The 67,026-nt window shown below is 57.5% G+C and overlaps 3 protein-coding genes and 1 non-coding gene across 7 annotated transcripts in view; 2 read left to right on the plus strand and 2 right to left on the minus strand.

The window, feature by feature from the left end:
• Window positions 1–9,902: 9,902 nt before the first annotated feature.
• ABCD1 (ATP binding cassette subfamily D member 1) lies at window positions 9,903–27,497 on the minus strand. Of its 2 annotated transcripts, XM_022565838.3 has the most exons (11): window positions 26,276–27,497; window positions 23,752–23,868; window positions 23,298–23,478; window positions 18,277–18,419; window positions 18,018–18,186; window positions 17,406–17,500; window positions 14,453–14,598; window positions 13,874–14,019; window positions 11,580–11,664; window positions 11,133–11,258; window positions 9,903–11,033 (listed from the first exon to the last, which is right to left on the minus strand). In XM_022565838.3, the coding sequence occupies exons 1-11, from the start codon at window positions 27,182–27,184 to the stop codon at window positions 10,826–10,828; spliced, it is 2,325 nt and encodes a 774-aa protein (XP_022421546.2). In that variant the 5' UTR covers window positions 27,185–27,497; the 3' UTR covers window positions 9,903–10,825. The 2 variants fall into 2 exon arrangements, with proteins under 2 accessions (XP_022421546.2, XP_022421547.2); XM_022565839.3 differs by lacking the exon at window positions 23,752–23,868 and having other exon boundaries at window positions 26,276–27,494.
• A 422-nt stretch (window positions 27,498–27,919) lies between these two features.
• On the plus strand, window positions 27,920–53,241 carry BCAP31 (B cell receptor associated protein 31). 3 transcript variants are annotated; one of them, XM_022565841.3, is made up of 8 exons: window positions 27,920–28,017; window positions 29,001–29,129; window positions 30,568–30,668; window positions 35,010–35,157; window positions 49,705–49,840; window positions 50,715–50,835; window positions 51,622–51,722; window positions 52,884–53,241. In XM_022565841.3, exons 2-8 carry the CDS (start codon window positions 29,038–29,040, stop codon window positions 52,920–52,922), a joined length of 738 nt encoding a protein of 245 aa, XP_022421549.1. In that variant the 5' UTR covers window positions 27,920–28,017; window positions 29,001–29,037; the 3' UTR covers window positions 52,923–53,241. The 3 variants fall into 3 exon arrangements, with proteins under 3 accessions (XP_022421549.1, XP_089760106.1, XP_022421550.1); XM_089903980.1 differs by lacking the exon at window positions 27,920–28,017 and adding an exon at window positions 28,273–28,393; XM_022565842.3 differs by lacking the exon at window positions 27,920–28,017 and adding an exon at window positions 28,356–28,469.
• On the plus strand, window positions 33,508–33,610 carry LOC115802453 (U6 spliceosomal RNA). The gene has a single exon (XR_004022926.1). It is a non-coding gene; the product is annotated as a U6 spliceosomal RNA (small nuclear RNA).
• A 4,276-nt stretch (window positions 53,242–57,517) lies between the features above and the next one.
• Window positions 57,518–67,026, minus strand: part of SLC6A8 (solute carrier family 6 member 8) — a 9,547-nt gene continuing 38 nt past the window's right edge. Inside the window, exons 1-13 of the mRNA XM_022565935.2 lie at window positions 66,183–67,026; window positions 64,573–64,704; window positions 63,213–63,462; window positions 62,654–62,786; window positions 61,513–61,647; window positions 61,318–61,421; window positions 61,105–61,229; window positions 60,366–60,478; window positions 60,096–60,233; window positions 59,914–60,016; window positions 59,722–59,822; window positions 59,462–59,632; window positions 57,518–59,059 (exon numbers count right to left, since the gene is read on the minus strand). The exon at window positions 66,183–67,026 is cut by the window's right edge and continues 38 nt beyond it. Coding sequence (XP_022421643.1) covers window positions 58,919–59,059; window positions 59,462–59,632; window positions 59,722–59,822; window positions 59,914–60,016; window positions 60,096–60,233; window positions 60,366–60,478; window positions 61,105–61,229; window positions 61,318–61,421; window positions 61,513–61,647; window positions 62,654–62,786; window positions 63,213–63,462; window positions 64,573–64,704; window positions 66,183–66,444 — 1,908 coding nt within the window. The 5' untranslated portion in view covers window positions 66,445–67,026 and the 3' untranslated portion in view covers window positions 57,518–58,918. The remainder of the gene's footprint in view (window positions 59,060–59,461; window positions 59,633–59,721; window positions 59,823–59,913; window positions 60,017–60,095; window positions 60,234–60,365; window positions 60,479–61,104; window positions 61,230–61,317; window positions 61,422–61,512; window positions 61,648–62,653; window positions 62,787–63,212; window positions 63,463–64,572; window positions 64,705–66,182) is intronic.

The raw sequence follows: 67,026 nt of genomic DNA on the forward strand, positions 1-67,026 counted from the left end.
CCCCACTGCCAGGACAGCCCATTTGTGGAGGGCACTGTGGGTCACCAAGGAGGGGGAGTCAAGTCTAGGGGCGCTCAGGGCATCATGGAGAGCATCACAGAGGAAGTGAAGTTTAAGCTGACCTTGAAGCACACGGTGCTACTCCTACTGTCATCCTCCAATGTACCAGGGCTTGTCTAAGTGTTCTGTGTACGTGAACTCATTCAGTCCTTCCAGTGACCCCAGAGCGGGTGCAGTTATTTTCCCTGGTTCACGGGTGGGGAGACTGAGGCTCGCAAGGTTAGGAAACTTGCACAAAGTCACAGGGCTAGTAAGTGGTAAGGCTAAGAGCCAACCGCGGGTCCCTGCCCTTAACCATCAGGCCACGAGGCCCTGAACCATGAAGGGCAGCAGGCATTGGGCAGGAAGGGAGATGGGGACTGCCCGAGGCCAAGCCTGCAGGTGACACGCCCACAGGGCATTTTCTCCTACCTGGAGCACAAGTTGGTCGAGGTGGGCTTCGAGGCTGCAGAGGGCTGGCAAACGGCTTTGCATTTGAACAAGCGCAAGCTGGTGGCCCAGGGGTGGAGAGCATGGGGGAAACCTGGGTCGGGGGGGCTGTAGGCGTGGAGAGGGGGAGCAGGACCCAGGAGGCGTGGCGGTGGACAGGGTGTAAGCGGCGAACGCAGAAGGATCCAGGAGATCCCTGGGCTCTTTCTGCTGGGGCATCACTCCCTATGGAGCAGGGGTGCCAGTGGAGGGGAGGACTGAGGGGCCCACAAGGCAGGAGGAGGTGGCCAATGGAGCTGGTGGGGTCTTAGCGTAAGAAGCTTGGCTCGGGGTGAAGAGCACTGGGGGTGGGTGGGAGTCACAAGAGGGAACTGGGAGACCAGGGGCGTCAGGGGATGCGAGCGACCCGGAACCTGAAGGCCCAGCAGATCCGGAGGGCTACACCCCCCTCCCCCAAGGGGGAAAGCCAAATGCCCAAGAAGGGGCCAGGGAGGGACCTAGAAGCTCCGGGAGAGGCAGGCTGTCAGGAGAGTGATGGGGGAGGGTCTCTGAACACTAAGACTGGAAGGACTGTCCCCCCCCATGGCCAGCTGGGCCCCTCCCCTCCACCGTGTCCCTCCTCAGCCTCCACCCCAGCACACACGTGTCCTTGGTGGCTTCGGGAAAGACAGACGCCTTCAGTCCCAGCGCTGGGAACATTTGTCCTACCTTTCCACAGAAGAAAATAAATCTGTCTCCAGGCAACACAATTTTTAATAAGTATGTATGTGTATGGCCTGCAAAGGGCCGTGTCCACCGGTCCCAGGCAGAAGACAGGCAGCCCCTAGTCTGAAGTCAGTGGCAACGGTGAAGGACCTTTGCAAGCTTTGTGAGTTTTAACATCTTACACAAAGGGAATCGTGTTGTTGTTTTCCTTCTGCCAACGGCTCCTTCCCCTCGCAGCTGGCCTTTGGAGATGTATCTGTGCCGATCCATGTGGATGGCCCATTCGTCCAGCTGCATGGGATCCTTCCATCAGTATCCCTGCGAGGGGTGGGGAGGCGGCCTTGCTGAGGGCGGGGTTCTCTAGATGCTGGAAGGGGACTTGCCGGGTCATAGGGCACGTGCGCTCCGAGTTTGCCAGGGGTGGAGGAATCGCTTTCCAAGCTGGTGGCCCACACGACACTCCCACTGCCACTGTATAGACATTTATTTCTGTTTCTCCTCATCTTCACCAGTACTTGGACTTAGTACTTTTACTTTGTGTTTCGTACTTACGGTCAATACAATGGGTGTGAAATGGTGATGCCTTGCTGGACTTTGTTTTGGCTGCGTTGGGTCTTCATTGCTGTGCGTGGGCTTTTCTCTGGTTGCGGCGAGTGGGGGCTGCTCTTCGTTGCGGTGCGCGGGCTTCTCATTGTGGTGGCTTCTCTTGTTGCGGAGCACGGGCCATAGGCGCGTGGGCTTCAGTAGTTGTAGCACGCGGGCTCAGTAGCTGTGGCTCGCGGGCTCTAGAGCGCAGGCTCAGTAGTTGCGGCGCGCGGGCTTAGTTGCTCCGCAGCCTGTGGGATCTTCCTGGACTGGGGCTCAAACCCGTGTCCCCTGCGTTGGCAGGCGGATTCTTAACCACTGTGCCATCGGGGAAGTCCCCCCGTCTTATTTTTTATTTTAATGTTTTAATTGAAGTATAGTTGATTTACAATGTTGTGTTAATTTCTGCTGTTCAGAAAAGTGACTCAGTTATACACATATATAGATTCTTTTTTATATTCTTTTCCATTATGGTTTATGGCAGGATGTTGAATGTAGTTCTCTGTCTATCCCTGTTTTACTTACTACAGCTTTAAAAGCAAGCCTTGATACCGGGAGGGGGTCATCATCTTTCAAAATTCTGTCACCTATTCTAGGCCCTTTAGTTTTCCTTAGAAGTTTCAAAAACAGCTTGTCAAGTTCCAGGAAACACCGTTGGGATTTTTTTGAAGAGGTAAATGGAGATTTTGTTGAATTTTGAATCCCTTTGAAGACTAGTCATCTCTAAAATATCATTTCCCCATCTCTGAGCATGGCATCTCTCTCTAGTTATTAAGATCCTTTCAGTACATTTTCCCCTAAGGACTTGAACATCACGTGTTTGGTAGAGCTGTTACTAGGGACTTGCTTTTTAAAAAATATTTACCTATTTATTATTTGTTTGGCTGCGTCGGGTCTTAGTTGCCGCGTGAGGGATCTTTGTTGTGGCATGGGGGATCTTTTAGAAGCGGCATGCGGGATCTAGTTCCCTGACCAGGGATCGAACCCAGGCCCCCTGCATTGGGAGTGCAGAGTCTTAGCCACTGGACCACCAGGGAAGTCCCAGGACTTGCTTTTTTATGGCATTATAAATGCTATCTTCTTCTTAATTCACTTTCTGATCGTGCTGCTGGTACATAGAAACACAACTGACTTTTTAAAAATTGAAGTACAGTTGATTTACAATGTTGTGTTAGTTTCCGGTGTACAACAAAGGAAACAGAATTGACTTTGGCGTATGCATTTTGTCTCAAGCAACCTCATAAATGCTTGTATTAGGGCTAATAATTCTTTGTGGATTCTTTTTGTGGATTCTTTTTATGTTTTTCCAAGGAAGATGACTTTTTAAAAAAATTTATTTGGTTGCGCTGGGTGTCAGTTGTGGCAGGCGGGCTCCTTAGTTGCGGCTTGCCAGCTCCTTAGTTGCGGCACGTGAGCTCTTAGTTGCGGCATGCGTGTGGGATATGGTTCCCTGACCAGGGATCAAACCCAGGCCCCCTGCACTGGGAGTTCATAGTCTTATCCACTGTGCCACCAGGGAAGTCCCCTGTGGATTCTTTTTGGTTTTCTACTTACACAGTCATGCCATCTGGGAGGAATGACTGTTTTGTTTCTTCTTTTCCAGTCCTTTTAACTACAGTTTCTTTTTCTCACTTTACTTCCCTGGACAGTACAAGGTTGAATGGAAGCAAAGAGAATATTCTTAAGGTTTCATCATTAATTAAGATGTTTGCAGAGGGTGTTTACAGACACCTTTATGAGATTAAGGCAGGTCCCTTCCAGTCCTAGTTTGCTATATGTTGAATTTTATCGAATGCATTCAGAAAAAGCACTGAGTTGATGACAGAATGTTCCTCCTCTCATCAGTTAATGTGTTCAGTTGTGTTAATTGATTATCTAATGTTAAACCACCCTTGCATTTTCTGGGCTAAACTCAACTTTGTCATGGTGTATTGGCTGGATTGGTTTTGTTGTTGTTTTTGGAGCATGTCCTCTTTTTCTGTTCCCTGGAACAATTTATCTCAGACGAGGGTTATCAGTTCCTTAAAGGCTTGGTGGAATACATCTGTAAAACTATCTAGGCCTTCCTTGTTTTTGCAGCCACCAGCCCCTCTATCCATACATTTTAAATCACATTGCCGATTTCTTTAGTAATTATGGGACTGTTCAGGTTTTCTGTTTCTTCTTGAGTCAATTTTTTTTATTGTGGTCAAAAATACATAACATAAAGTTTACCATCTTAACCATTCTTAAGTGTATAGTTAAGCAGTGCTAGGTACACTCACATTGTTGTGAAACGGATCTCCAGAACTTTTTCATCTTGCAAAACTGAAACGCTATATCCATTAAGCAACTCTGCTTTTCCCCAGCCCCTGGCACCCACCCTTCTGCTTTCTGTGTCTGTAAATTTGGCTATTCTAGGGACCTCACATAGGTGGGATCATGCAATATTCGTCTTTTGTGACTGACTTATTTCACATAACATAATGTCATCAAGGGTCACCCATGTTGTAGCATATGGCAGGATTTCCTTCCTTTTAAGGAGGAATAATACTCCATTTTGTGTATAGACCACATTTTGTTCATCCTTTCATCAGTCAATGGACACTGAGGTTGCTCCTACCTCTTGACTATCGTGAATGGTGCTGCCATGAACGTGGATATGTAAATAGCTCTGCTCTCGATTCTTTTAGATATATACTCAGAAGTGGGATTGCTGGGCCACATGGTAGTTCTATGTTTAATTTTCTGAGGAACTTCCTTGCCATTTTCTATGGCAGTTACACCATTTTACAATCCCACCAACAGTGCACAAGACTTCTAATTTCTCCACATTCTTGACACTATTTGACGTTTTCTGGGTTTTTTTGGGTTTTTTAAAAAAATAGTAACCATTCTAATGGGTGTCAGGTAATTTATTGTGGTTTTGATTTACATTTCTTGATGATTAGTGATGTTGAGCATGTTTTCATATGCTTGTTGGCCACTTGTATATCATCTTCGGGGTAATGTCTATTCAAGGCCTTTGCACTTTTTTTAAATCTTTTTTAAAAAATTAATTTATTTTACTTTTGGCTGCGTTGGGTCTTCGTTGCCATGCACAGGCTTTCTCTAGTTGCGGCGAGCGGGGGCTACTCTTCGTTGCGGTGCGTGGGCTTCTCATTGCGGTGGCTTCTCTTGTTGCGGAGCACGGGCTCCAGGCTTGCGGGCTTCAGTAATTGTAGCACGCGGGTTCAGTAGTTGTGACTCTCAGGCTCTAGAGCGCAGGCTCAGTAGTTGTGGCGCATGGGCTTCATTGCTCCACGGCACGTGGGATCTTCCCAGACCAGGGAAGATCGAACCTGTGTCCCCTGCATTGGCAGGTGGATTCTTAACCACTGTGCCACCAGAGAAGTCCCTTTGCACATTTTGAAATCAGGTAATTGGATTTGTTGTTGTTGAGTTGTAGGAGTTCTTTGTATATTCTGGGTCTTAACCCTTTATCAGATATGTGACTTATATTTTCTCCCGTTCTGTAGGAGGCCTTTTTACTCTGTTTGTTGTATCCTTTGTTGCTACACGTGTCCCTACTGTCAACCAGAAGACAATATTCCCAATGACTCTGAAGCCCCCATATACCCTGTTCCTCCCTTGACATAAGCAACCACTAGCCTTTCCTTACTTTTCTTACTTGTCCCACATATGCATCATCTCTAAACAATATATCTTATATTTTTAGAACTTATATAAATGGAATCATACTGGATGTATTTTTCTGTAACCTGTTGCTTTAGTTCCATATTACATTTGTGACATGCATCCGAGTGTGGTACATCTAGCTGGAGTTTATTCATTTTTATTGCTGAATGGTTTTCCATCATATGACTGCAACATAGTTTGTTTATTCACCTGTTAATGGACACCTGGGTTTTTTCTGGCTTTTGCTTATTATAAACAATGCTGCCTGTGAACGACCTGTACGTGTAATCTGGGGTATTTGTGAAGGACCTTCTCTAGGGTGTGCCCAAGAGTGACCTTGTTAGGCCATAAATATGTACATCTTTAATTCTACTAGATAACACCAAATTGTTTTCCAGAGTGGCTGTACAAGTTTGTGTAGCACCACAGTGTACGAGTTCCTGCTACTCCATATCAATGCCGACACCTGCTATTGTCTGACTTCTTAATTTCTATCAGTCAGTGGATGGGAATAAAAAGATATATCACTGTGGCTTTAATCTGCATTTCCAAAGACCCTCTGTTCTAACTTGCCAGGGAATAAAGTCTGGTCTTCTTTATGAGGTGGGGTAAAGATGTGAGCATCTAGCAGCTTCATATATATAAAGCTGATATATATATAATTGAAATATATGTGATCTAGCAGCCTCTTGCACAGGTGTCCAAGCTCCCATGCTTAAGCCAGAGTCTCTCATTATGTTGGAAAGGGCTATGGTATCCGTGGTTTTACCCCTCTTTTCCTCTCCTTTCATTCTTGCCAGAGCCTTGTGTCTATTTTACTAATTTCAAAGAACCAACTTTTGGTTTTACTGATCTTTGTTTTTTCTATTTCATTAATTTCTGCTGTCTTTGTGATTTCCTTCCTTCTACTTTCTTTGGGTTTATTCTACTGTGGTTTTTCTAACTTCCTGGGTTGGGGCTCAGCTTACTTTTTTAAGGCTATACATTAACTCTTAAGTACTGCTTGAGCTACACTCCACACGTTTTCAAATGTCGCGTTTTCATTGTTGTTCAGTTCTAACATTTTTTTAGATTTTCATTATATTTCTTTTTGGACCAATCAGTTATTGGGAAGTGTATTTTTAAATTTAAATTTGTAAATTTAAATTTTCAAACATATGGGAGGACTTAATTTTAGCTTTATTATCCATTTATGATCTTATTCTATTGCAGTTTGAGAACATGCTCTGTATGATACCCATTCTTCTAGCATTTGCTGAGATTTGTTTTGTGGCTGCGAACATGGTGGGTTTTATTAAGTGTTCAAGGTGAACTTGAAGTGTGTAGTCTCTACTTTGGGGATGTCTGTTAATCAAGTGTGTTCAATTTGTGCTATATTCTTCCTATTTTTGTCTGCTTGAGCTACCAATTGGAGTGAGAGGTAGTGTGATTTACTGTGGTGAATTTACTAATTTATTAATTTTTCCTTTTACTGCTACTTTTTTTTTTTTTTTTTTTTGCGGTACACGGGCCTCTCACTGCTGCGGCCTCTCCCGTTGCGGAGCACAGGCTCCGGACGCGCAGGCTCAGCGGCCATGGCTCACGGGCCCAGCCGCTCCGCGGCATGTGGGATCTTCCCGGACCGGGGCACGAACCTGCGTCCCCTTCATCGGCAGGCGGACTCTCAACCACTGAGCCACCAGGGAAGCCCACTGCTACTTTTTTGTTTGATGTACGTTTGAGGCTCTGTCATTAGGCAGCTACACACACATTCAGAATGGTTAATGCTTCTGAATGGATTATTTCTTTAATCATTGGGCAGCAACCCCTTTTATTCCTAATAATGATTTGTGCCCTGAGTACTTTGTCTGATGTTAGTTCCTCTCCACTAACTTCCTTTTGAATGGTATTCGCTGGGTATGTCTGTTTCCATTTGTATCAATTAGGGTTTGGTGGCAGACCACAGAACCATTCTAGCTTTGTAAGTTGAAAAAAAAAACAAAAGGATTTATTATCAGGTAGGGACGGCTTGCACAATCTTGGGAAGAGATGGAGGAACACCTCCTAACCCTCCAAATTGCCACTTGTCCTGGATCAGGAACAAATCCTAACCTCAAAACTCAGCTAAGGGACTTCCCTGGTGGTGCAGTGCTTAAGAATCGCCTGCCAATGCACGGGACACGGGTTCGAGCCCTGGTCCGGGAAGATCCCACGTGCCGCGGAGCAACTAAGCCCGTGCGCCACAACTACTGAGCCTGTGCTCTAGAGCCTGTGAGCCACGACTACTGAGCCCATGGGCCACAACTACTGAGCCCACATGCCTAGAGCCCGTGCTCCACAACAAGAGAAGCCACCGCAATGAGAAGCCTGCACATCGTAACGAAGAGTAGCCCCCACTCGCCGCAACTAGAGAAAGCCTGTGCGCAGCAACGAAGACCCAACACAGCCAAAAATAAATTAAAAAAAAAACAACTCAGAGAAAACGCCGTCTATCTCCCGTCCCCCAGATGAGAGACCAAGCACCTCGTGTCCATGCATCTCTTCAACCACCAGCTGCCTCTCTGCTGGCCAATGCACCCTTGGACCACCTCCAGTCTGGAGCTCTCAGCCAGCCACACCCTCCTAGCGCTTACTCATCATTTCCGCTGGGGCCAAGGGCCTGGGCCCAGCAAGCACTAATCAGGCAGCACCTTCTCCCCGACCTGTCCCTTCTTCCGCAACGGATGCCATCGCCCAACTGGCCACCCAAGCCAGAACCCAGGGGTCACCTTGACTCTCACTCCACCCGTCCCCTCCCCCAGAGTCTGAGGTACCCCCCGCATGACTTTCTTCTATTCTCTCTAGTGCATCTGGGATTTCAGGCCTCAGCACGTCTGGCCTGGGTTGCGTCAAGCGGTGTGCTCCTTCGTCTATGTCTCTCTATCTCTTTACCTGTGATCCATCCATCCATCTATCTATCATCATCACCAGTCTATCATCTCTCTTTATTATCTATCAGTCATCGATCACTTCTACCTCTTTATGATCAATGTATCCATCACCTATTATCTATTTTTTGAGGCGAAATTCACATAACACAAAATTAACCCTTTTAAAGTGCACAATTTGTTGGTAGTTAGCATACTGACAGTATTGTGCAACCATCACCTCTGTAGTTCCAGAACATTCTCATTACCCCAAAAGGAAACCTTGACCCCATTCAGCAGTCACTATCCAGCCCCTGGCACCCACTGGTCTGCTTTCTTTGTCAAGCTGAATAATACTCCATTGTACGGACAGACCACATTTTGCTTGTCCATTCATCTGTTGATGGACATTCGAGTTGTTTCCACTTTTGGTTACCATCAATAGTACTGTTAATAATGTTCATGTATGAGGTTTTTTAAAAAAAATTTATTATTTTTGGCTGCATTGGGTCTTCGTTGCTGCGCGCGGGCTTTCTCTAGTTACGGCGAGTGGGGGCTACTCTTTGTCGTGGTGCACAGGCTTCTCATTGCGGTGGCTTCTCTTGTTGCAGAGCACGGGCTCTAGGCGCGTGGGCTTCATCGGTTGTGGCACGCGGGCTCAGTAGTTGTGGCTCGTGGGCCCTAGAGCGCAGGCTCAGTAGTTGTGGCGCATGGGCTTAGTTGCTTCGTGGCATGTGGGATCTTCCCGGATCAGGGCTCGAACCCGTGTCCCCTGCATTGGCAGGCAGATTCTTAACCACTGCGCCACCAGGGAAGCCCCATGTATAAGGTTTTGATTGAACATCTATTTTCCATTCTCTTGGGTCTACGTCTCCGAGTGGAATTGCTGGGTCACACGGGAACTCTGCCTAGCTTTCCAGGACCTGCCACACTGCTCCCCACGATGGCTGCCCCACCTCTGTCCCAGCAGCAGTGCGTGAGCCAAGCACAGTGCTCTTGCCTCCCTCCAAGCAACCCTCCACGCAGCCTCCTTTAAGCATGAATTCCATGTTGTTTCCATCCTGCTGAAAACCCTTCAGTGGCTTCTCACTGCTTCTGAAGGCCAGGCTCTGGAAGTGAGGCCCCTCCCTCCCCCCTGCATCTTGCTCCTGATTTACCCCTGGGCCTCGGCACAAGCGTTCCCCCCTCCTAGAAGGTCTAGAAGCACTGTGTCCCCACTGCTCCTTGCCTGGCTGGCTCAGGACTCTTCCTCCTCCGTGTCCCCTGCCAGCCCATTTGGCAGCTCACTGGTTTTCTCTCAGCATCTCTCTTGGAGCTCGTCACGGGTGGACTGGACCTCGGTCCTCTCCTCTCCACCCTGGCACAAGGTCGGGCTGGGTCCAGAGTCCCCTTCCGGCTCAGCCGTCCTTTTCGAGAGATGTTGCTGATGCCGCCTGCCCACGGCTGTGTCTGCCGGAGAACGCACAGGGCAGCATCTTCGGCTGGGGGTGGGATCAAGGCTCCTCCCCCCCCCACAGGCCACTGCTGCCCGTCCCGCCTCTCCCCCAAGCCCCGACGGACAAAGACGCTGGGAGGCAGGGCTGCACTTTCCACAGGAGGTTTTTACTGAGGAACTGAGGGAGGTTCCCCGACCCGAGGGCTGAGGGCCCGAAAGGCACACGGCGGCGCGGTGGCGGGGTCTCCCCCTCGGGTGGGGGCAGTCTTTGCAGAGACAGCTTCCCCACTGACCCCTCTTTGGCACTGAACTGGCAGCCCCAGCGTCCCCGCCCCCACCCACGCCCTGGTGGTTGGCAGTGTAGGCCGGTGGGGTAGCGGGCTGGCTGGGGGCCCAGGCCACCTCTCCCGCTAGCAGGGTGCTCATGTTGAAGATGGAGAGGGCTGCAAAGGGGAATCCAATAAATTAGCTTGAAGGAGAGAGGGCTAGGGACGGAGGCGGACGGGGACTACATTCTTGTCATTGCTCGGTAGGAAATGTTGTGCAATTCTTTCTCCCGAGGGCTCTTTGGGATGACTGGTGGGGAGAAGGGGCACAGATGACGGGCCCTGCCTCATCGCAGGGCCCACTTGGCCGTTTTTATGGCAGTGAGGGTGTTCCGGGGGACGGGAGCCCCGGCGGGCCACTGGGATGATGGCAATAGAGAGATGGACCGTCTGTGATGTCTCCAAGGGACCGCAGAGGAGGGAATGGGGGGACTCCAGACTTAGGAGGCGCTGCCCCGCAAACACCAAGGCTCCTGGGCACAGGCTGGTGCTGTGAGCGGGGCCGCGCCTCTGGCCCCTCTCCCCTTCTACTTGCCCAGGTCCCAGTCTGGTGGGGCTGGGAAGTGGGCACGGGTTTCGCTGGCTGTCCTCTGGGAGGCCTGGGAGGACAGCAAAGCATGCAGGGTGGGCCCGCAGCGGGGCGGTGGGGGGGAAGGCTCGGTGGGCAGGCGCTCCGTTTCCTTCACGTGATCCGAGGGCTTGGTGTGGGGCGTGGGCCAAGGGCTAAGAGCCAGGGCCGTCTGTCAGGTGGCAGCGGCCTGCAGGACTCCAGGGCCTTGGCCCAGGATCTGGCAGAGCTCCTGGAGGCGCCGCTGCATCTTGGGGATGCCCGCCAGCTGCTGCTCAAGCCGCTGCTTTTCCTCAGTCAGGCTCAGGCGGGCGGCCGAGTCCAGCTTCTCGAACTTCCAGCCACCCTCCCCGTCGAACTGTAGTAGGTGTGTGTGGTACTTCCTGTCCCAGGAGAGGGAGAGGGAGGTTGTTTGGCAGCACCGCCCCCTCCCCAGCTGCAAAGCCACGGGCGCGTCGCTCGCCAGAAGTGAGGGCACCTACCACAGGGAGGGTCGGTGGGTGATGGAAAGCAGGGCAATGCCTGCATCCTTGGCCGCCTGGAAGATCTTGCCTTCCACGTCGATGCTCACGGCACTGGTACATTCATCCAGGAGGGCGTACTTGGGCCTTGGGGGTGGGGGCTGAGTGGGTGAGCCTGTGGACCCTCCAACAGCCCCAACAGCCCGGGCTGGCCCCAGCCCCCAGTGGGGGCGGGAAGCCTGATCTGCGTGCTGACCCCCTGTCCTTTCGATCCCATCCCTGCTGGGCCCTGGGGGGGCAGGGCAAGGCCTCCTGGTGGCGCTGCCCTCCCCGCTTAAGGGGCTCCCGGGGAGCACAGATGCCGAGCAGGCTCCTGGGAGCACCCAGGCAGCACCCTTGTCTCTGCCGCTGGCTCGGAGGCCCTCCAGTGCCCGAGGGAGCCCAGCCACTCAGGACAGAGTGGCTCACCTGTGGTAGAACATGCGGGCCATGCCAACTCTCTGCTTCTCGCCCCCGGACAGAACGTCCTTCCAGTCACACACGGCCTCCCAACCTGGCAGGAGACAAAGGTCGCTGTTCAGTTCAACAAGGGCCGGGCAGCACGGGCAGAGGGCCCGGGCCCAGGCGCAGTGGCTGTGGTGGGAGCGGCCGGGCCACCAACAATAGCGGAACACAGCAGCGCACGTGACTCGGAGAAAGGCTGTCCGCTGGGGATGTGTGCTCTGGGTACCTGTCCGTCTGTGGGGACACCGGAATAGTTCAAAAGAGTTGGGAGCAGAATTACATCCCCTCCAAGAAAAGACACATGGGAGTCCTCACCCGCAGGACATGAGAATGCCACTGCACTTGGAGACGGGGTCTTTACAGAGGTGACCGAGTTAAAGTGAGGTCACGGGGGTGGGTCCTCATCCGACGGGACTGGTGTCCTTATAAAAAGGGGACATTTGGAGACGCAGACACGCACAGAGGAGAGACGGCGTGAAGACACAAGGAGCAGACGGCAACTACAAGCCCAGGAGAGAGGCCTGGAACAGACCCTCCCTCGCGGTCCCCAGAAGGAACTGCCCCTGCCCACACCTCTGGATCTTGGCCTCCCGGCCTGCACAACTGGGAGACGATACGTTTCTGTCATTTGCCCCACCCAATCTGTGGCGCCAGCGAACTCACACAGGACCTAATGGGGTGCTAATGAAGTGCCAGTGGGCATCAAACAGTCATGGCAGAGCCCCAAGGATGGCTGCGATGGGCTCTCCAGAAGGCTTCTCACCCACAAGCGCCAGGCCTGTGCATCTCTGCTTGGTGGAGCACGTCAGCCAGGCTCAGGAGGCGAGTGGGTGATCCATCAGAGATGCCTCCTCGCCTGCTCCCTCCACTGCCTTTCCAGAAAACTAGAGGTTTTGGCAGGGCACGTGGCCACACACAAAAAAGACAAAATCCCCCAGCTTGCTTTGATGAGAGGTTTAACCACAGGACTGAATTCTGGCCAATGGGGTATAAGTGTAAGTGGCAGCTTCTGGAACTTTCTTTAAAGGAACTTCCTTTAAATCACTCCATGATTTGCACCCCCACCCCGCCCCTGCCACTTTCTCCACCCTATGGCCTGGGATATGATGTGATGCCGGAGCAGCCACCTTGGACCGTGAGGTGACCTTGGGAAAGGAAGCCACATACAGCAGAGTGACCTGGGGGCCTTTGTGGAGTGGGGCTCGGCCTCAGGGGCCCCAGGCACTCAGGGGTGTGTGCAGCCCAGGAGGAGGGGTACACTCCCAGGGCGAGCGAAAGAGGCCCGACCAAGCCAGGGGGAAGCTGGGGATGAAGCTTTGCAGGGACCGTGGCGACCAGGGCAGGCCCGGGAGGAACAGCCCCACTGAATCCACTGCCTGTGGCCCCCTTTCTGCACAGGTGATGACACCTGGGAGGGACTCTCATGAGTCACCCGCCATGTCCTGCAGAGCCCCCATGGGTCCTCAAAGGCGCTCTTTCATTTACTGCCGGCACTGAGGTTGAGACTGGTACCTGGCCCCTTCTACAGGTGGAAAGGATCTCAAGAGGTCAGGTTTTGCTCAAGGTCAAGCTGCCCCTTGGTAGCCTAGGCAGGACTCGGACCTCTGCCACTCAGCTTTCAGTATAAAAATCCAAACTCTGGCAGCTGGGCCGCAATCTCCTCTTCCGCCCCTCTGGGCACGATAGGCAATTAAAGACCAACCTGAGAAGTCCCCAAGCGATGCGTTCTCTGGCCATCGGCCTGTCCCTCCCTCCTGCGGTCTCTTCCCAGGGGACACACCTCCCAGGCTCGAGCCAGACACGTGGGTGGGCAGGCGTCCCCTCCACCTCTGCTCCGCACGCTCCAGGCTGCCCTGCCCACACCCGTGCTCTGCCCTCTCGCTGAAATGCATAACTGACCTGTCGCTTCCCTGCCTGGCCCAAGAGGCCCTGCCTGCCACGGAGCCCAGAGCCTGGAGAGGGTGCCCCGTTGGATGGCCCCCACCAGGCCCGGCTCCCTTCCCGAGTGCAGTGCACTCGGGCGGTCCGGGGCCGCGCGCTTCCTGTCGGTCCTCCCCAGGGGGCGGGGCTCCCCAGGCCACGTAGCACTTCGGACTCGCGAACGTTGGCTGGGGCAGTCCCTCGGGGACTATCCCTCGGGGGCCAGGAGGGAGGCACGGGCAGGGGCAGCAGCAGGTTCCCCGCTGAGCCTTGGACAAAGGACGATGGATCGGCGGCGTCCCGCGTGGCGCTGACGCGTGGGCTGCCCCTCCCCCTACCTCCTTCCCGCTGCAGGATGTGGTGCAGGTGCACGATGTCCAGAATGGCTTCCAGGTGCTGCTCCGAAAAGCCCTTCCTTCGCATGTCCTCCACAGAGTCCGGGTAGATCACTTGGTCACGCAAAGAGCCCACAGACATGTAGGGCCTGCGGGAGAGCCGCGTGTCCGCCGAGGGAAGGGCGGCCTGGCTTCCCTGCCGATGCCCTGCTCCCGAGCAGGCTCCGCACGGGCCCTGCCTGCCCGAGGGGGGCTGACTGGAAGGCCGCAGACACTGCCGCACAGCGTGCCGCGCCCACCCGCTCACACACGCACGCACACTCAGGTCGCACACACGCATCACGGCACACATGCAGGTACTCGCCCACACGCACCCCCAGCTGTGAAGCTGCTGGGCGGGCGGGGCGGGGCGGGGTGGCAGCACCTTGCCGTCCTCTGCCCAGGCCTCAGGCCCTGCCATCTCCGGGACGTCAGGTTCCGCAGGTCAGAAGGGGTGGGGGCGGACCTGGGGACCCTGGCTCTCTCCCTCTTCCCCCCCCACCCCCGCCCAGCCGCCGGTGGCCCCATCACCCCACCGCTCACCTCTGGGGGACGTAGAACATGCGCTGGGGTGGGGGCTTGTAGAGCACGCCACCATAGGTGGGCCAGAGACCGCCCAGGATACGGAACAGAGAGCTCTTGCCGCAGCCGTTGGGGCCCGTGATGAGCAGGTGCATGCCCTCTTCCACCTGTAGAGGCAGCGGCCGTGGAAGCCGGCCCGGGCCTCCCTCCCCTTACCCATGGCCTGCCTGACAGCCTCGGAGAGGCCCCCGCACCCAGCACATGCCATCCTCCATCTCTTGGTGAGGAATGGCAGGGCCCCGAGGGTGAGCTCTGGTATCCGGAGCCCTAACCGGCTGCCTGTTTCAGGCACTGCCTTGTCCCCAGAGAGCAGGGGGCCAGCAGGAGGAGGGCCTGTTCTGCCACAGTCCAGCAAACGGGTACGCGCCCCAGAAGGTCAACGGCAGCTGCAGCCCGCTTCACCTGGAAGCCAAGCGTCAAGCGCCTGAGGCCCGCCATGAGCCGATTACATCATGTCCACTGGTGTTCTGGAAACACCTGCTATAGGAAAAAGGCCGCCCAAGCAGGCGGGGAGCGTGCAGATGGCAGGGAGCCCGCCGTCCTCGGGGTGGGGGAGAGCATGAGGCACCGAGTCAAGGCACGCGGGGTACAGCTTCCGCTGCCCCCCGCCATGTGTGACATCACAGCAACACTAAGGGCCTTCCAGCCAGTGCAGTCCTCGCGAGATCCCAGAGTGTGGCAGATACGCGCATCCATCTGGTTTATCTCGGTCAGTGCCATGGGTTGAGCCGTGTCCCCTCAAAGAGTCCTGTGTTTGAGTCCTAACTCCCAGGACCTCAGAATGTGGCCTTACTTGGAAATAGAGTCTTTGCGGATATAATGAAATTTAGATAAGGAGTGGGGTGGGCCCCTAATCCAGTGTGACCTGGTGTCCTTATAAATAGGAGACATTTGGACACAGAGACACGTGCACAGGGAGAGTGCCATGTGAAGATGGAGGCAGGGACTTCCCTGGTGGCGCAGTGGTTAAGAGTCCGCCTGCCAATGAAGGGAACAGGGGTTCGAGCCCTGGTCGGGGAAGATGCCACATGCTGCGGAGCAACTAAGCCCGTGCGCCACAACTCCTGAGCCCAAGTACCATAACTACTGAGCCCGCACGCCTAGAGTTGGTGCTCCACAACAAGAGAAGCCACCGCAATGAGAAGCCCACGCACGGCAACGAAGAGTAGCCCCCGCTCGCAGCAACTGGAGAAAAGCCCGCGCGCAGCAACAAAGACCCAACGCGGCCCAGAAAAAAAAAAAAAAAGATGAAGGCAAAACACCAGAAGCCGGGAGAGGCCTAGACACCCTGATGTGAACTTCTGTTGGCTGAGCCCCTCGTTTGCTGTTCCTCCTTCGTTAGACTGTAAACTCCCCCGGGCAGGGCCCAGGCCTACCTCCGTGCAAATGTGGGAGGGCTGGTCGGTCAGGGCCCGGCTCCTCTGTGTGCCTGGCTCCAGGGGAGCTGCGTGGCCCCAGCCAGCTCCACGGCTGCCTCCCTTGTCTCCTTCCGTGCATCTCTCCGACCGCCCCCAACATCTCCCAGCCCCGGACCCAGCTCCACCAGCGGCTCTGCCACGACAGAGCTCTTGCTCAGCCCCTGGTCACCCGTTCCTCGCCTGACCTTGCTCCCTAACCAGCCACGCCCCTGCTCACCATGGCCTCTGAGCTTTGCCCAGCTGGGCTTCCACTGGGCCTGCCTGGAAGCCATTCACCCTGCATAAACTGGCCGTCAGTGGCAGCCCCACACCCCAAGGGTGACTACTGCCAGGGGTGATGGGGATCACACCACTGGCCTGCGTCCAGCTTCCAGCTGGCTCTCAGGCCCCCTCTCAGCAGATCAAGGAAAGGAGCTCTAGGCACTGGCCCTTCCTGCCTATTCCCTGCCTGGCCGTGGCTTCCGCTGCCCTGGCTCCTCAGCGGGGCACGCGTGGCCCCTGCAGGACCTGGGCCTGAAGCCCCTGGCTCCTCGTCCCTGCCCTGGGTGAAGCTTCATGTGACCTCTACTCCCCCAGGGATGCAGACCTCTACTCTGCCTTTCCTGTGGCCCTCGCTGGACCCGGGACAGCCATCTAACCATGGATCTTTTCTCTTTTTTTTTAAAGTTTAATTTGGCCACACTGGGCGGCATGTGGGATCTTAGTTCCCTGACCAGGGATCAAACCTGCACCCTTTGGCAGTGGAAGCGTGGAGTCTTAATCGCTGGACCACCAGGGAAGTCCCAAATCCGGGATCTCTGTAACGCTTTGGGGTTCCCCTGATTTACCTGTGGTTTACAGTGTCCAGCCTGGAGCTCAGGGAACATTAGTTGAATGAATGAATGAATGAATGACTACTGCACCCAGGACTCCCCTTCACTCTATCACTCCCTGACCCTGTCCAAAGCTCTGGCTGGGGACACAGGTCACTGGTGGACGTCTGCCCCCAGGGCATCCTCTCACAGACAGCTTGCGTAATGGCTGAGAGCCCTCCCAGTGGGCCAGGCTGCACCCGGCACACACCCGCCCTGGGGGCCTCTCACAGCAAATCTGTGGGACCTCAAGCCCGGGTCAGTGGAAGAGAATCTCTTTCATCACAGCTGGAATTGGACCAGAGTCCCCAAGTCCTGGGCTACTCAGGGATAGGGGCGGGCGTGGGGTGCTGCCAACGACAGGGCCAGGAACCTTCGGGTGACTCCAGCCCAGCCCTCTCAATCAGCTCTGACTCCACTGCCCCAGAACTAATAGTCAGTCAGAGACACGCTGGTCTTTCACCTTGAGCTTAGCCTGCCTGCCATGTAGACCTGGGGTCAATGGCTACTGGCAGTGCGGGCAGGCTGGCCAGGCTGGATGCTGAGGGCTGAGGTGGGTGCAGAAGGCCAGGCCCCGGGCCCCAGAGCTGGGCTCGGCCCCGCCCGTGCTGCCAGGTTGGGGCTCCCCTCCGCCCTTCGACCTACCCTGATGTTGAGGCTGGCCACCACTACCTCCCCCGTGGGCGTGACGATGGGGATGTTCTCACACACGATCCCCTGCTCCACATCCACCACTTGGCCTGGAGAGAGAACGCGAGGAAGGGAGAGAGGGAGCAGAGCTCTCCCGCCACCTGCCGCTGGGCGCCATGGACCCCCACCCGCGACGGCACGCCACTGTGTGGCCCAGGGGCCCTTGGGAATACAGTGCGGCTGCCCACCAGCTGACTACAGCCCCCTTGCTGTGCTCTGGGCGGCGGAGGGGCAAAGCCGGTTCCCTGGCCTCTGGAGCCCAAGCGTGGCGTCCGCCCCTGCAGCCCCTCAATGCCACACCACCTGAAAGGCGGCTGCGACGCCTGGGGCCTCTTCCCCAGCGCCCCAGCCCCTACTGGAGCTGCGCCCCCCTCTCTCGCAAAGGGAAACCCTGACCGGGGCACCTGGAAGGGACTGGGCACGTGAGCACGGTGGCCAGCGGCGGCCGCTCTGAGAGGGAGGGCTGTGGGGGCCGCAACGTGCCCAGGAAGCCCTCTGTGGGGCGCCGGGCAGCCTGCTGTGGGAGGGCCGGGACCAGGGCGGCCTCTTTGGGGAGGGCTCCCTTACCTCGGATCTGCAGGGACCCCTCCACACGGACACCAGACCTCACCATGGCCCCGGACCCTGCCTGAGTGTCCTCTGGCTCCCCGGGCCTCTTGAAACGGCAGTGCTGGACGTCTTCAAATACCTGGAACATCTCGTGGACCCGGGCTGTGTAGCCAGCCAACTCTGTGACCTGCAGGGAGGGCGACCGTGGCTCAGCCCCCACCAGTGGGGGCGGGGAGGGAGGGGAGATGGTAGGGGCGGGGGCTGGGCGGGGGGTTACCTCCTTGTAGGACACCATGACCCGCTCGATGGCGTCCGCGGCAGCTGTGAGGAGGTTGCGGGCGATGGTGAAGGCTTCCGTGCGCTCGCTCACCAGCTCCTCCTCTTTCGCCTCCAGGGCCGCCTTCTTCGCCACCTCCGAGTCTGCGGAGCACAGTGGGGTGGGGAGTGGCGAGGACAGTGGAAAATCATAACTGACCCACTGGGGGAGAGAGCAAGTCTGTCCAGCCAATGGTGCTCGGACAACCGGGCATCCACATGCAGAAGAAGGACCCCTACCGCACACCACACACAGAAACTCACTCAGAGTGCAGCACCGCAGCGGCCTGCACGGAAGAGCTAAGACCACACAACTCTTCGAAGAAAGCAGGGGTAAACCTTCGTGCCCTGGGATTAGGTGTGGCTCCTTAAATACGACACCAGAAAGCACAAGTGACAAAAGCAAAACAGGTAAGGGAGCTTTGACAAAAGTAAAAAGTTTTGGGCACCAAAGTAAGTCATCCAGAAGGTGAAAACACAACCTACAGACTAGAAGAAAATACCTGCAGATCATATATCTGCTAAGGGCCCAGGTCCCAGGCCCCAGAATACGGAAAGAACTTCTTCAATTCAACAATAAAGAGACAAACGACTCAATTAAACAATGGGCAAAGGATCTGAATAAACATTTCCTCTGCAAGATATACAAATGGCCAAGAAGCATACGAAAAGATGCTTATTGGTCACCAGGGAAATACAAAATCAAAACTGCAATGAGACACCACTTCACGCTCACTAGGATGTGGATACAGCTGAAAAGACAGTAAAAGTGCTGGTGAGGAAGCGGAGCAGCTGGCGCCATGAGACACCGCTGGTGGGGATGAACGACGCGCAGCTGCTGCGGAAGACAAGTTTGGCAGTTCGTCCAAATGTTAAACAGAGAGTTACCGAATGCCCCAGCAATTCCACTCCTAGGTGTACATATATCCAAGAGTGAAGACAGAGGTCCACACAAAAAATGATACATGGGTATGTGTAGCAGTTATTCCTAAGAGCCGAAAGATGGAAACAACCCAAACGTCTACCGATGCATGAGTGGATAAACACGATGTGGTAACTATGTACATACAATGGAACATTATTCAGCCATAAGAAGGAATAAAGTACTGATTAATCCTAAAGCGTGGATGAAACGTAAAAACATGATGCTAAGTAAAAGAAGCCAGATACACAAGGCCACATATTGTGTGATTCCATTTATATGAAATGTCCGGAAGACGCAAGCCCATGGCAACAGGAAGATTAGCGGTCGCTGGGGGCTGCCAGGTGGGGTGGGAAGTGACCACTAATGGGTCCGGGCTTTCTTGTTGGGGTGGTGACAATGTTCTAGACTTAGATAGTGGTGATGGTTGCACAACTTTTGTACGGTACGTTAATTACGCCTCAATAATGCAGATGTCGTGTCCTGTACTACAACGGCAGCCCCTCCCGAGCCTCTCAAACAGGAATATCCCCTTTCAGACCTCCGGTCTACCCCGTGTCGCCTTCATCTCTCCCCTTGCTGCCGTATTCTGTGGCCGTCCTCAATGCTACTATTTCTCCCTGAGAGCCTGCTCCTGTCTTGACTTGCTTTGTTCTTTTCTGTCTCAGCTGAGACCCCATGGTCACTCACTTCAACCCTTTCTTGTCAATGGCCTTGACTCCCTTGACCGTTGGACCCCCTAGAGGGGCAATGTTTTTACACAAGGAATGTTCTGGAAATGGTGATGGGGAGCAAGGGGGAGGCCAACTCTGAGGGCTAACTATCCAGGGGCATAAATGGATCTGAGGTTGAAGCCTCAAGAATGTGATGGTGGGGGTGGGCTGGGAAGGGCCAGGCAGTCAGGGCAGGGCAGCTGCAGTGTGGGGTGGATAGGGCCAGACAGCTGGCTAGAGCATCAGGAGTCCAGGGAACTGGCGGGGCAGGGGAGTGGTGATTCTGACAGTCTAAGGTCCCTAGGCAGGGGGGACACAAACCCTCCTCCCCGGACATCCTGAGAGCTGCAAAGGGACTGCGCACAAAGGGAAAGGGTCTCCGCGGGGGCCCTGGCAACAGGGGGCCCCTCCCTGGAGACAGCACAGCCCTCCGCAGCTTTCCTCGGAGCCTTGGGGGCTAAGATGAGCAGCCCAGAGCCAGACACCTGACAGCTCTTCCCGGCCAGGCCGCCATGCCGGCAGGCCAGAAAGGCAAAGGTGGCTACATCTTTCCCTGGGGATAATTGCTGGCCTCCTCACCCGGTTCCCAGCGCTCTCAGTCTCCAGTTACTGGGGACACAGCAGGGACAAAACAGACAAACCTCTGGCCTCCTTGAGTTTAAAGTGGCAGAGCCTCTATAAGGCAGCCGCAGACGTGGAGCAGACGGGCCGTTCAGCACTTTGAAGAGCAGCGAGGCAGGGGAGGGGGAGAGAAAGGCAGGGTGGTGGTCTCACCTAGAGGGTGCCTGTGAGCAAAGCTCCCATAGAGGGAGGGAGGGGCCACAGGGTGGCAGAGGAAAGAGCATTCCTGGCAGAGCCAGGAGGAGCAAAGGGCCTGAGGCAGAAGCAGGCCAGTGAGACAAGCGGAGTGAGCCAGGGGGATGGGAGCGGTCCACATGTTCACAGGTGACTGGCTATAAGGGCCATGAGGGTGGGGACAGGAGCTCAGGACTCTGAATCACCCACAAAGCCCGACACAGCAGAGGCGCCAAAAAGTCCTAGGCCTTCAGAGGAGGGAGAGGCCTCGGGGACTAGACAGGCTGAGCTGTGCCCTGTGCCAGCTTCAGAGGGAAGCGGCCACAGGCATTTCCTCACAGAAACCACGGCTGGGTTTCCTCCTGGGTCCGTTCCCATGCTCCTGGCCTAAATCAAGGCCACCCTTAGTGTAGGTCCATTGGTGGAAGCAACTACCCCCTCAATTAGATCTTTCCTCTTGGGGGTCACCCAGAGAGGGACAGACAGCTGAGGGTATGGAAGCCCCAAGGGAGAGACACCAATAGGGAGAGAATCAGAGAGACTTCTGGTTCTGAAACACGCACTTCAGGCTCTCCCTCTTTACATATATCTGGAAACCCTCTTACTACCAAACTGCATAAAATATAATACCTTTTAAATCAGAGCTGTGCTTGCAGGAAAGCAAGGGAAATTCCCAGGAGTGAGAAGAGAAGCCAGTAGCCAGGTGCTCCTGTGACATCCCCAGAGACGGAGAAGATAGGGCTCTAGGTGCAAGGACCAAAAGGTCTCCTCTAAGAATTTGTAATTATGTGTCTGGGCTGCAAATTAATATCACCTGCAAGTGCGGGGACCCCTCCTCCCCCAAGCAGAGAAGTTAACATGAAAGTGGCCTCCAACTGGTTCATTACTGGGCAGCCGCTTGGCTAAAACTAAAGCAAATGTGCGCAGGGGAATCCTACCCTCTAGTTAGGCTGCAGAACCCACAACGACCACAAGCAAAGAAGACCGGCAGACGGAAGATAAAGCTGGCTTAGACCCCCAAGAATTCAGACAACCGAATAGCTGCCCAGAAACCATGGAACGAGCATGATTAATATGGTTGCCAGCAGAACTTTACAGAAATAGCCATTGAAATAAAAAACAATTCAAATTAGGGACTTCCCTGGCGGTTCAGTAGCTAAGGCTCTGTGCTTCCAATGCAGGGGGCACAGTTTCGATCCCTGGTCGGGGAGCTAAGATCCCTCATGCAGCGCAGTGTGGCCAAAAAAAAAGAAAATTCAAATTAGATGCAGCCGAAGAGAAAACTAGCAAATGTGTGAGCAGGAAAATCTGAGGAAAACTCCCAGCATTCAGCATAGACAGTGCTAGATGGGGAAAAGTGAAGAGAGACGGACAGTCACAAAGGAGTGAGAAGCCCAACACATCGTGAGAGTTCCAGAAGGAAAGAGTAAAAAGAATGAGAGAGGCAATATTTGAAAAGATAACAGCTGAGAACTTTCCAGAACGATGGAACAATCTGAGTATTCAACGGCCATACAACAAGTCTCAAGCAGAATAGACAGAAACACACAGGCAGACGCTTCCTAAAGAAACTGCAGAAAGAGAGAAAAGTCTAACCAGGGAGACCACGCAGCCTGCTGAGAGCGGTTAAGCTGGCAACAGATTTTCCAACGGAGGCGACGGGATGTTGTCAACGGGCTGAGAGAAACCGACCGTCCGTCTCAACTCCCTCACCCAACTGAACTTCAGTTCGGGGGTAGGGGGAGGATAAAATAAAGACATTTTCAGACAAGAAAATCATCTCGAAGCTCCATGATGAAAGCGTCACAGTAAGGACTTCTGAAGGACGGCTGTCTGAAGAAGGGTCACTGGGCCGCGGGGAAGGGCTGGGAAGCCAAGAAAGCAGAAACTCACAGGTGAATCTGAACACGCACCAACCGGATAAAGCAACGGCAAACCTGTTGCTGGGGACATCAGCACGTCAGGCGGGCTGGCCCTCCAGTCCACGTGTTCTAAGTAAGGGCCCAGAGGAGGAGGAGCTACAGATTAACCCAGACTGTTCTCAAGTAAGCACGTTAACCTTCGAAGGGCAACCATGAAAAGGCTGCAAAAAGAATGAATTCCTTGCAAACCAGTAGAGGAACAAAATGCGAATCCTTCCCAGTCCCCCCAAGGCCTTGGGGAAGGGGGCTCTACCCTCGACAACCTGCAAGAGCTATTGTAGGCGTGGGTGGGAAAGCCAAAGCCCAAGCCAGGAAGGGGCTCCCTCGATGTACTTCCCCACCCTCCCACTTCCAAGATGAGCCGAGGGCAGGGCCAGATGCGCAAGGGTGCACGCGCCTGGTGAAGGCTGTTCCTGACTTGCAGTCCCTGGGCTTGGCCAAGTGGGACCAAGAAGCATGAGATGCTGTAAAGGGGAGCCGCACACAGGGTAGCAGGCAGCGAGGAGCTCCGGGAGAGTGTGACCTGCCGGGTGCCCCCCGACCCCAGAAGTAGAAAAGTCAGGTGGGCTGGCTGAGCACTGGGGCCTCCCAAGCCTAGCCCAGCGGTGCAGGAGGACAGGCCCCCACTCACCTGACTCCGCGTGTCCGGTGGCAGTGATGATGGGGACTGCCACCATGAGCAGTCCCGAGGCGCTCCACACGTACTTCATGAGGAACTGCTCCAGCATGACGTACCACAGGCGTTCCAGCAGAATGAGGTTGATCTGCGAAGCCAGGTCCTGGTAGGAGTGCTGCAGCAGGGCCAGCTCCACCTGCAGGGATCGGGCACCGGAGACCCAGAGGCCTGGCGGTCAGTCCCACAGGGGCGACAGCGAGAGTCCCCAAGTGTCGCGCACACAGGCCATGCTGTATGCTGACCACGACAAGGTTGAGAGCCAGGGGTTAGGACTGGGCCACGTTTACAGGGGACAGGTCTCAAACTTGGGGGAGGTATGGGATCGACATCACAGCATTGGGGTACAGTGGCAGTGAAGGGGCTCACCCCCCCCACCTCCCGAGACCCACGCTCATCTCCTTTCCGTTACCTCTTCAGTTGGAGTGCTCACCACACCCCTCTCTTTGCCCTGGACAGCTTCTCGACATGGGCTGAGGGCAGCCACCTTGCCTGTTTCTTTGGGCAACTGCTGGGGGGCTACCCTGAACTAAGCGAAGGACAGCACAGGAAAGCAAAAGGCGGTTGTTGGTTTTGAAGAACTTGGTTCAATAACCTCTACCTGCTTAGGCCCCGCCTCCCTCTACTTTCCCACAGTTCCTCTGGGTGACACACTTGCACTGCATTCTCCCACCAGAACCTGCAGGGCACACTCCCAAGCCAGCTCGTGCAGGCATCGCCCTCAGTGGACAGCCCCACGCCCAAGCCAGCTGAGGACTCTGGCCCACCCGCTCAGCAGTGAGTGGGCCTCCCCTGCCCTCCCCCTCCTGCACTGGCCACTACCTGCCATCTCAGGAGAGGGACCTGTGCAGGGCCTGGAGAAGAGAGAGGAGGAGAGGGAGTGGGAGAGAAAGAGGCTCCCTGTGACAGCAGCAGTTAGATGGGCAGGGGGCTGGAGTGGTCAGGAAGCAGTCACAGCAAGGTGGCCACTGGGGCATAGATTTCTTGGTTGGGGGTGGGGCACATGCCCTAGCCCCGCCTTCCCACCCCTGACCGACAATAGCTGCCCAGCCTGGAACCGTTTCCTCTGCCAAGTGGTTTCACAGCTGACTCTCCATTTGATTCTCACCACGTCCCACTGTGTGTGTATTCTCATGTCCATTGCAGCCCAGATAGGCAAAGTGACCTGCCCCAGCTCACACAGCCTGGAGGTAATAAGAGGTATGGAATTTGGATCACATTGGCTGAGCCATTAGGAGGACCAAATTCTTGTAAACGATGCTTCATGCTTCCACTTATGAAGAAAGGTCTACCTAGGCACAAGCCAATAAGAGGTTGTGTGTGTTTGTATGTGCGTGTCTAAATAAGCCTCCTCGAGATCCCAGTAACAGCAGAATACCCTGCTGTCTGCCCTCCAGCCAGTCACCTCTGCCCTAGCCTGTTGATCTGAGCCTGGGCATGGGGACATCCGCCAATGGGACTGGGGTGAGCCACCTGCCTATACAGTAAGGGCAATCAACCCACCCATGAAGGCCCATCACTCCACACTGCTTTCAGGCCTTTGGCTGAGGCCTAAACAGACAGGCTGTGGACGCTCACAAGGTCCCTCCCGCCCTGGCTGGTGAATCCTCCCGGTGAGCATGCGATTTGCTGAAACTAGCCCAGAGGAAGTCCTTCAAGGAGCCAGTGATCTCTCTTCTACCCCCCACCACCCAGGTCTGCAGCACCGCTCAGTGGCTTTGCCTCAAGCCCATCTCCTGTTCCTGAAATGAGCACGCGGGCAATCCAGGCTCGTGCTGGGAGCTGGCAGGAGCTGACAATGTAGCTACGGGGAACGTGCCAAGTGCCTCACCCAAGGCCACGGCTGCCTGCCAAGGCCCTGAGGCCCAGAGGACAGGAGAGGAGGAGAGGGGGTTGCAGCTGCACACCAGGCACTTTTTCTCCTCATCTGGAGCCCAGCCCACACCCGGGATGCCCCCTATCTGCTCAGGAATAAACCCTTTTTAAAAATCAGAGACAAGCCTGCCTATCTGCCTGATGTGATGCGCAGCCAGTGAGACAAGGTCTGGGGCACAAGGCCACCTGACCCGGGGAGGACACATGGGCCTTCACGAGATGGATGCCATTGTGCCCCTCCCCCGAGAAACACTGGGAACTGAAACCAGAGTTGCAGAGAGCCTAGCCAGAGGCAGCCGCAACCCCAGGCGCGAGGAAGGGGAGGGGCCGAGGCGAGATAAAGGGAGCATTGGCCTGGAGTAACCTTTCCTAGGCTGGCCGTAGCTGGCCCGGCCCCCCACCCCCACCCGGCCTGCCGGGAAGCTGCACGACTGGGACCCAGGCGGAAGGGCGGCCACGCTGGGGGCTGGGTGGCCGCCGGGCAGGCAGGAAGTGCGTCCTGCCGCAGTGGCGGCCTGGGCCCAGCATCCTGGGCTGGGGCCTCGGGGAGGCGGCCAAGCCCACAGCCAGGCGGGCCTTCGGGCTCCAGATGGGGGAAGCCTTGACCTGGAGCGCTGAGCTCCACCACCGCTGCGGCCGGCACGCTGCGCGCTGCTCGTTAACCTCCGCTTGGGCTGAGTCATGCCCATAATGCCCGCCTGCCCAGCCGGCCAGCTGGGCCAGAGGCCAGCCTTCAAAGGGTCTGGGGGCCCAGGCATAAGGCCGCGTCCCCAGATGGCAGGAGCCTCCTCTCTGTTGGCTAGAAGAATGGGGCAACCAGGGAACTCTAGTCTCAAATCGCTAGGGTCCACAGCCCTAAGGCCAAGACAAGTGAGGTGGAGAAGAAGCAGAAGTGGCCCAGGGCAGTCCGCACCCAGCCTTCCTGCTTCTTCATTACTGTGCCATCTGAGCTGCCCAAGGCCCTGGTTGGCCCACACCTCTGGCATCAGCCATAGGCAGCCCTGGCTCTCCTGCCCCTGAGCCCCCAGCTACACACTTTCCGGTGCCCCAAGCTGCCCCACCTCGTGGCCCCCATAGAAGGCAATCTCCTCCGAGTTGGCCACCACCCGGGAGTGCATGTAGCGCAACTCCCCCTTCCGCCGCGCCTCCTCTGCCACCAGCTCCCCGAACTTGGGCGAGAAGGCTTGCAGCACGTTGGCCGTGAGGAACACCACAAGGCCAGCGATGGCCGAGGGCCAGGCTGTGCCGGCCCCGCGGGAGCGGGCCACTCGAACCAGGGTATAGGTGGTCACAGCCACGTCCAGGAGCGGCTTGGTCAGGTTGGAGTAGAGGTGGGCCACGGAGGCGGCAAAGGCCACCACATCCTCCGTCAGGGACTGGTCCGGGTTGCGGAGCCGCCCGTCCATGTTGCTGACCCGGTAGTAGGTCTGCTGGGAGAAGTAGAGGCTGTAGGCGTGGGCCACCAGCCGGCTGCGGAACGCCAGGGCCAGTCGGCCCTCTAGGTAGCGGATGGCACTGTTGACGAAGGTGGCGGGGAGCGCGATGAGGAGCCACTGCAGGAGCTGCCAGCCGAAGGCCCGGGGGTCCTTGCGCACGATGCAGCGGGCCAGCCGGCCGTCCAGGCGGGCCACATACACCGACAGGAAAGTCCGGCTCACCAGGGCGGCTGAGTGCAGCGCCAGCAGCCCCGTCTCCCGGCACAGGATCCTGGGGAAGAGCAGCCGCAGGAGCCGCAGGAGTCGCTGGAAGAACACCCGGTTGACACCGGCCTTGGCCGCTGCGCCCACCGTGGCCCCGGAAGCTTCCTGCGCGGACTCCCCAGCCGGCGTCTGAGGGCCCCTGGCCGGAGCCAGGCACTGCCGCACCAGGGGGTAGATTTTGTGGGCTCCATAGGCCGTGAGGGCTAGGACCACAGCTGTGCGCTTCAGCGTGGTCACCCGCGAGGGCCGGGGGGTCGAGAGCACCGTCATGTCACCTGGGCTGGACTCACGGGTCTGGGACTGGTGCCTGAGGCAGCAGAGGAGGCAGGTGGCTGGAAGGGTGGAGGCTCTGACCCCAGGCTCGTTGTCTAGGCAACTGGAAACCTCGCAGTGGTCCCAGATACTGTCGCTTTAGGCCACCCGGGTGGTGCTGGGCCCCCTGGTGCGGTGGGCTCAGGGGCCTCCAGGGTCGTGGCCTCTTCAGGCAGCCGAGGTGGAGGAACTTGTCAGTCCCCTGGCCCCTGGGGTCAGAGCCTCCAGAGGTCTCGGGCAGAGAGGGCGTCTTTTCCTCTCCACCTCCTCCTCCCCCGGGGCACGGGCGCGTGCGTCCGCTCCGCAGCCTGGCTGAAGCGACTGTGACTCCGCCACCCGCCGGGAATCCCCACCTACCCACCCACTCTCCCTCAGGGGGAACTCGGGGGAAGGGGAGGAGGCGGAGGAGGGGTGGGAGGCGGAGCCAGGGCGCGGGGCGCCCCACCCCGTTCTCGCCCCACGGCTGGGCCCCGCCCCCTCCCCGGACCACAGAGACGTGGGAGGACCGCGCGGGCTAGAGAAGCTGCACCTCGCCTTCCCGCCAAGGCCTCGCCCCGACACCCCGCGCGCCTGAGGCGCAGCTTCTTCCCCAGTCCTGGGCGTCGGAGCCTCGGCTCGGGGGCGGGGCGGAAAACCGCCTTGGGAGGGGCCTCCGGGGCCTCGCGGCGGTTGGGGGCGGGGCGGGACCCGGCGGGTGCTTCCGGTTCCGGCTGCGGGGAAGGGGCGGGGCCGAGGTTGAGGTTGGAGAGTGCGGCGGCGACGGGGCGTGACGGTTGAGTGTGGGAAACTCGGTGAGCGAGCCCGCGCTCCCGGCCGGGCTCCGGGGTCGCCGAGGTGCCCCGGCTCCTCGACGAGGGGGGGAACGACGGGCAGCGCGGCGAGGCCCGGGGCGCGGGGCCAGTACCGAGCTGGGAGTGCGAGGGCAGGGCCGGGCAGAGGGAAGTCGGAGCGGCGGCGGGTGGAGCCGTCTCCGGGGGCGGGGGACGACGGCCAAGTCCATCCGGAGGAGCCGCCGGGGTGGGGCTTGGGAGGGCGTGCCGGGTCGGGGCCACGTCGGGGTTTCTCTGGAGTGGGGTGGACGCCGTGGCCGACCCGGGCGGCCGGGAGGGGCTCCTCCGGCTTTTGAGGAGACAGTCTTCTAGAAGTTTCTCTGGATGGGGCCGTGAGGTGCAGGGTCCAGACCCGCGTTTGCCCTTGGCCCCGACTCCCGTTCTCTAGGAGTCGCTCTCCGGGGCTTTCTGAGGTACCCCGAGCCCTTCCGCCCCTTCGGAGGCGGACGCAGTGGTCGGGAGACCTTGGAGCCCCGCTCCTACCCCGGGAGGGGCTGCTGGTTCTCTGTGGGCCCCGATGGGAGGGCCGCGGGCGCCAGGGCCCCTTGGCTTCCCCGGGGGACGGGGGCGCCGCAGCTTCGGGAGAAAGCGCGAGGGCGTTACGGAGACGGGGGCTGGGGTGTGGGGGGCGGGAGCGTCTGGCGCAGCGCTCCCCTCGGCGTGGGGGGGGGCGGGGGGGCGGGCCCGGGCCCGCGGGGCTGCGAGGATGGTCTCCGGGCTCCACGGGTTTCCGATTCCAGGCGCTGCCCCGGTTCCGCAGGCGGGAGGAGCCTCCCGGACTCCACCGGGAAGGAATTGTCCGAAAAGGCGGCCCTGGGTGTGTTAGCGCCCAGACTGCCGGGGCTCGAGCCCGTGTCAGCCAGGCCTTGGAAGGCTCTGAGGTCGGGTGCGGGGGCCGCCCAGCTGTCACGACTCCTGTTTTTTCTGTGCTCCCGCGGGAACAGGCTCACATCTCCCCGTTGGAAAGCTGTTAGCAACACGATGAGTCTGCAGTGGACTGCAGTCGCCACCTTCCTCTATGCAGAGGTCTTCGCTGTGCTGCTTCTCTGCATTCCCTTCATTTCTCCCAAAAGGTATGGCCCGTGGAGCGGGCAGGCGAGCCAGGGAGAGTTGCTCCGCAGCTTATGCCTGCAGAGTTGGTGGGCCCTGGAACTGAGGCCAGATGGAAACAGGTAGAACCTGTCTGGGTTAGGGGTGGCAAGGGTTGTGTTGATTATCGCCAACCTTCCCCACAGTTCTGCTGTCACATCTTGCTGAGTTCCTTTCCTGTGCGCCCTGCCTTCTGGTCTTCAGAATGTCCCAGAGGGGAGAAGACCTAGTTATGGTTCTGGGAATGATGCCCTCCTGCCGCCCCCCCGGGGGCCCTGGCGTTCAGGGGATGGCATTGTGGGATCTGCAAAACTTGCATCACGGGGTCATGTTGCCGTTGATTCGGTGACTTCTGTCCTCTTAACTAGTCTCACTGGCATGAGCATTACTCAGCCTATGAAGGCTGGAGCCATGTTTCTTTTCGGTGAACAGAGGACCTGTAGAAAGTTAACTTGAAATTAATTTTAATTACGTTTACTATATGAACACGTTTGGACTTAAATTGGGGCATTACAGATAAGGCTGTGTTTTTATGGATTTTTTTTAAAAGCTCTTTTTTAATGAAAAAGTGTAGGCCCTGTTGTGATGTGATAGAAAGTATACAACATTGCTTAAGGAATATTCTTGACAAAAGCGAGATCTGAGTCACCTCGTACAGTTCACAGGAAATGCAGAACAGAGGCCCCCTTGGAGCTGCAATCTGGGAAGCTTTGTAGGACAAACAATCTGGTTTCTGCAGACAGTAAACTGGGAAAGAAAAAAGAGCAAGGGAAGAGGGAGCTTATAGAATAAGAGAGACTTAAGATACTTACCAACTAAATGCAGAATCAGAATCTTGTCAGGATTCAAACAAACCAACTAAAAATAATTGTCTCAGTTGGACTTTGGAGTTCTGGCTCTGGAGTTCTGATGATGCGAGATTCTTGTTGATATTTTTGAGGTCTGGTGATGGCATCGTGATTAGTATTTTGGAAGGCTCTTCTCTGATAGAGCTGTATCCTGAAGTATTCATGGAGGGAAACAAAGAGAGCTCTGGGGTCTGCTTCATGGTATGTAGGGTGGTGGGAGTCCAGGTGAACCACGATTGGTCACGGGGGAAAACAGTTTAAAGAAATGTGTACGTGGCAAGCATTTTGATACTACAGAGGGGAAAGTAAGTTTCCCATTTCCCTTCCCAGAGCCTACCAGTGTTTAAGACTGGTTTTCTAGAAATTTCTATACACGGACATGTGTCTTTTTTTTCTTTTTAACACTCTTGAATGGATGTCATAAATTGGAGAATTGCAAGTGGCTGAGGCTGAATCTGTATGGGATATTCAGCCGTTGGAGACGAGTGCAAAACTGTATTTCTGTTCACAGGGCCCTGGATCCCCGGCGTGCGTTCTTTCTCTTCAGGCCTCAGCCTTTTTGTTTTCTTCACAGATGGCAGAAGATTTTCAAGTCCCGCCTCGTGCACTTGGTAGTGACCTATGGCAACACCTTCTTTGTGGTTCTCGTCGTCATCCTTGTGCTGCTGCTCATTGGTGAGTGAGCTGTGGCTGAGGGCAGCTACCTGACCTAGACCCTTTGACCAAAGTAGCCTCTGCTGCAAAGCCCCCGTGCCATGTTCCGTAAGCAGTGTACAGCTTTGGCTTCTCAGAGACAGACCACTGAAGGGCGCCTGTCTTTCTCTTGGGGAAGGAGGCTCCTTTCAGGCACAAAGACGGCGATGCTGGCTGCTGGCAGGGCCCTCACTTTGACCGGCGGCCTTTGTGTACCCGGCGATGACCACCTCATGTCTCAGGCAGCTCCTCACGCCCTTCCAGAGCTGAAACCAAGAGAAGCTAACTGGCTCATGCTGACCTTGGTCCAAGTAGTGCTGCTCCTTGGGCACTTAGCAACATCAGTCTCTTCCTCAGTGCCTGAAACAGGCCTCAAATAGGGGACTGAGCTACCAAGTAGATAGGGAGTCAAGCTGGGAAAGAAGCCGCCATGTCCTGAAGTATACGGGGGGCAAGAGGTCTGATAGCATATCTAGGGGGCAAATCCCAGACCTCTCTGGATCTGGGTCAGACTTCAGGTTCCTCGAAGTCCTTCCAGTTCTGAAGTTCTATAAACCGTGCATTGAGGTACACACCAGCAGGGGCTTGAAAGATGAACAGGGGTGGGGCCTGAGGCCAGGTGGTGGCATGATTGTTCGGAGACCCGAGGAATCAGTATAGCTCTCATCTGTCTGTTAAATGTGCCTTTTGCTGCGGTAAGTGATCAGTACATCCCCCTGCTTGGTCTCCAAAGTATTGGCTCACCTCTGCCATAGACAGTGGTCCTGTCTCCAAGGTGCGATGCCTGCTTAGACTCAGAGCCCTTCTGTCTCCCTGAGTCCCCAGCAGAAATGTGGCAGGGGGTGGGAGGCCAGGGGGCCATAGTTCAGGGGAATGTGCAGGGCTCCACCCACCAGCTGCAGCATTAGGCGTGTCTCCTTCCTGATGTCTCGGGGCCTGATGGGATAGGTTCAGGCAGGACTGCCTCTGAACAGGTGAGGTGCAGCCTATCCATTCCCAGCCGCGGAGGGTGGGTGCCAGCTGCGCACAGACCTCACTGTTCTTGAAGTACATGGTAAAGCCCCAAGAGGCAACTCTTTCCAATCAGGGTTCTCTCCCTGAGCGGCCTCTGAGTCCAGAACAGGTAGGGATTATGCATGTCTTCCCGTGAGCAGGAAAAGCCAGGCTGCAGGGTTTTGGAATTGGGTGTGTGTGCTTTTGCTTTTGGGTGTGGGCTGGGGGCAAGAATTGGGGTGGGGAGGGACCGTGCTGAAGGTGTTCACTTGGGGCCTTGCCCCTCTGCAAACCAGACTCCACGAACTCTCCTAGTATGGCAGGGTGGGCCAGGGGGGCCCTTTGCAGAAGGCAGTAGTTGGCAAAGGTGCCATTCTTCTTTTTTGGGGGTCAGGGAACTACCTGGATGTTCTAGAGAGACGTCCTGCTATGATGATAGGCTGCTTTCTATCCTAAGGGTAAGAAGCATAATCTACAGAGGCCTACCTAAATAAGTTGTTAGCTAGTAGCAAATACTGATGACATAACATAACCAGCTAGAAGCTGCAGGCCTGGCTGGCCCCTAGCCATCACTGGGAGGGGCCTAGGGCACATCTCACTGGGGGAGTGGGCTTAATGAGGGTCCAGGGTCAACTACCCTGGGCTGGAGGCCTGAGATAGAGGGCAGCACTCTGCTGCGTGACTTGGGCTAGTTTGGCCCAACGCCCCCATCCCCGGTCTGCTCTCTGCCATCAGCCAGAGGTGGTCCTGGAGGCGCTGGGGTTTCTGGATGCAGAAGACAGTGTAGGAAAACATGGTTTTTGTTTGTTTAAATCACAAAATAACACATCTTTAAAAATTCACAAATTCAACCTAGAAAGGTAAAGTCCCCCATAATCCCATGTCTCACAGGTAAGTATTGTTAAAAGTTTATGGTATGTTTCCACAGGCATTTTCTATGCTGCCGTCTTTATTAACTAGTACATACCGTTTTGGCTTGGATTCAGATCACAGTACACACTGTTTTGGATTGTGCTTTTTCCACTTACTGTATCTTAGCCTTTTTTTTTTTATAGCAGTTTCATTCTTCTTAAAGATTGGGTAGTATTTTATCATATGGTTATACTGTAATTCCTTCTTTATAGGCATTCTCATATCATTGCACATATATGCAAATCTTTCTGTAAGGTAAATTCATAGAGGTGGAGTGGATGAACCCAAGGGCATGAACATTTAAAATTTTATGTCTTAGTTTGGGCTGCGATAGACCATAGACCGAGTGGCTTAAACAAAAGACATTTATTTCTCAAAGTTCTGGAGGCAGCAAGTCCAAGATTAAGGTGCTGGCAGATTCAGTGTCTGGTGAGGGCTCTCTTCCTGGTTCATAGGTGGCTGTCTTCTTGCCATGTCCTCACATGGAAGAAGGGACAAAGGAGCTCTCTGGGGTCTATTTTATAAGGGCACTAATCCCATTCACGAGGGCCTCGTGCTCACTTCCCAGGGGCCCGTCTTCCTAATACCATCTGGTTGGGGGTTAGGATGCCAACTTAGGAATTTTTGGGGCCAGGAACACGCAGTCCATAAAAAAACATTGTTGTCCTGGTTTATATCCCTGCCAACAGTGTTGAAAGAGGGCTTGCTTCATGGTACAGATGTGACACAAAAACACCAGTAAAGGGGGACAGATTTTTATAATGTAAGATCAGCTTAAAAAACAAGCAGTCTCAAACCAGAAATTAAGAACCAGACAATAGCCATACAGTGATACTTTAACCCTCTCCCATGGGGGTCCATTAAGAGCCCTCTTTAGGTAGCTCTTTACGTACTGACTTAAAAAGATGTCTCAGATGTTCACTTTGGCAGCACATATCCTAAAATTGGAAAGAGAGAGATGATTAGCGTGCCCCCTGCACAAGGATGGCACACAGATTCATGAAGCATTCCATGTTTTTTAGCACATTGTAGGGTATACAGAAGTAGAAATGTTGTACACATGAAACTTACATAATGTTACAAATCAGTGTACCTCAAGAAAAAAGAGATTTCAGGGTTGAGGGAGAAAAGCGGTAGGTATGGGATGGTTCCATTTATTTTTTTTTTTTCTTATTTTTTTAACATCTTTATTGGAGTATAATTGGTTTACATTGTTATGTTAGTTTCTGCTGTATAACAAAGTGAATCAGCTATACGTATACATATATCCCCATATCCCCTCCCTCTTGCGTCTCCCTCCCACCCTCCCTATCACACCCCCCCCCATCCCGCCCCCTAGGTGGTCACAAAGCACCGAGCTGGTCTCCCTGTGCTATGCGGCTGCTTCCCACTAGCTATCTATTTTACATTTGGTAGTGTGTATATGTCCATGCCACTCTCTCACTTTGTCCCAGCTTACCCTTCCCCCTCCCTGTGTGATGGTTCCATTTCTATTCCACAAACACATAGATGTGAATACACGGGTGAACCAGAGCGCTGTGTGGCCAGCAGCAGCTCTCCAGAGCAGAGGCTGTTCACCATTCAGCAGGTGTTTGTGTGCCCCCTGTGCGCCTAGCACTATGCTAGGCCCTAGGGGTGTAATAGAAAAGATTTCTGCTCTCATGGCGTTTGTAGTCTAATTTGGGGGAGATGGACAATAAACCTGTAATTGGGGTAATTTCAGATGTGTGTATTGCAAAGAGAATGACATCAGGTAATGGGACTGAAAATGACTGCTTTTTAGCTAAGCTGGCCACATGTAGCAGGTCCTGCTGGAGGTGATTATGTTATGGGATTCTTACTCCTGCATTTCTGCTATGTTTGAACCTTTGATAAGTGTGAATTTCTTTTGTAATCAGAATAAAAGAGTTTAAATAATAAAATGGGCTATAAAGCTTAGAAGTGAAAACCCTTGAATCTTTAGCACGCATGCTTCAGGTCTTGACTCCTAGGCAGCTCATGCCTCCCTAGCGGGCATTTCCATAAACAGGAGTACCCCGGCTTATCAGTTGGATGGCCCATGACCAGCCCAGTTTGAGATAAACAGGACCAAACATTGGGGGCACCACGGGAAAGGAGAGCTGCCTCTGTTGCTGGCGACGTCTCAGATTCGGTGAGCACCTTGACACGGAGAGCAGGCTCATGGCCTGGGTAGAATGGGTCGGGGGGTGACGTGAGAAAAGCTGGAGGAGAGAGTAGGTCCAAGGGCAGCGCTTCTGACAAGGCATCCCCCAAGGTGTGTATAGAAGGGGGATAGCAGGGGAGACAGATTCGAGGGAAGCAAGACTGCCCCAGCTCATGCCGCCTGTCTTACCTGGACAGGCCAGCCTAGTCTGAGCTGGAGCTAAATGCCCGTATCTCTTCTCTGCTCCGCCACAGATGCTCTTCGCGAGATTCGAAAGTATGACGACGTGACGGAGAAGGTGAACCTCCAGAACAACCCCGGGGCTGTGGAACACTTCCACATGAAGCTTTTCCGTGCCCAGAGGAACCTCTACATTGCTGGCTTTTCCTTGCTGCTGTCCTTGTGAGTGGGGAGGGCTGAGGGACTGTGAAGGGACCTGTGGGCTAGCCCATGACTTTGCCTCCTCAGTCTGTGGCCTTGAACTGGAGGCCCTTTCTGTGTTAGGGGAACCACACAGTTTCCCCAGAGGCCTCTGATTTTTCTCCTGACCTCCGGAGGCAGCATGGAGGATGGGAGAGGGCTGACTAGAAGGTCAGAAGACCACGTTCTGGCTCTGCCGTAATCTGCAACACGTTCTTTTAGGACAAATGTCTCATCACTAGCTCGCTTTCTGTACACAGAGTGAAGTAAATGACAAGCGTTACCCTCCTCTGGGAGAGGCTCTTTGGAGCCCAGCTTAAAAGGGACCAGTTGAGGGCTTCCCTGGTGGCGCAGTGGTTGAGAGTCCGCCTGCCGATGCAGGGGACGCGGGTTCGTGCCCCGGTCCGGGAAGATCCCACATGCCGCGGAGCGGCTGGGCCCGTGAGCCATGGCCGCTGAGCCTGCGCGTCCGGAGCCTGTACTCCGCAGTGGGAGAGGCCACAATAGTGAGAGGCCCGCGTACCGCCAAAAAAAAAAAAAAAAAAGGGACCAGTTGAACAGGGGCTTTTTGTGTATGGGGTCCTGTCCTGAGAAAAGTGGGCAGAAATGGCACGAAGGGGCTGAGACCGACCCTGTCCCCAGGGCCTTCCCAGATGTAGACCTGTCTGTCACAGGAGCATGAGGCCTATTGGAGCCTGGGGGCCAAGGGCTTCCGGAGTTATTGGGAAGAGCCTACCGTGAGGTTACTGAGAAGTAGGGTCGGTGTATGGATTCTTGGGCATTGGAATGACTGGGTTTCAGTTTTTCAGAAAAAAAGTCAGTTGCTCTGCTGAGCCTGGCCTCTCTGGGTCATAGTTGGAAAGTGCCGGGTGGTGGAGCTGGAAAGGGCTTTTCAGGAGGATACATTTGATCACAGGAGTGATCTGCAAGGCTGCTGTCTTCCAACTTCTGAGAGTCAGGAACTGAGAAGGCTGGGAGGAGTTGGACACATAGCTTAGAGTTTTAGGGTTTCAGGAAGCTCCAAAAAAGAAGTATGATCTTGTGGACTGAGACTCTCCTGACTGCTCTGCTTTTGTGATCTCTTCCAGAAGGAGATATCCAGGGCAGGTATTATCTGACAAGGCCAGGGGACAGTGGGTAGCCAGGTGTACCAGACGAGTGAGTGTGTGCTCAGCTCTGTCCTCTCTGTGACACTGTGAAGCGAGGTGTTCCAGCTTAATTCCTGCAGCTGACTTTAAAGAATTGACATATAGCACAAATGGGCATCTGGTTCTGTGAGTGTCTGACAAATGCAAAGTAGGGTAACACCACCGCCACCGTCAGGGTACAGAGCAGTTGGCAGTCTCCTAACCCAGACAGGTGAATTCAAAGAAGAGCAGTCCTCATTTATACCTCGGCTGTTCCTGAAGGGACGCGCGGAGACTGAGAGAGGAGAGTGAGATTTGGGCCCACAGGTCCCATGCTCCCTCACAATCCCACTCTGTGCTCTGTCGTGGCAGCTGCCTCCCTCACTTTGCTCTGGCCTCTCCATTTGACAGGCGTGTAAGGAAGGCTTCATCGAATTCCCTTTAAAACATGTCGGGCATAGTAACTTCTTGGGCCTGGTTGTTCCAGCAGCCATACATCTGTTGCCTGTCCATCTTAGCTTGCTGTGTCTGCCATACCCTCCCGTGTCCCTCCTGGCCAGTAGCTGATCAAAAAAAGGATGTGAGGTTGGTCTTGTGTGACTTCTTAGAAAAGGAAACCGTGACCCCAAGGATCAGTGTGGATTCATCAGTTGCCCACAAATGAGCTGTTTAATTGTTTCTAGAATTTTCTGAGGTGATATACTCCTCCCTAGTCTAGGGGTCAGATCCTGTATGGAGGCTGTGGCCCTTGAGGAACCTCTCTATTTGCATGACATTAACCATCCAAGAAGAAAAAAGATTACGTGTGAATTCTCTGGCCGTCCAGTGGTTAGGACTCTGTGCTTTCACTGCCGAGGGCCTGGGTTCAATCCCTGGTCAGGGAACTAAGATTCCCACAAGCCGCGCAGCATGGCCAAAAAGAAAAAAAGAAAGAAAAAAAACAAAAGCTTATCTTGAAGACTGGATGGCCAGGTGGCCTCGCCTGTGTGCGTGTGAGCTGTTTGGGTTCTGGTTCTGCTTGAAGTCAGTAAGGACTTTAATAATCCTTCATAATTCAGTGGGCCTTTATAAATGGAAAAGGGCAGCCCAAGAGAGATGGAGCGGCCTGAGTTGCACAGGTTCTAAGTGGCCAGCCCGAGCTCACGCCGAGTTCCGACCCTCTGTTCAGATGCCAGCTAGTGTGCATTGGAGTGAGCAATTGGTGCCAGATGGTTGGTGTATAGCCTGCCTCAGACCGTAGACTGGATAGCGGGCTGCTTTTTTCCCCTGGATTTTGGTAGGAAGGTGCCTGGATCAAGTACACGATCTGTACATCAGTCTTATTAGTCTAAGTTTTAGGAGTCCAACGACTTTAATCTCTTAGCTCCATTTGTACATCTGAGGGTTATTAAGTAATCTGGTAGTATAAAACCTTTGGAGGAGGTTGAGGCTTTAAATAAACAAATAAGAAAATACATCCTGTAAAATGCTATCATAACCACTGTTGACACATACGTTTGTTAAATATTTTTCTAGACTTTTCTGTGCCTAATAGCAGCTACCACTTGTTAAGCGTTCAGTGTGCCAAGCACACATTAATTTTTATAGTAGCTCTGCGAAGAAACAACTGAGGTTCAGAGACCCCAGTTCCCAGAACTAGTCATCAGCAGAGCTGAGAATTCAGACTTAAAGTGATGGGACCTCAGCAGCCACATGCTTCTTCAAAACAGGGTCAGGTTGTAACTACCACGTGGGAACATGGGTCTTCCACTGAGTTTGTCATTAACATTGTTCTAGGACAACCCATCTGTTGCCAGCATTCTTAGGTGTCTACCAATTCCCCGCTGGTGAACATCAGGCCGATCTCCCCATTTTTCTGATATCATAAACAGGGAAAACCCCTCTCAATTGTCACTTTGCATGCCTCTCAGCTAGACTGCCTGGTACTCTTCAAAGTGTCTCTGCCCCTCTTACTGTCTGTCTCTTTCTCATCTGTATTTGTGCAAGTCTCACTTGCAGGTACTGACTCAGTCCCTGAACCCCTGTAGGCTGTTTGGAAAAGAGCACGTGGATCAGGGTGGATGGGTCAGGAGTGGCCAGAGAGAGGGTGGAGGGTTTTGAATGCCAGTTTCAGAGTTTGTACCCGAACCCTGTGTGGTAGAGCACTGAGTTTTTCCAGTGGCGCTGCGCCATGGTCAGAGTTGCGTGTTCATACTTGGCGCCTGGGGTGGAGTAGAGCAGGAGAGCCTGCAAGCAGGGGGACCAAGTCAGAGGTCACTGAACTGAGACATGCTGGTGGCCTGAACCTGGTTTCAGAGGTGCTGGTGGAAGAAAGGGGAGGAACTAGTGAGGATGCCAAGCCTCTGAGGTTGAGGTGGTGGTGGGTTCTCCTGTGGGCGCCCACAGAGTGGCAGCTGTGGCAGAACCCAGAGGAAGGCTGCACACCCACCCGCGTGGAAGGAAGGGAGCCGGTGAGGCCTGCTGGAAGGAACGAAGAAGCCGGGGGAGAGGAGGGGGATGACTGCACCGAGGGGTCGAGGAATGGGCGACAGGGAGGTGCTGGCCGCTCCCTGGAAGTGAGATGGAGGGGAATGAAAGCAGATGCAGGGAGAGGCAAGACTGGGGGAGAGACAGCAGGTTAGTGGGTGAGGGGACCACAGAGGCAGAGAGCAATGCTCAGAAGAGAGGCTGGGGGTGGCGCTGGTTCCTCATGGGGCTGGGGTCAAGAGCACATTGGGGGAGAATTCCCTAGCTGCCCAGTGGTTAGGACTCTGCGCTTTCGCTGCTGAGGGCCCGGGTTCAATCCCGATTGGGGAACTAAGATCCCACAGGCTGTGCAGGGCGGCCAACAAAAAAAGCACCTGGGGGGAGCCTTGAGCAGTCCTCATAATTGAAAACAGGGGCCCCAGGCTTAAAGGACACATCACGTCCTTAAACAAGTCTGTACTTCCCTGCAACAGTCTGCTGGGGGAGGGGCAGGGGGCAGGGTCTGGGCTTTTGTCTTGCATCTGCTTCGTGGTCGCCCTGACGTGGGGCAGCTTGCTACCTTCCCATGTCCTCACGCTCCTTTCTCTGTGGGCTGGGCCCCAAAGTCTGAGAACAGCTGTCTCTACTCAGAAGCCTGGGGGTGCTCTGCCTCTTTTTTTTTGTCCCATGTGATTCCCCTGCTCCTGTGTTTTCCTTTTTTAAATTGCAGTAAAATGCATTAACATCAAACTGGCCATCTGAACCATTTTTAAGTGTACAGCTCAGTAGTGTTGTGCCCGTGCGCACTATTGTACAGGCAGCCTCCAGAACTCTTCATCTTCAAAACTGAAACTCTGTCCCCACTCCACAGCCAGGGGTCTCACCTCCTGAGCCTCTCTTCCTCGTTACCCGGGGAAGTGCTGCCACAGTGGGGCTGCATCATCCCGAGTAGGCTTCCTGCCGCCGGCTTTGGTCTCCCAGCCTGTCCACCCTGCCCCTGCCCCAGCCAGGTGACCTTTCTGGCATGTAAAACCGACTCCACCGCCCCCTGCTTCCAGTGCCTTCAGAGCACCTTTGGCATCAAGGCTTGAAACCTACATCCTGCAGCCCTCTGCAGTCTCTGCTTCGGCTGCCCCGTGTCGTGAACCAGCCTCGTGGGTCCCCTTCCCTGAGTATTTCTGTGGCCTCTGCCTGGAACCCCCCAACTCTTGTCTGCTGGTCTAGCCAAGACCTCCTCTTCATGCTTATTTGGGCCTTCCCTCCTGATTCTGCCGTGCAAGGCCTGTGCTGTGCTGTGGGCTGGTCTACAGAGCTGTCCTTCAAGGGCCCCAGCGGCATGTGAGGGGCAGCGTGGGGACCTGGGCTCACCCCCTTTAGTCTGGTTGGCTCTGTGCCACCTTCACCTTAGGGACTGAATGGAGTGTCCTGGGCACACAGGGACAGCTTCAGGCCCATGTCCAGGTTGAACTCATCGAACTGCTGTGTCGAGTGTTTTAGATTGGATGCCCAGCTCTTCAGGTCTCCTGAGCTCTGGCAGCAGGAACGCCGGGGGGTGGGGGCGGTGCTCGTGAAGACACATGTCTGGGTGCCCTGAGGATGTGGATGTGGATGCCGTTGGTCCCAGCACTGTGCAGCGGGCCTCTGGTCTGTGATGGGCGTGGCGCAGGGCACCGTTTAGTGTGGACTCGGCAGCGCGGGCTCTGTCTTGCGTGCTCTTGCTCATCCGCTGCCTTAGTGCCTACTTCCCTGCTCTGGGAGCGCCTCTGGCCAGCGTCCCTATTGAGCTACAGGTGTGGCTGCACAGCAGCTCTTGCTGGGCTGAGTTTTGCATGTTCTGAGAGCAGTGCTCTGTTTTCTCCGCCTTTGCTAAAATGTTACTGGTCAGGACCCAAGTAGTGGTCGCCATCCAGACCCAGGAAGGTCCACCGTTGTGCGTGAGGCCCCTCGATCTGTAGTGACCTGAACTTGGTCCACAGTTAGCTCTTGTTTTCTGCCTACCTCTCTGGGGCTGGGTCGTGTCACCACAGTCAGTCCAGATGGAGCTGCCCGTGCTTTGCTACAAAGTTCCTCTGCTTAACCGCCAGTGACTTGGGGGCTGGGTTGTCTCCTGGAAGGTGATCGTGCCCTTTAAACTGCTGGTGGGGCGGAATCCATCCAGACCCTCTGGGGTGGGCGGGACGTTCTGCTCTGCTTTCTTTGCTTTTGGGTCAGCCCTGCCTGCTGCCAGCGCTCAGCTCTGCGCATAGTTGGTGCCCAGGCGGCCGCTGGGGCTTGTGTTGATGGCGAGACAAGCCAGAGCCACCGTGTCCACGGAGGCCACGTGGGCCCAGCAGGCGGGGATGAACGTCCAGCCTGGGCTCTGCCACCTGCAGTGGCCACGGGGCGCTTTCTTCCCTTGCCCAAGGGAGTATAACAGCCCATGGTGGTCCTGAGAGACAGATGGGCGTAGTGAGAGTGGACTTTGGAACTGGCTGGGTTTGGATTCTGGGTCTGTTACTGTCTAGCTGTGTGATCTCGGGTAAGTCACTTAACTCTCCGGAGCCTTTTTCCTTACCTGTTGCGCAGGGGTTGAGGATGCCTCTTTCGAGCACTTGGTGTGAGGGTGGAGGTGACTTGGGTTATGTTCTCAGCGTCATGCCTGGCACGTGGGGAGTGCTTAATAAATGGTAGTTGTTACCGGTATCACCCCAAGCAGTGAGAGAGTTTCGTGGGATTTTTCCCACTCGTGTGGTAGGCTGTGCTGGGCCTAGGTAGGGAGTTGAAGAGAAAGCTGGTGTTGGCCTTCAGGGGTCTTACATTCCAGGCTGGGCACAGGGTGGGGAGAGTGGGGGTGGGAGAGCAGAGTGGGACAGAAGGACAGAGAGGACGGGTACTGCAGCCAGAGCAGAGGGTGGGGGGAGGGCTGCCCCAGGGAGAGACCAAATAAGGGTTGGAGGCGGCCAAGCCAAGGAATCCTCAGGGCCCTGGGCATCCGGTTCTCAGCACTGGAGGCAGCATAGAAGAGCCAACCCCCTGTGGTGTCACTCAGCTTCAACATGAGTGTCTCCCTGGCCAGTCTCATTTGATTGCCCCCTTCCCCATTATTCTCTGGATTATTTTGAAACCAATCCCAAATATTATGTTTACAGGCAAAATAATATTTTGGATTATCGCTTTGAAAAGAGAGGACTTTATTAAAAAACCATAAGCATACTAGCATCTTGCTTATTACAAGAACCTTACAGTAACTCCTTAGTAACCAACTCAGTAGTGATTGCTCACGTTTCCCAGATTACTTTGCAGGTTTTGTTTATGCTTTTTTACTGTTTGTTTAAATCTGTGTCTAGATGAGGGAACCTAAGGAGTTTTTAAAATCTGATGCTTGGGGCCTACCCAAAGATAAAGTGATTTAAGTGGAGGACTGACCTTAGAAGGCCAGGTAAAGGGATTTTTGACCTTTGTTTCCTCTTGATCCGACGATCCATCCATCAGCTGCCATCATTTTCTTTCTTTTTTTTTAAAATTAATTAATGTATTTATTTTTGGCTGCATTGGGTCATTGTTGCAGTGCGCGGGCTTTCTCTAGTTACGGCGAGCGGGGGCTACTCTACGTTGCGGTGCGCGGGCTTCTCATTGCAGTGGCTTCTCTTGTTGTGGAGCACGGGCTCTAGGCGCGCAGGCTTCAGTAGTTGTGGCTCGCGGGTTCTAGAGCGCAGGCTCAGTAGTTGTGGCGCACGGGCTTCGTTGCTCTGTGGCCTGTGGGATCTTCCCAGACCAGGGCTCGAACCCGTGTCCCCTGCATTGGCAGGCGGATTCTTAACCACTGCGCCACCAGGGAAGCCCTGCCATCATTTTCCAAGACTACAAATATGGTAGTGCTTCACAGCTCAGCACTGGGTAAGAGCCTTTTTGATAAGTCCGTTGATTTCTAGTCCCCCCTCCTCCCCCAGCCAAACTCACCCCACCTACTACTGTGCTGGTGTCCTGTGGGTGCTGGGCCCAGGAGGGGGCTCTGTTAAAGGGGGGACCGTGTTAATGCGGGGGGAGTGGCTACGAAGAGGCCATGGAAGACCATCTGACACGCATTGGCTTCTTTTAAAATATGGATTGTTTGCTCAGCTACTGGATTTTGGCCGAAGAATTCTCTTCATACTCTAAAGGCAAATGGTGAATGACCTCTTTGGGGGCAGGGTGCCAAACTACAGGGGTTCAGTCTTCCTGATTCCAAGGCCATCGGAAGCCTGATGTTCCAGGAGGGCCCCTTTCTCTGAAGGCAGAGGGTAGGATGAGCGGAGAGCAGGGCTGGAGATGGGAAGGGCGATTGGCTCCTCCAGCCCAGCACCATGTGACCAATTGCCTGCAGGCTGGAGACACTCTCGCTGTGAACAAATGGGGCTGGTGTGACTGAGGAGCTGGATTTTTCATTTAATGTAATTTTAATTTATTTGAACTGAAAGGACCTCTGGTGGCCTGTGTATTGGACCGCATAGCCAATGCCACCTCTCGTTCTTTGCTTTGTTGGTTGCCCAGGCCAGGCCTATTTCCTGGGCTTTTTCCACAGCACATCGCCATCGCCTGCTGGAGACACTGCCTTGTTGCCTTTGGACTGGAGTACCACGTGGGGCACATCTGGGGGTCGACAGCTCCCTCCTTCCCATTCCCTCGAAGTAGCCAGGGGGCCACCAGCATATTTTAGCCCTGGAACATCTGTCTAGGTTGTCTGGCCTCTTTTGGTTGCTCTCTGTCCCCCAGTTTATACAGAATCCCTCTGCTCCCTGGTTTCAAGAAGGCAACGTGACAGGCTCGCTCCTGTTCGCTGGTTCTCTTCAGCTCTAGAGGGCCCCCCGCCCCCGCTCCCTCTCCCTCTAGCTGGCCTTGCTGTCCCCAGGGTAGATAGGCACCACCTGGGCTTAAGCTGGAGTTGCTGCAGGGCCTTGGCCTTTCCTCGACCCTGGCCCCCTCCCATTTTGTCCGAACTCAAGGGCTAAGAGGAAGGCCGAGCGTGTGTGCTGAGATGTACTCCTGAGATGGATGGGGGCAGCCCTTGAAAGATTTTCCCTGGATCTTTCTGAGTAAACTCTCCTTCTTCCCATTCTGCTGCCTCCTTATTTTCATGACTCCAGACTCTGTAGGGTGAGAGTTTCCTGGGGCGGCTTCCACCCTGTTATTACTGGTCTGCTTTGTCCGAAGTTTTTGCTGGGGCAGCACCTGGCTTTTGGCTCCTCGCCACGGTGGCCACCTCCCCACGCCGCCGCGCCGCCGCCTCCTCAGTGTTTTTTTGCTGGCGAGCTGGGCCGAGTTCACCCGGAGTCCACCTGCCACCCTGTGGAGCGGCGCCAGAGGCAGAGCTGTAGTCAGCCTGGAGAGTCGACAGGTGGCGCTGTGACACCAGCTTCCCGCTTCCCCAGGGCAGCAGGGTGAGGGGAGTTGCCTGCCCACCTATCTCGCTGCGGGGCCCTGAGGGCTGAGTGACCCGAGGGCGTGGCACCTGGGAGATGCCTGGTAAATGCTAGTGGGCAGGATTGGCAAGGGGGGGCCACAAGCATAGAATATTCCTTTTGGGACTTGGGAGGACCCTCCTCCTTGCTCTTGTCCCACTTCCTGTAAAGTCCAAGTCTGCCTCCCCCTGTTCGCCCACAGGAGGGAGACAGGATCGGTGTAAAGCACATGTGAAACCACGTCTCCATAGCTTGATATGGTTGGCTCTGTTTCTCCTGCCGATCCTTGTTTACTCAACCTTTTATAAAAGCATGAAAGCCCCACTCAGCGTCCAGAAACATCTTACCGAGAAAGCCCAGTTGAATTCAGGTATTTGGGGATGACGTTTGTCTGCCAAGGGCACATCTGGATTCTCTTACGGTTCGTGCACTGACTTCTCTCCCAGTCGCTGGGTGCATTTAACCCAGACCGTGGCCCCTCTACCAGCCCTGAACCTTTGGGAAATCCCTTCGGCTTGTGGCTTCTCACCTGTTGTCCAGAAATGGCTAGAAATAGTTACCTGCATAACGGTACTTGGACAGTGAAGCCGAGCACGGTGGAGGATGGCCAGCAGGAGTGGGGACAGCAGTCCGTCAGCCTTCTCTCTAGGCTGACATCTCTGGGCTGTTGAGATTTGGAGATTCTGAAGCTCAGCACCTTCCACCGTATGCCCTGCTCTGTCCTGGGTCTCGGTGGAGACTCAGAACACTGAGGGGACAGACACAAAGAGGGCACATTGATGTGCCTGGGAGAGGGTGGAGGCTCTCGGGGAGTGTTGGAGCTGGATCTTGGGTGAATTGGGGACAGGCACAAGAGCATGGGGCCTAATGTGTGAGGGGCACTAAGAAGTTCTAGAAGGCCAGCTCCTGGGCAGGCCCGGTCGGCCGTGCTAGGGAATGCTGCTCTTGGCTTAGCCGGGGGCCCTGCAGGGGCACCCTTTGGACTTGGGCCGGGGCACTGGGCTTTGCCCCCAGCTTTGGTGATGAGTGTTTTCCCAAGTGCCTATTCAGCTACCGCTGCAGTCACAAGCCTGGCTGGCTCATCAACACGGGTCTGACATGGCGCCTTCCTGCTGCTGTTTCTCGTCACCCTGTTGCTCAACTGACTGGCAAGCCCCGCCCGTGTCTGCCTGTGTCCCCCTCTGTGCGGCTGGGCCGAGGGAAGGCTGAGTTTGGGGAGAGCCAGGGCCACAGACTCACATTCTGTCCTGGCCTGAGGTGTGGCATCACACACATGGGGGACGGGGGGGAGTCGTCTGCAGGGTCCCTTCCCAGTGGACCAGGTGGGGGGGCGTGTAGAGGTTGAAGGTGCATTCCCTGGTCTGAAGGCATTTGTGGCTGGGCAGCCAGTTGAGGAGCAAGTGACAGTGTGATGCGGGGAGATGATTGGGAGGAGAAGAGAGGAAGAACCGTGCAACCAGATGAGGGGGCACAGGGGCTGGTGCGGGAAGATGTGGAAGGGGGACCTGGGAGGTTCAGGAGAGGCTTTGAGGGGAGAGTGGTAATGGAGCTAGGTCTTTATTTATTTTGGCTGCATTGGGTCTATCGTTGCTGCACATGGGCTTTTCTCTAGTTGTGGCGAGCGGGGGGCTACTCTTCGTTGCAGTGCACGGGCTTCTCATTGCGGTGGCTTCTCTTGTTGCGGAGCACGGGCCCTAGGCGCGTGGGCTTCAGTAGTTGTGGCTCGTGGGCTTCAGTAGTTGTGGCTCACGGGCTTCAGTAGTTGTGTCTTGTGGGCTTTAGTAGTTGTGGCTCACAGGCTTCAGTAGTTGTGGCTCGCGGGCTTCAGTAGTTGTGGCGCACGGGCTTCGTTGCTCCGCGGCACGTGGGATCTTCCCGCACCAGGGATCGAACCCACGTCCCCTGCACTGGCAGGCGGATTTTTTTAAATGTCCCCTTTTTTATTTTTAAATTTTATTTATTTTTAATTTATTTTTGGCTGCGTTGGGTCTTCGTTGTTGCAGGTGGGCTTTCTCTAGTTGCGGTGAGCGGGCACTCCTCTTTGTTATGGTGCGCGGGCTTCTCATTGCGGTGGCTTCTCTTGTTGTGGAGCACAGGCTCTAGGCTCGTGGGCTTCAGTAGTTGTAGCACGTGGGCTCAGTAGTTGTGGCTCGTGGGCTCTAGAGCACAGGCTCAGTAGTTGTGGCGCACAGGCTCAGTTGCTCCACGGCATGTGGGCTCTTCCTGGACCAGGGCTCGAACCCGTGTCCCCTGCATTGGCAGGCGGATTCTTAACCACCGCGCCACCAGGGAAGTCCCCTGGAGCTGGGTCTTGAGTCATCAGCGAGAGTTCTCAAAGAGAAGGGGAGACACCCCTGCAGACTGGTGGGCTGACGTGCAGTGACAGGAGATGAGGCAAGTGAGGACTGGCGTGTTCAAGAGCAGCCAGTGGTTTGGTGTTAGTAGAGCAGAGGGCCATGCGGGTGGTGAGGGGACAAGAGCCAGCTCGCAGAGGGCTGTGTGCCAGCCAGAACAGTGGGCGTGCGTCAGAGGGATGGAAGCAGAGGAGTGACATGATCAGATTGTCTTGGAGAAAGATCACTGGCTTTCCTTGGGGGCATGGATTGCAAAGCTGTATGGTGGAGGGTAGGGAGGAGGCCACTTAGGAGCTATTAAAGTCACCCAGGAAAGAAGCAGTGAGGCCACAGGGATGACTGGGGCCCAAGGTGGCGTGCAGGCCCAAGAGCTTGGGTAGCTCAGTGACGGTGTCCACCATAGCGCGGTGCAGGAGCAGTTGGCCTGTCATGGATGGGCTGAGTCAGGCGTGTCTTGGGGACACGCAGGAGCCACCGGTGAGTCGGCAGCTGGGTGTCAGGATCTGGCTGAGATAAACCCCTGTCGGGGGTGGGATTGGTGGGCGGTGAGGCTTGCTTGAGGCAAGGGTAGGGGAGAGTTCCAAGGGGGTGACCCGTCAGCTGTGACAAGTGCTACAGAGCGAGTGCCCCAAGGACTCCAGGGTGCTCCTTGGATTGGGCGGTTAGGGCACCGGTGATCATGCTGGTGGCATGGCCAGGGCAGGATATAGGTTGGTGTTGGTTGAGGAATGGAGGAAGAGAGGAGGGGCTTGGGCTGGTGGGAGGCAGAGCCTTGAGGGGCGAGGTTCCTGGAGGGAGGAATTACCCAGAATCGTCTGGGGCTGGGTTGGAGGAACAGGTCTAACAGGAAGGGAGAGGAAGGGGATGGATGGTGTGAAAGACACGTGGTCGGGGAGGGGCATCTACCCTAGACGCTCTTGCCCTGCACTGAGGGGGAGACCCTGAGGGCGGGCAGGGGGCTGAGCGGGTTGAGGTGGCGGGAGGCCCCCTGGACAGCTCTTGGCGCTGGGTACCGCGTGTTTGCCCGGGCCCTTGTTGGCAACCCTGGTTCTCCATAAGTGGGGATGGGCTGGGACGGCACCGAGGAGAGCTCGGCCCCTGCTGTACTGCTGTGGTCCTCGCTGCCACCACCATCCTGGGCCTGGCCGCCCTGGGTAACTGGGGCGACAGCTGTGGTGGCTCACAGTGCTGCTGGAGTCCTGCCCCATGTCAGCCGCCTGCCCAGCCTCGTCGGGGTGGGGGGGCGCAAGCGAAGGGGGAGCGTCACCTTTGGGCTTGCCTGCTCCATCTTTGCTGGCTGGGTCTACCAGGTGGCACATGTGCCCTCCCCCCCAACCCAGTCTCCGGCTGGGAGGAGCAGCCTCCTCCACGTCGTCAGGATCTGTTCAGAGCTGCCTCAGCGCCCTGTGCTTGCAAGCTTGGGGCTTAGTCAGACTTGCCTTTTTTTCTGGGCTCCCCCAGTGACTGCCACTCTGCCTATGTGACTCAGGCACGTTGCTTCTCTCTGGCTCCTGGGGCACTCGGGAGCCCCCTCCACCTCCAGGGCTTCAGCCCGGTGGGGGGCAGGCTGGTGGGCAGTTGCGGCTGAGACAGGGAAACCTGAGCCCAGGGCCACGAGGTCTTGGTCGCTAATTTTAGAGAGCACATGTCACTGGAAACTCTCCCTTCCTGCCAGGAACCAGTAGCCTGGCTCTCCCGGTCCTGACAGGGGCCCCTGGAGCCGCTCCCTAAACCAGGAAGCGTGATGGGTGCCTCACAGCCCCTGCGAGCCGCTCCCCATCAGGGCTCATTCCCAGCTGGGGCTCTGCCAGGGCCTGGCCAGGGAGAGCTGGGCGCCTTGTTTGCTCTCCCATCCCTCCCTAGTCCCCTCGTCCCCTTGGGCCTGATGAGCAGCAGGTGTCCACAAGAGCCCTGCAAAGGCCAGAGAAGACGGCTCGGAGCAGGCGGCTTCAGCTCCTTTGTCTCCTCTGAGCGAGCACTTTGTTGTGGAAACACCCTGGACATGCTGAGTCCTCCCCTCGTCCCCGGGGCCTGCCTATTCTGCACCCTCCTCGGGGCAGTGGCTGGCCAGGCCCGTCCCAGGCATGTGGGGAAGTGCCCCCACTGCCCCCCACTCTGAGTCCTCCCATCCTCTCTTCTGCCAGCTAACATCTCAGGGCAGGGTGGCTGTCGGGAAATGGAGCAGCGTGTGCTCAGCTGCCACGTGCTTGCCTCTCGTGGCTGGCCTGAACCTGAGATGTGTGCCTGGGCCCTGATTTTTCATTTTCTGTCCCCCTTGCCTGGGGAAACCTCAAGGTGGTGATGTTTTCTAACAGGTGTGGTCTGGCAGCTGCCTGTAGACTGCATTTGGGAAGGGGGTGAGGAGAGAAGGGTTGTTTCCATCTCTCTCATTTGGCCCAGCTGGTGGTTCCCTGGAAATCGAGAACATGTAGTGGTTGGCAGCTCAGGCCTTGGGGTCAGACAGGCAGGAGTGCGGATTCCAGCCACATTCGTTTCTGGCTCTTGACCAATTGCTTCAGCATGCTGAGCCTCCATATCCCCTCTGAAGCGGGGGCAGTAGTAGCAACTGTCTCACAAGGTGGGCTGGAGGATTCGGCCGGCCCTTTGGAAGCCCCCGCAGCACTGGCCGCTCTTGTATGGTGTGTTTGTTTGTTTTGCTGTATGGCATGTGGGATCTTAGTTCCCCAACCAGGGATCAAATCCACGCCCCCTGCATTGGAAGCACGGAGTCTTAACCACTGGACCACCAGGGAAGTCCTGGGCTGCCCTTGTTTATCAAGGCGAGCCCAGCCTTGCAGCGAGGAAAGTGGCAGCATGGCTGCTTTGGCACGTCAAGGCCCTGCCCTGTAAAGTGCCGGGTTCTAGGCCTTTAGGCTGTATCTAAGCGTGGCCCCTTGTGTCCTATCAGGCTCCTGCTTCCTGTGCCTTCTGGGCTGGAGGAGAGCCCCAGGGCTGTGAGCGGCCTTTTGCGGGCACTAGTAATCCTTCTGGTGGCAGAGGACAGCTCCTGGTTCCATCTTTCCCCTCACGTTGCCAGTGTGTTTTGCTTTGCCTCCCTGGCAATCCAGAAGGACAGGTCTAGGCTGCAGGCAGGTGTGGGGTGGGAGCAAACGAAAGAAGTTCATGCTAGCCATCTTTCCCTCTTTCTTTTGCTCACTTCTCCCTTCTTTTTGTAAACAATTACAGCTTGCTTAGACGCCTGGTGACTCTTATCTCCCAGCAGGCCACACTGCTGGCCTCCAATGAAGCCTTTAAAAAGCAGGCAGAGAGCGCTAGTGAAGCGGCCAAGAAGTACATGGAAGAGAATGACCAGCTAAAGAAGGTGAGTTTGGCCTTCCCGACCCCCCACGTGACATTCTTTACGGGCCACAGCAGCTGCCGTTAGCCTGTCAGGCTGGGAAACGTGCGACACTGCTGTTGTCTGAAAGCGGAGGAGGTGGGTGGAGGGACGAAGGGGGTGGGTACCGGAGGGGTCTGGGGGACGCGATGGGAAGGGGGGCGCCCTTGCTGCTCTCTTGCCTCTACCCGCTGTGCATCCAGGCCAGACTCTTCCCTGATAAACTGACTCCCTAAGGAGCCGAGCCCTGTGCTGTGCACATTGGGCAAGTTAGCACAGAAGAACACAAGGTAGGATAGGACCAATCTTGGTCCCCTGAGGATTGCTATCATCTGGGGACAAGGCGGGGCAGTCCTAGAAGGCTTGTCAGAGGAGGTGAGGTGTGAGCCAAGCTGGGAAGGAGACGGATGGACTTGGATCCATAGGCAGGATAGAGTTGGATGGGCAGGGGTGAGTTGGGGGCTCCTCGGCTGGAGTGAGCTGTGGAGCTTGGGGAGAGGAAGCGATGGCATTGGTCAGTTGGGGGTCACTGGCAGCAATCCCCAGATGACAGCAAATGGAGTCGTTGGATGGACTGGTCAACTTGGAGGAGCTGCCGAGAAAGGAGGCAGGGCTGGGGGCCAGGGCAGGCAGGGCGTGTGGCTTGGGAGCTGTAGCAGGTGGCCCTGCTGGCCTGGGCTTTGCCTGGTGGCTGGGAACAAGCAGTGGCCCAGTTCTGTGCTGACATTTCCGAAGGGGCAAGTGCCCAGGGCAGCTTGAGGAATCACAGCTCAGTGGGGAGGACGGAGCTGGACTCCTTCCCTCCCTCCCTCCTCCCTCCTCCCTCCCGAGTAACCCAGGCCCTTGGCACTGTTCCTAGGAAGCTGCCGGTGGAGTCAAGTTGGATGGCAGGGACGCTGAAGTGAAGGTGGAGGAAGAGAACAGGAGCCTGAAGGCTGATCTGCAGAGGCTGAAGGACGAGCTGGCTGTCAACAAGCAAAGTGAGCACTGTCGTCGGGTTGCCCGCGGCCCCCAGAGCTCGGGAGCCTCTGCCGGTGGCTGCCACACCTCTCTTGCCAAAGTATTAATAACAAGCTCACACGCAGGCTCAGGAGCTGCGTGAAAACAAACAAATGGCTCCCTACTCGTCCAGCCCAAACACAGCCGGGCTTGGCCCCAGCCGGTGGGGCTTAGTGGTTTAGCAGTGCACTCAGGGTCCAACCGAGGAGGGCCCAGGAACCCCAGAGGCCCATGGGCTAACTCCAGAGCATCTCATCCAGCACCAGGCATGGGGAGTGGTGCTGTGTGCCTTGTCACCAGGGGCCTGGTGGGTGGGGAAGGAAAGGCTGCATCAGAGCTGCTTGAGACGTTCCCATCTGCTCCCTTCCTGAAGGACTCTCTCGACACACCTCTCGTTCTCAGCTTTGAGGCTGGGGTTCTGCTCCCTGCCTCCTGCTCTTACCCCCAACCTTTCCAAGATGTTTGCCCCATGCTGTCAGCCTCCCTGCGGTCACCCCTGCTGAGAGCCATGCAACCCCTCCATTAAAGGGGTTGGGGGGCGATCCTCGGTGTTCTACTTGTCCCAGCTTTGTTGGCCAGCCCTTCCCCACTTTTGGAGGCTTTCGAGGCAGCTGGCAGAGGAGCTTTCTTGAGAGGAGTGGTCTCCCAGACACCCTCACTGGGGACAGATTTGGGGCGGCTGCATCTGCTGTCTACAGCAAATGGTGTTTTTCTCCCTAATCCTCATCTTTTAATTTTCCTTCCTTCACCACTTGCATCATCCCCAGAACTGGAGAAAGCTGAAAATGAGGCTCTGGCCATGCGGAAGCAGTCTGAGGGCCTGACCAAGGAGTACGACCGCCTGTTGGAGGAGCACGCGAAGTTGCAGGTCAGCACACTCAGCTTGCTCTGTTGGAACCGAGCCCCCCGCACCCTGCGCAGGTGCAGAGCAGGCCTCCCACTCCCTTAGCCTCAGGGCCAACGTGTCCCCTTTGAGAGGCCTCGGCAGCAAGCTGGCTGCTTTCTCTCCCAGTCCCCCTTTTTTCCTTTGTTGCTGCTGAGTCTGGGGCCAGCATGGGCCCAACAGCCAGAACCCCTTCTGGAGCAGGAGGGGTGTGGCCTGGCAGATGGCAGCCACTTACTAAGGTCGCCTTGGCAGTCGGATCAGCCCTCTGCATTGTGGGTCTGCCCAGCCTCGTGCCCAGCATCAGTGCCCTTGAGAAGGGCTCCTTCCCTTACACGTACCCCTGGTCCATGGTGTGGTTTACTGAAGGGCCCCATCAAGTACCGGCCAGAGACGTGCAGGGGAAATTCCACTGCTGGCTGCTGGCCTTCCCTCCGTAGGGGCTGCGGGGTGATGTGAGGCCGAGAGCTGGGGACATCACAGCCAGCTCCCACCCAGTAGGTCCGAGTCATTGCCACCACCTCCGCCCGCAGGCCCGGTCTGAGTCCCCAGGCTACCTGCGTCTGGAAGCTCAGGTGGCCTGGAAATTGGGCATAAGGGCTAGGAAAACACCCCTAAGTTCTGATGGTTTGATTCAGTGCTTGGCGTCCTGAGTTTGGGCACCGTGGAAGGTGGAGGAGGGCCCAGCCCCCAAAGGGGGACCAACAGCTTCAGTGCAGGGCGGGCTCACTGGCAGGACCTGTGGAAGGCGTGCAGAGTTGGGAAGAGCCTGAACTGGGACTTGGAAGGGGCTCAAGTTCGGAGACAGCCGTGGGCACGAGGGTGGGTGTGAGTGAGGCCCAGGAGAAGGTGGTGCTGTGGGGTTGGGGCTCTGAGAAAAGAGCGACAGCAGAGGCTTGTCTCCCCTCGCCCCCTCGCCCCACGCCCCCGCCTGGCTGGAGTTAGGGTTACAGCCCTCGTGGAGTGGGGCCACTCCCAGCCTGGCAGAGTGTGAGGTGCTGCTGGTGGGGGTCCCTTGCTCATCTGACCGCCTGGCATCTTCAGAAAGGGGCACCCCACTGGGCCTCTGGGGTGGAGGGGCTGGAAGGCGAAGGGGAGGAGTATGCCTGCCAACCCACTGCTTTGCAATTTCTGTCCCCTTTGCAGGCGGAGGTAGATGGCCCCACGGACAAGAAGGAGGAGTGAGGGCCCCTGCTCCCCGCCCGTGGCTGGCTGCTTCCCGAGAGCCCGGCCTCCCTCGGTACTTCGGCTCGCTCCCTTCCGCTTCCGTTCCCTCCTGCCGCTTGCAGTTCCACGCTCTCCCAGCATTCTGTAGGGAACTCAGTTCCCACCCAGGATGAGTAAGGCTGCGGCAGGTCTTGCTTCCCGCTGGGTTAAGCCCCCTCGTGTTGCGCATTGATGCTCGGGGCTCCAAGGCCCCTTTTCTCTGGTCCTGCAGGAGGGCAGGTGGAGCAGGAAGAGTAGAATTTCTCTTGGGGCAAAATAAACGTTGTTGTGTTGTGTCCGTGGTGCGTGCGTATAACTGAGGCCGCAGGGAGACCTCCTTGTGATCCCTCTCCCTGGAGTGGCTGGGAAGGTGGCGGCAGGCAGCTCGGACAGAGATCCCCGCTCCAGTCTTTGCCCTGGAGGCCTTCCAGACATTTTGTCTCCATTTGTTCAAACCCCTAAAGGCTCCCTCATCCCAGGCTGGGCGCAGGCTCACACTTGCCCTCTCTGCCCCTCTGCCTCCTGCTCCCCAGGCCAGGCTCCGCTTTATGGCCACGTGGGGTGTGTCCGTCCTGTCGGTCTTCCTGGGGGTTGGCTGCTGGGCCCGGGGAAGCTTGAGAGGCAAGGTAAACCGCTGGGGCTTCCGGGTGGCAGACTCGCCTGCCTCCTCTGGGTCCTCTTCATCACATTTAGGACAGATAGAGCATGGCAGAGTGCCACCAGTCACTCCCTGCCCCACCCCCTCCCAAAGGTTTGCAGGATGACCTCTGACTAATGCTGGCAAGAGAGGAGACTTGCCCTTGGCAGTGACCTGCGACTGGCCCAGGGCAGAGCGAGGCAGTGGGGAGGGCCTCCGGGCGGGTGAAGTGCTCCTCTGCCACCTGCGGCCCGTGAACATGTAGGTGCACCGCCCCGATCGGACAGCCTGCTCTGGCAGCGGGCTCCCCCTTGGCGGCCCCCTGGGCTGGCTTTGGCAGGTGGCCGCCGTTGGGCAGGCCCTAGTGCTCATTCTCTGCTGGCCCTGAGGGCTGGGCGAGGGGAATTGGGGTAAGGTCGGAGGTGTTTTCTCTTGGAATTAAGGGGCCCCTGAAGATGGTGCTGACACCCAGCCTTGCGCACCTGCTCCTCCTGCCAGGCGCAGGCTGGTGGCTCCCTTCAGGGCTGTCGTTTCCCCACGTTCTCACGAGGAATGCCGCCCCTTTCCTGGCAGCCTTCTAGGTGGTGTCTGCCGGGGAGGGAGCCCACAGGTGACGCCCTCTGGTTGCTATGCCGAGGCTGAGGGCCAGGCCCACTTTTCCAGGAAGTGTTCCCTGACGACCTCGGCCTCCCTGAGCTCGCTCTTCTCTGAACTTCTACAGGCCAAAGTCCAAACAGTGTGCCTCTAGGTTCTTCCCTGTTCAGTCCCAGGTGGTCCCTGAACCCCCTTGGCATCAGGCCCCGGGCTGGGGACGGGAAGAGACAGTGGCAGGGGCAGCAGACTCTTGACAGGTGAAAAGCCAGGTGCTCGCCCAGCCTACACTGGAGGGCCGCCTGAGGAAACCAGCCCCCTCTGGCCCATCCTGAGGGCTGTTTTCCTCCGGCAGCCTCCATTCCGAGTGGGACTGTGCCCGACAGTATCCCCTGTCTTGCCTCCAGCTCTGGTAACCCCGTGGGCTCCACGGGTCTGGGCTGTTCCATTTCCTTGCCTGTCTCCCCCGCTAGGCTGCTGGTCACTGGGTTCTCAGCCCCTACTGGACGGACAGATTCCCAAGTGAATGGGGCCAGCCCACTGCTCTCAGGGCCCTGGCCAAGCAGCATGACCTCTGTCAAGTTCCCTTTTTTGTTTTTTTTTTTAATTTTTAAAATTAATTTATCTGGCTGTACCGCATGGCTTGTGGGACCCTAGTTCCCCGACCAGGGGTCGAACCCGGCCCCCCTGTGGTGGAGCACAGAGTCCCAACAACTGGACCGCCAGGGAATTCCCTGAGTTCCCTTTTTTGTGCTGTTGATGTTTTCTGAGTCTTTCTTGGCCTGTGGTAGGTGGCTTGGAGGCCATTTGGTAAGAGGTGATGAGGACCTGAGCCAAGGCATGGCGGTGGTCGGGGGAACAGAGACGTCAAGGAGTTGGTATGAGTCAGGGTGGGGAGTAGCGAGGGCCTGGGGGTGACAGCAGGCCCAGCCGCAGGGGAGGCAGGGACTGTTGATGGAGGAGCGGATGCAGGGTGGGGGCTGGGCACCGTGTGAGGGGCCTGCTCAGGAGAGCCAGGCTGCAGGTTTGGGGAGCTGCCAGCACACGGGGTTCTTGGAGTTGTGGGTGTGGCGAGAGCAGAGGTTTGTAGGGTGAAAAGTCTTTTAAGAGAAGGGTGGGACGGGTTGGGTCGGAAGAACGGTCGTCAGGTGTTGGGCCTGCAGGGCCCGGGCCACCGTCGCACCGCCGAGGCGCCTCTCCACGCCAGCAAAGGCTCTAAAGGCCCAGGTCGAGTTGGGGTTGGGCCTGCTCGGCCGATGTTCCTTCCCAAGCTCTGCGGTGACCTGTGCTCTGTCTGGGTTCTTCTTGGTGATCATGAGAGCATGGGCTGATGGCCGTGTCACAGGCAGGAGCCCATCTCCGGCTGTACAGTGGGCTAAAGCCCCCTCCTCTCTAAGGGGACTGTGCCTTGCTAAAGAGAGGGACTGGCCTGGGAGGGACTGAAGAGGAGCAAGTTGTCACTTTTCTCTGAAGGGCCACCCCCTCCCTTCTGCCCAGGCTGGCATTCAGAGTGGGCAGCAGGTTCCCAACCTTGACCCCCACCCCAGGCCTGCCTCAGATGATGACCGGGCTGGTCCTGGCCACCCCGTGTCCCTGCCTTGTCATGCTCCTCCTCCTATCGCTCGGGATGGAGCCAAGGACCTGAATGGGTTCACTTTCTCCAGGTCTTCCCCACCCCTTCCCTTACACTGGGCTAAAGTGTGTGTAATCTCAAACTCTGCTTTAACCATTTTTAGGATTATCGTTGAGTGACATTAAGTACACTTACACTGTGTGTGGCCTCTCTCGCCATTAAACATTAACTCCCCTTCCCTCTCCCCCCATCTGCTGGCACCCACCGTTCTGCTTTCTGTCTCTGAATTTGACTCCTCTAGGGCCATCATAGAAGTGGAGTCACACACTATGTCTTTTTGTGATTGGCTTCCCTTCCACTGAGCGTAATGTCTGAGGTTCATCCGTGTTGTAGCAGGTGTCAGAATTTCCTTCCTTTTTAAGGCTGATTTTTGTTCCATCGTGTGGATGGATCACATTGTTTTCATCTGTTCCTCTGTCGGTGGACACTTGGGTTGCTTCCACTCCTTTCCTAATACCACTCCAATCAGACTTTGGCCCTTCCTCCCACACCAGACCTCTCTCATCCAGGTCTCCGCGATTTTGTCACCGATCTTGTCGCCAAACGCAGCTGGCGATCTCGGGCCTCACTTCCCGTGACCGTGGGCAGCACCCGACAGAGCCCACTGCTCCCTCCTCCCTGACGCCCAGGGCGGGGTTGGGGGGGTCCTCACATGTGTTCCAGGACCCGTCTGGCACTCGGGGGCCCCTCCCGAGCCTCCTCAGACTCTGCAGCCGGTCCCCGCTCTTCTCTGCCACCTTTTTTTTTTGCGGTACGCGGGCCTCTCACTGTCACGGCCTCTCCCGTTGCGGAGCACAGGCTCCGGACGCACAGGCTCAGCGGCCATGGCTCACAGGCCCAGCCGCTCCGCGGCATGTGGGATCCTCCCGGACCGGGGCACGAACCTGTGTCCCCTGCATCGGCAGGCGGACTCTCAACCACTGCGCCACCAGGGAAGCCCTCTGCCACCTCTTGAGTGTCCCAGGGCCACTCAAGTGCTTGGGCCACGTCTCCCTCTCCAGCTGCCCGTGGCCCACCCCCCCCCCCCCACCTTGGGGAGCTCATCCAGGCTCGGGGCTCTCGGGGCCATCTTTATGTAATGAGAATTTCCAAAATTCTGTCTCCAGCCCAGACTCTTTCCAGAACTTCAAACTCCTTGTCCACCTGCCTACTGGACATTTCTACTCAGTTGACACCACCGTTCCCTCCAAACCTCCTCGTCTCCGTGGTACAGGGCCTGGCAACTGCCATCATCCCTGGCATCCCAGCCATCCAAAAGCCTGTTGGCTCTGCCTTGCAAACAGGTCCCTAACCCAGAGACTTCTCACCTGCACTGCTAGTGCCCTGGTCCCACCCAGTGATCTCCACCTTCCTCGCGGGGGCTCTGCCGGAGCCTCCTCCCCAGCCTTCTCCCTCGCCTGCCCTCGGAAGAGCACCTGTTCAGTGCAGCATTTGGGCAGCCTTTGCAAACCTCAGCGCCCGGACTTCACACCCACCTTCCCCGCTCGGCGTGCTCCTCTTTAGCACGCCGTTATCCTTGCTCCCCAAGTATGTCAGCTCCGTGGGGAAAAGGCTTCCTGCCGGATTCCTTCCCTGTTCCGTTCCAAGTTCCCAGAACAGTGCCGGGTGCAGAGACCCTCAGGGCGAATACTTGCCCAAGGAAGCTGCTCGAGGTGGGGAGGCCTCCACCCGCAGCTCTGGCACCTGACAAACAGAGGGGGGGCAGGAGCCAGCTTTTGGAAAATGACATGTTTTTATTGCTATGTTTGCAGTGGCTTTTGAGCACAGTAAGGGTGTCCCCGCTGGACCGCCGCCCTCACCCGCCCCCCACCCCTCCAGCCCACGTCAGGGTGTGAGGGAAGCCTTTCTAGGGCCCCCTCGGCTGTCTCGGGATTGGACGTGACACAGACGTGGGTTAAGTGAAGCTGCTACGCGGAGGACTTAAGACGTGGAAAGTGCGTCAGCCTTAAGCTCGCAGGTGGGAGCCGCGCGCAGGATCCCTGGGGCGGGGGACGGATGCCCACCTCAGACCCCTGCCGCAGGGGCACCCGGCCCAGGGCGCAGGGTGTGGGTCAGCCTGAGCATGCTGGGTGAGCAGCCCCAGGTCCGGATCCCCCCGCAGAACCCTGCGTCGGCTCACCCTGCCGACCTGTGGGCAGAGCGGGGAGTGTGCGGACACCCACTGAGGTCCCCACCATGCACTTTTCCCACCCCAGTCTGGGGCCAGGGACTACACGTGCATACCCACACGACAGACTCACACACTCAACAGCTTGAAGCTTCTGTTTTGCCTATGAAAATGAGATCTATAAATTCACACTCCTTGGCTGGGGCAGAGGTGTAAGAGGGGCTGAAAGGGATGGGGCGTGGCAAGGAGAGGGACGTTGGGGTGTTTCTCTTAGAAATATACAAGCAGAAATCTCCTCAAGTTTTTATAAAATGTGCAAAATACAAGCCTCATTTGCCCACAGGCACAATGTACACCTGGTATTCACCTTGGCTAAGAAATAGAGATCTATGTCTATACCCTATGTACTCACGCACACATGCACTCAAGCTCACACAACTGCTATTGGTGGCAATTGGCTCAGGAACTGAAGGTTCCCTTGCTGGCTGGCTCTCTAAGCTTCTAGAGTAGGGACGGGGAGAGGGGTCTAGCCCAGCTGAAATATTCGCCTTGGTTCTGCTGCCCCCCCCTCGCCTGCCCCCTCTGCTCTCCAGTCCCCCTGTTCCCCGAGCTGCCACTGCTGCCCCTGGGGTGAGGGGCCACCCAAGGGTGTGCTGGGCAGAGCCTGGACAGAGGCAGGCAGGGCCTGGTGGGGTCAGGTGAGACGTGACGGTAGCGGGCACTGGAGGGCGGGCGGCAGGGCTTGGGAAGCAGCGTGGGCACCAGCTTGGTTAAGGGGGGTGGGGGAGGCATCTAGTTTTGGTGGGTTGTGATATTTTTGGCATTTTATTAAAAATGGAAAAAGTTATTTTAGTTATAAGCACTCTGGTGCTTCCTCCCCTCCCCCCCCCCCCAGGCAGACCCCATAGGTGTCAGGGAAAGGCAAGCCCCCTGGGGGGGTGGGGGGCTAGAGCAGGGGCTGCTATGGCTACGAGAGGGTGAGCTGGTGATGTGAGCCGGGGCACCTGTCACATGACGCTCTCCACCACCACCACCTTGCTGCTCTCAGACACTGGGGTCAGGGTGGTCAGGCCCCTGACATCCGAGTCCTGAGCTCTGTACTCCAAGTGGTGGAGGCCCCAGACGGGCTGCGTCAGGTGCTGCCAGCGCTGCGGGAGAGAGGGACACGTTGGGTCCCTGGGGAGGGGCACCTGCTTGTCCCTGGCCTCTCTCCGCTTCCCGCCACCTGCCACCAACTTGGGGCCCGGGGCCGCGCCCCTCCTGACCAGGCCCCGCTCCCTACGCTAGGGAAATAGGGGTTCAGTGGAGGGCCGAGTGGCTGCTAGAACAGAGGCTAGGGACAGGCCTCTCCTCCGCCGCCACCACCTGAGCGAGGCCCTGGAGGGCCAACTCTCCTCCCGTACACCCCCCTCCGAGCTGGCCCAGAGGCTCCGGCACAACGGTCTGTCCCTCCCGGCGGGTGGGAGAAGGGGCAGGGCGCTCTGGACATCACGTCTCCACCCAACGGGAGGGAGGGATGGTGTGCGGGAGACGGGGCGCGGGGAACTGACCTCAGCCACGGTCCCCTTGGCCCTGAGGAGGCAGCCCAGGAGGTGGAGGGGCACACACAGCATGGAGGAGAGCGCGAAGCCCCAGCCCATGGCCTCGCCCCACCACGGGTACACGTAGGTGTTGTTGTAGACCAGCGGCTTGTAGTACACCGTGTTGAAGATGAAGATGCCCTGCGGGCGAGAAGCCTCGCGCTCAGCCGGCAGCCACCACTGCGAGCCCTCAGTGTCCCTCGCCCTGCCCAGCCTCCCCCGGCCCTTACCATGCACACCAGCGGGGTGAAGAAAGACCAGCACCATTTCATCCAGGGGCAAGGTCGGTACCCGATCATGCAGGCCACGTCGTCCATGAAGCGGTCGGCTCCTGGGGTAACGTGAGGCCGGAGGGCCAGGGCTAGAGACGCACCACCCCTGACCGCACCGCACCCCCGGCTTGCCTGTCGGCCCAGACCTACCGTACACCCAGGCGATCACCGCACACTCCCAGAAGGCCTGCCAGAGCAGGGTGGTGCCGCTGGCTGAATAGTAGTCAAACAGCTGGAAGACATACATCCCGCCCTGGGGATGGAGCCAGGTCAGGGAAGGTGGCAGCCGGCAGCCTGAGGCCAGGGGCATCCCTCACCCTGCCCCCACTCACATCGGTCACCATGGAGAGATCAATGACAAAGCAGAGGGCGCAGCAGAGGGCCACGGAGATCTCTCTTTGGAAACGGAAGTAGTAGGAGGCCGGGAGGAGGTCCAGCAGGCCGGTGATGAAGCCTTCCACACCTACAAACTGTGGCCGGGCAACTCAGGCCGTGCCCCTCCCCACCCACCTGCCATCTCCCGTCGCCCAGTGTGCCCTCTGCTCGCCAGCCCCCCTCCCCCCTACCTCCCATCCCCCTCTCTTGCGTCCCCCCTCTCAAACCTGGCTGTCAAGGCCAAGCAGCAGCAGCATGAAGAAGAACAGAGCAGCCCAGAGCGGGGCCACAGGCATCAGCGTGACGGCCCGGGGATAGGCGATGAAAGCCAGGCCAGGCCCTGAAGGGGAAGGGGCAGGGTGTGGACACCTGGAGCACCCCCACCCACGTCCTGTCCCCCTCCACACTGCACCACGGTACCAGAGGAGTGGACGATGCCAGGGCACCCTGTGGCCAAGGGCCTTTCGACTTCTGTCAAGACACTGCCGGGCCACTCGAGCCCTCGTGTGTGTGTGTGTGGGGGTGTGCGCGTGCGTGTGCACGCCATACCAGGGGCTGGAAGGTTCCCGCAAGCCCTTGGTAGACCTGTACCCATAAGAGTGGCGTGTCTGGCTCAGCCTTCTGTGCCTGGGTTCCGGCAGCTACTGTGGTCGCAGATCACCACTGACCCAGAAAAGGCCGACCTTTCTCTCTACAACACTCAGGCAAGTGTGAGGACATACCCCGAGGCCCCTGGATACAGACGGATGGGGGCTTGGGGCTCCACGTGGCCTGGCCTGAGGTGGCTGGACAGCTGTGCCTCGCAGCTGCTCAGCCAGGCCTCCTGGCCCAGAGTGATGGGACAAATTGAGTTTGAATTGTTCTCATTTCTCAGAACGTCATTCTGTGTGCGTTCGCGTACACGGTCCGTTACGACAGCAGCTACCGCTGCTCCGGAGGCCGGGCTGGGGCTTGGGGCGTCTTTACCTGATTCCGCCACCTTGGAGATGTGCACGCCCTGCTCTGTGGCCATGAAGCCCAGGATGGAGAAGACCACGAAGCCAGCAAAGAAGCTGGTCCCGCTGTTTATGAGTGCGAGGATGATGGCATCCCTGGGGGCAGAGGGGACCGTGTGGGCTGGTGAGACTGCCTGCTGGCCACGGGCAGGCAGGGCAGGGGTGGCAGGGCTGTAGTGCCTACTTGTAGCAGTTGTTGTTGAAGCGATTGTAGCTGCCCAGGGCCGTGAGGGCCCCCAGGCCAATGGCGTAAGAAAAGAAAATCTGGGTCCCGGCATCTATCCATACCTGGAGATGAGCGAGGGGAGAGCAGGTGTGAGGAGCCCTGCTAGGCCGGCCTGCTCCCGCACCGTGTCCCCCCACCCGACCTCCACCTCACCTGAGGGGACGCCAGCTTCGACCAGTCAGGCTTGAGATAGTAGATGATGCCGTCCACGGCTCCAGGCAGCAGCACTCCACGCACGAGCAGCACAACGAGGACCACGTAGGGGAATGTAGCGGTGAAATACACGACCTGGGGGGCGGGGGTGCTCAGAGGGGTCCTGTGGCACCCACCTCCCCCGCCTGCACAGGGCTGCCAGGAAGGCCACCGTCCCCGCCCGCCCCCCCCCCCCCCGCTGGCCAGTGTGCTCAGTGGTGAGGAGGGAGGCCACCCAGTGGCACCCCCTTCTACTCATCAGAGCCACGACTCCTCCCAAAGGAAGCTGGGTGCTTGGCTGGGGCACCAGCAGCCCCAAGGCGAGCACAGGTCAGCTGCAGAGGGAGGGAGAGGCAGGGCCCTCCCCTGGCAGGGAGCGAGGCCGCAGCCCGCAGGCAGGTCCCACACCTCCCGTGCCGACTCCAGGTCCTGGTCTGCAGAGAGGCGGGGGTCCTTGGTGCCGGGGATTAGAACTCAGCTAGCCAGAGACACAGGCAAGATCAAGACGACAGCAAAGGCCTCTGCCTCCCACGCAAGCAGCGCCAAGCGGCTGCTCTGCGGACCCTGCCGGAACGCTCCCGCCCTCCAGAGACCTGGCCGTGTCCCGCGTGTCCCGCAACCACCGGCAGGCTGTCTTATTGTGTGTCTGTTGACACAGTTGTCCCCACAACCTGACAGGGAGCCCCTGAGGGAGGGATGGGTCCACGCTCCCCGCTGGGTCCCCGAGGGCAGACAGGCAGGTGAGAGAGACAGACCGAGAAGGTCAAAAGCTGACGCAGAGCCAGAACTGAGAGAAACTGGAAGGGAGGGAAGGCGAGCCAGGGAAGGCGAGCCAGGGATGCCCCCCACCCCAGGGAAGGGGCAGCCGCTGCCGGGGCCACTCCACCTCCACTCGGGAGGGAAGGCTGCCGGGCCTGGAGGCGCAGGGTGGAGAGGACTCTCCAGCCAGGGGGTGGGGATCAAGTGGTCCGGACTGAAGTCCCTGCCCCTCCTCAGGCTCTGGCCCTGGTGCCGTCTCCTCCCCTGGCAGCAGTGTTTGCTGGCAGACACCCACACCCCCCAGGCAGTGCTGCCCCCAGGCCTGCCGTCACCCCGGCTGTACCTTTCCTGTTGACTTGACCCCCTTCCAGACACAGAAGTAGACCAGCACCCAGCAGGCCAGCAGACACAGGGTCACCTCCCAGTTGAGGGCCCCCGGAACCTCCAGCCCCCCGGAGAGCCGCAAGACTTTGTTCCTGGGGGAGGGAAAGCCCATGAGGGCTGTGCCAGCAAAGGGCCAGGAGACTGGGGGTGGCCCTGGGGTGGCGCCTCCCGCCCCCCCCTCCGCCCCCCCGCTGCCACAGCCCTTGCGTCCAGCCGGTCTCCCCCATGCACCAGGCCAGCCCGGGCCAAGCCTGCAGCCTGAAGTCGCTGCAGTCTGTGTCCCCGGAGCCTTGGAGCCCCTGGCGGTCCGGCCCCACGCCGTCCCCAGTGGGCCCAGCAGCAGCCCCCCGCTTCCCTCCCCAGGCGGGCAGGCACCGCCCGCTCCGCATCCCTGGCCTCATCCCCCCAGGGCGGGCCCCGAGACACGCGCGCGTGCACACGCACACACATGCAGACTTGAGCTACGTGTGGGAGACCAGAGAGACAGGCGGGGCCTGGCCCAGAGGTGCCTGACTCACTCCCAGAACTCGATGACAGGGGACCGGCGGTCAGCAAGCTGGTCACAAGTGAGGTTGGCCAGGGTGGCATTGGCACAGTCTTCGTGGCGGAAGATCTCCACACAGTCGGGAGTGTTCCAGGTATGGCCACACGTGGCCCAGGGCAGCGTGGTGGTGAAGGACTTCACCAAATAATAGAAGCCCCAGGCCAGCACCATGATGTAGTAGGTGTTGCAATAGAAGACGATCACCATGGAGGCATAGCCCAGGCCTGGAGAGGAGCAGAGTTTCCGTGCAGGCTCTTTTCTGGCCAGTTCCCCACCGTCCCCACTATGTACGTGGCCAGGCACTGCCAGCGGTCCCTGCTGGACCCCAACATCCTGCTCCCTGCATCTGCCGTCCTCCCCCTCCCCCGCCATCCGTGCAACTAGATCCTTCTCTGTTGCTGTCCAACCAGACCTCTCCAAGTCCCCTTGGAGTCTCCCTTGCACTGTGTCCCCAGCGCTAGGCTAACTCCTCAATCTGTCCCCCCAAATCAGCCCCTGCTCCCTGCCCCCGCCCTGCTTCACCTCCTGCATCCTCCCCAGCCCCAAAGCAGAGCACACATCCTGCCCCCATCTGAGAGTCAAGTCCTTTTGTTTCCCTAGTCTCACATACCTGTCCCCTTCTCCTGGGTCCCACTGCCACCATGATGGTTGAAGGAAGGCCATGCCTCCACCTGCCCCCCACCCAATGGCCTCCCGTACCAGCAGCTGGGGGGTTTGCTGGGGACCTGGGGCAGCGTGGGAGACAGTCACCCTCTCAGCAGGCAACCTCGGCCAGTCACTTACTTCATCTCTCTGTGCCCCTACTTTACCTCTCTGTGCCCCAGCCTCCGAGGACGGTAACAGTAGGACCTACCTCCTAGGGCCTTGAGCTGATGGGGGAACACTGCCCACACACAGAAGGGGCTTGGTGGTAACCCTGCCCACTGGTCCTTCCCTTCAGACCCTGAACTTTCAATGGCTCCCGTCCCAGCTCCTTAGGATGGCCCTCTGGCTTCTCCTGCCATCGCGTCTCACACCCAGCCACCCTCTTTTCAGCCCCAGCGAGCCAAGTATACTCGGCAGGGCCTGTCCCGGGCGCTGCTGGGACTGGGCTTTCTCGCCCTGGTGGAGAGGTCCATCCCCCACTCTAGTCTCCACCTCCCCAAGGTCAGCCAGGTGGTCTGCACGTCCTCCAGGTTCTCCCTCACAGCTTGGGGGGCATCCCAGGCCTGGTGCTCAGACAGGAGGTGCTCAGACTTGAGGTTTCTCAAGTGGGTACCAGCTTTGCCCCAGTGGCGGGAAAGGGGAGAGGTCCCGGAGGGAGAGGGTGAGAGGGGCTGCCTGGGGATGCTCACCTTTGAACAGGGGGCAGATGTTCCACACGTTGATGCTGCCGGCCTTCATGAACTGGCCCAGCGAGATCTCCAAGAAGAAAATGGGGATTCCTCCGACCAGGGCGATCAGGATGTAGGGAATGAGGAACACACCTGGGGGATGAAGCTCAAGGTGGCCACTTGCACAGGGTGGCCCCTTAGCCATGTGGGGACTTGACCCAAACTCCTCAGCCAGGCCAGGCCAGCCAGCCTGGCTTTCAGAAGCCCTGGGAGGCGGGTGGAGCCCCAGCTTCAGGCTCCGCCCAGGGCCCATCATAACTTCCCACTGAGTGAATCAGTGCAAGGGGTGGCTGCTGACTCAGGGGCCCAAGGTGAACAGTCTTGGGGAGGTGGAGTGTCGAGGGGCCTACGGCAGCCCCTGGGCCTTAGAGCCCTGTTTCCTGGGCTGGGGGTCCCCTCCAAGGCTTCTGCCCCTACTCACCTACGGTGACCTAACTAACGGGCACGGAGGACACACGCACTTGTGGACACAAGCCACTCCGTGGCCGGCGCTCAGGCCCGGGGACGTGCCGAGCTTGGGCGAGGGGAAGGGAGTCCTGGCCTGTGCCGGCACCCAGACTCTTTCCTGCAAGTGTGAAGGTGCAGGGGAGAGGGTGGGTGGGTAGGTGGGTAGCAGTCGTCTGCCAGTGGGCAGAGTGGAGGGTGTCTGAAAGGGCATATGAGCAAGGACAGGAGACGAGGTTGGGGGAGGCTGGCAGGGACCTCAGGCTGGGGGTGGGGGAGCCCTTCTCCTCTCCAGGCCCCCTACCCTCGCCCCCGCTCGGCGCTCTCCACTACTCAAAAGCTGAGCTTGGTTGCAGCTTGCTTGGCTTCAGGTCTCAGCATCCTTCTTGCTTGTGACCTTGGGCAAAGGCCTTCTCTCTGGGCCTCAGTTTCCCACCCGTCATCTAGTCCCTGCGGCTTCCCACCAACCCTGGTGCCGCTTTGCAGTCACAGGACACACGCGTGCCCATCGCTGTTGCTAAGCTGGGCTGGGGCGGGCATGGGGTGTACATGCAGTGTGTCCAGCGGCGGCGCCAGGCGGCCCAGGCTGCAGGCTTCCCAAGCCTGGCTCAGGCACCCAGTGTTCCAGGCCCAGGCTAGAGGGGAGGGAGGGGAGGGGAGGGAAGGGGAGAGAGGGGAAGAGAAGAGAGGAGGGAAGGGAGGGGAAAGCAGAGGGAGGGACAGAGTGGCCCATTGTGTGTGTGTTCGTGTGTGCACACGTGGGGGGCCCACACAATGTGCCACTTGTGTGCCTGACCTGTGGGGGCAGCCAGGGCTCCTCACCTCTGGAAGCCCCCCCAAGGGGGAGGCCTCGCCTTGCCACCTCGGTGGCCAATCACTTCGGGCCCAGAGTCTGTGGGGGCAGCTCGGCGTTTTCGGCAGGAGGCTCGCCGGCCCCCTCCCCCCACACGCTGCCAGGCACATGACCGGCCGGGGTGGGGGCGGAGACCGCCCGGCTGGGCCACCGCGCGGCGACGGCGGGCGAGGGGCCGCCCCCGGCCGTCCCGGGGGGGGCCTCCCCACCCCCTGGACTTCGCACGGGCGCCCCGGCGGGGCCGGCGGCAGGCGGGGGAGGGGCCCGCGCTCACCTCCGCCGTTCTTGTAGCACAGGTAGGGGAAGCGCCACACGTTGCCCAGGCCCACGGCGAAGCCCACGCAGGACATGATGAAGTCCATCTGGCGCGTCCAGGTCTCGCGCGGTGGCACGGCCAGGTGGCCGCCAGGCGCCCCCAGGCCCGCGGGGCCGTCGGCCTTGGCCGGGGCCCCGTCGGGCCCGGGCGCGATCAGGGGGCCCTTCTTCTCGTCGCCGGACACGCTGTAGATGCCGTTCTTGGCGCCCTTCTTCGCCATGGCCGGGGGCGCGGCGCCCCGCGGGAGCGGGCGGGCGGCGGGGGCGCTGGCGGCACTGGGGGGGGGCCCGAAGGCGCGGGCCCGCCGGGGGCCGGGGGCGGCCGGACCGGGGGTCGGGGCGGCGGGCGGGCGGCGGGCGGGGTGCGGGACGGCGGGGGCGGCGCGGTCAGAAGCAGTCCACGAAGCACTTGAAAGTGAGCCTGAAGAATCTCATGTGTGTCGGGGGCCCGGGGGCGCGCGGGCGGCGGCGGGGCCCGGCCGGGCGGCGGCGGCGGCTCCCGAGGCTCCTGCCCGCAGCTCCCGCGGTGGCGGCGGCGGCGGCGGCGGCGGCTGCTGCTCGGCCGGCCCGAGGCTCAGCCTAACGGGGCGCGGGTGGCAGCCGGAGCCCACCGGAGCCCAGTGTCTGCAAGCTGCGGCCGGAGCAGGGGCCTACGGCCCGCGCCCCCCGCCCCGGCCCGGACCCGCGCGGCTGCTCGGCTCGCGCGCGGCTCCCCCGGCGGCGGCCTAGGCGCGCTCGCCCCTCCTTCCTGGCGGCGGCGGCGGCGGCGGCGGCTCCAGCCGCTCTTGGGGCCGCGGCGGGCT

This window comes from Delphinapterus leucas, chromosome X, assembly GCF_059928025.1.
Source record: "Delphinapterus leucas isolate spDelLeu-1000000601 "Yukka" chromosome X, BTC_Dleu_Yukka2, whole genome shotgun sequence".
NCBI classification, from domain to species: domain Eukaryota; kingdom Metazoa; phylum Chordata; class Mammalia; order Artiodactyla; family Monodontidae; genus Delphinapterus; species Delphinapterus leucas.

Excerpts from the sequence above, each read along its gene's own strand:
- BCAP31 (XM_022565841.3), top strand. The coding sequence starts at position 29,038 with ATGAGTCTGCAGTGGACTGCAGTCGCCACCTTCCTCTATGCAGAGGTC. Across the intron at positions 35,158-49,704 it reads TTTTCCTTGCTGCTGTCCTT|CTTGCTTAGACGCCTGGTGA; the intron begins GTGAGTGGGGAG and ends AAACAATTACAG. Across the intron at positions 50,836-51,621 it reads GCTGGCTGTCAACAAGCAAA|AACTGGAGAAAGCTGAAAAT; the intron begins GTGAGCACTGTC and ends CATCATCCCCAG.
- ABCD1 (XM_022565838.3), bottom strand. The coding sequence starts at position 27,184 with ATGACGGTGCTCTCGACCCCCCGGCCCTCGCGGGTGACCACGCTGAAG. Across the intron at positions 18,187-18,276 it reads TCATGGTGTCCTACAAGGAG|GTCACAGAGTTGGCTGGCTA; the intron begins GTAACCCCCCGC and ends CCCTCCCTGCAG. Across the intron at positions 14,020-14,452 it reads ATGTTCTACGTCCCCCAGAG|GCCCTACATGTCTGTGGGCT; the intron begins GTGAGCGGTGGG and ends GCTCTCCCGCAG.